The sequence below is a fragment of the Antennarius striatus genome, chromosome 19 (assembly GCF_040054535.1).
Source record: "Antennarius striatus isolate MH-2024 chromosome 19, ASM4005453v1, whole genome shotgun sequence".
In the NCBI taxonomy this organism is placed as follows: Eukaryota; Metazoa; Chordata; class Actinopteri; order Lophiiformes; family Antennariidae; genus Antennarius; species Antennarius striatus.
In genome coordinates, this window is record NC_090794.1 from 18,584,422 (window position 1) to 18,656,510 (window position 72,089).

The window sequence follows — 72,089 nt, forward strand, 5'->3', positions numbered from 1 at the left end:
TTTTGTTCAAATCCCTGTCCAACACCATCCAGTAGATGGCGTCAGGCGATGGACGTCGTCCTCCCTCTGAACCCTGGATATTAGGTTAGAAATGATTGTTTTCAGGATCATATCTGCAGGCTGTGCAGGTGGTCTCAACATTTTGCTGATGTTGTGACCGGCCCTGACCAGGCAGTAAGAAGTCAGTAATGTGAAGAACAAGCAGACGATCACCGAACTGGGGAGGCAGGGAGATACAGAGGATATTCTTTTATTCTTGCAGTAGCAGCTTGAACAGCGACACACACTCCAAACACACATCTAAGCGACACACCAGTGGCATCACAGAGAAGGGAATTTATTTTAACAGTGTTGTATAATGCCTTTCTGAAAGAGACGTTTACCCCCCCCACCACCACCACTTCTCACCCATATTCACTGCAGTCTGATGGTGTAGATTAAAACAACACCAGGGAACCTGACATTGTTGTTAGACTGAGTAGAGAATGGTTGGAAGTGACTGTTTGCTGTTTAATCCTATTTTATATTTCATTTTTTCTTTATTCCAGATTTTGGTTCTTTAAGTTTGCTGCTGCTGCTGCGATGACGGTTGGATCGTTTTTCATTTCAGACGGTCCCTTCACTACGGGTAACTGCCACCCTATTACCCTTCTTCTCTTCATTGTAGCGTAACTAGGAGTGTCTGCAGAGTGTCTACCTCATGGAAACGGTGAATAGCAGATCTCATAGGAATTACTTTACATAAGACATCATTGGAATGTACATATTCTACTCAAACACCACCGATCTCAAACTGCAGGCACACAGCCTTTTCAATATGTTGATCTCAGCTTGTCAGGAATCCCTCGTTTATTCGCTTCAAGACACGCGGCTTAACTAAATCAGACTTTTAGTAGGTGGTCATGTGATACCCTACATGCATGTATATACAGTATTTATATTAAATATACATGCGTGAACAATTTTTATGTCTTATTGCAAGGACCAATGATCATAAAACAATTTCCTACAATATATGGCTACAATATAGCAAGAGAGGATTAACACATTGAATTACATTATATACGGTTTTATTCAGAAAATGGAACAGTTTTCGACACAGTTGTTCCAAACGGTTCGTAGCCCCATGGGGGCCAATCAGACATCACTAGTGATGGGGGCCAATCAGACATCACTAGTGATGGGGGGCCAATCAGACATCACTAGTGATGGGGGTCAATCAGACATCACTAGTGATGGGGGTCAATCAGACATCACTAGTGATGGGGGTCAATCAGACATCACTAGTGATGGGGGCCAATCAGACATCACTAGTGATGGGGGCCAATCAGACATCACTAGTGATGGGGGCCAATCAGACGTCACTAGTGATGGGGGCCAATCAGACTCTTCTTCATCTAGCTGATACTCCCTCACACACCTGAAATGAGAGCGCCACTGCCACCTACTGTAGTGGATGTGCAATTTTTTTAATATACTGATTATAATCCCCGCAGGGAAATTAGTAGCACACTCTAGTTAGCTCAAATCAAGTCATGCATATACTGTAAATACACTCACCGGCCACTTTATTAGGTGAATGTATATATAGTATATACTGTGTATATATATATATATATATATATATATATATATATATATATATATATATACATATATACATACACAGTGGGTACAGAAAGTATTCAGACCCCTTTAAATTTCTCACTTTGTTTCATTGCAGCCATTTGCTAAAATCAAAAAAGTTCATTTTATTTCTCATTGATCTACACTCAGCACCTCATCTTGACAGAAAAAAACAGACATGTAGAAATTTTCGCTAATTTATTAAAAAAGAAAAACTGAAATATCACATGGTCATAAGTATTCAGACCCTTTGCTGTGACACTCATATTTAACTCACATGCTGTCCATTTCTTCTGGTCCTCCTTGAGATGGTTCTACTCCTTCATTGCAGTCCAGCTGTGTTTAATTAAACTGTTTGGACTTGATTAGTAAAGGCACACACCTGTCTTTATAAGACCTTACAGCTCACAATGCATGTCAAAGCAAATGAGAATCATGAGGTCGAAGGAACTGCCCAAAGAGCTCAGAATTGTAGCAAGGCACAGATCCGGTCAAGGTTACAAAAGAATTGCTGCAGCACTCAAGGTTCCTAAGAGCACAGTGGCCTCCATAATCCTCAAATAGAAGAAGTTTGGGACGACCAGAACTCTTCCTAGACCTGGCCGTCCAGCCAAACTGAGCAATCGTGGGAGAAGAGCCCTGGTGAGAGAGGTAAAGAAGAACCCAAAGACCACTGTGGCTGAGCTCCAGAGATGCAGTAGGGAGATGGGAGAAAGTTCCACAAAGTCAACTATCTCTGCAGCCCTCCACCAGTCAGGGCTTTGTGGCAGAGTGGCCCGACGGAAGCCTCTCCTCAGTGCAAGACACATGAAAGCCCCCATAGAGTTTGCCAAAAAACACCTGAAGGACTCCCAAACAAGATTTTCTGGTCTGATGAGACAAAGATTGAACTTTTTGGCATTGATTCTAAGCGGTATGTGTGGAGAAAAGCAGGCACTGCTCATCACCTGCCCAATACAATCCCAACAGTGAAACATGGTGGTGGCAGCATCATGCTATGGGGGTGTTTTTCAGCTGCAGGGACAGGACGACTGGTTGCAATTGAAGGAAAGATGAATGCAGCCAAGTACAGAGATATCCTGGAAGAAAACCTGTTCCGGAGTGTTCAGGACCTCAGACTGGGCCGAAGGTTCACCTTCCAACAAGACAATGACCCGACGCACACAGCTAAAATGACAAAGGAGTGGCTTTGGAACAACTCTGTGACCATTCTTGACTGGCCCAGCCAGAGCCCTGACCTAAACCCAATTGAGCATCTCTGGAGAGACCTGAAAATGGCTGTCCACCAACATTCACCATCCAACCTGATGGAACTGGAGAGGATCTGCAAGGAAGAATGGCAGAGGATCCCCAAATCCAGGTGTGAAAAACTTGTTGCATCATTCCAAAGAAGACTCAAGGCTGTACTGGATCAAAAGGGAGCCTCTACTCAATACTGAGCAAAGGGTCTGAATACTTATGACCATGTGATATTTCAGTTTTTCTTTTTTAATAAATTTGCAAAAACTTCTACATTTCTGTGTTTTTCTGTCAAGATGGGGTGCTGAGTGTACAATCCTGAGAAATAAAATGAACTTTTTTGATTTTAGCAAATGGCTGCAATGAAACAAAGAGTGAGAAATTTAAAGGGGTCTGAATACTTTCCGTACCCACTGTATATACAGTGTATATATATATATAAATGTGTGTGTGTGTGTGTGTGTACAGGCCCTAAACACACACGTGGCCTGTACTCATGCAGAGGAGGTAGAGTGGCGGGCAGCTCCTTTATTGGTGCGCCCCAAATGAGCAACTTGTAAGGGGGACAGCGCCTTGCTCAGGGGCGCCTCGGCAGTGCTCCGGAGATGAGTTGACACCTCCCACTGTCAGCTCACCTCACCCTTATTCTAGTACGGCAAAAAAAGCATGTTCCCCAGGGTCACACACCCCCCCCCCCGGAATTGCCCCACTATTTGAGACACTGCCCTTAGTCTGACCTGTCACCCAGGACCTGTGTGTCAAGGAAGACCCCAGCAGGAGCATGACGCCCCTCCAGGGGGAGAGTATAGTCTTCAAAACATTTAGAGGGGTTTGTGTGCAGCCTGTTAAGTGGCTCCGCTGGTGGAGCTGCTCGTCCAATCAGGGTGGATCAGTGAGGGACCTGCTGGTGTGTGAAGGTGTGTGATTGTTCAGGTGGACTGGCTGCCACGTGTTCATCAGTTGCCCCAGGGCAGCTGTGGGTACACACCAGGTACCATCACCAGGCATGAATGAGCAGTGAATGAATGATGGACCCACTATGAAGCGTCTGAGTGTCCAGAACAGAGCCGTCTAACCCCCCCTAACCTGACCCCCCATGTGTTCAGTGTGGTTCTACGTGGGCATGGCCGGGGCGTTCTGCTTCATCCTCATCCAGCTGGTGCTGCTCATCGACTTCGCCCATTCCTGGAACGAGTCCTGGGTGGAGAGGATGGAGGAAGGCAACTCTCACTGCTGGTATGCAGGTATGGTGAACACACACACACACACACACACACACACACACACACACACACACACACACACACACAGGACTCTATTGGAGGCTCACCCCTCATTCCCACCCCCACCCCCCCACAGCTCCACACAGGCGTAGACCAGTCCCATCGGGTCAGGTCATCTCAATGTAAACTTATATATGGTTGTGTTCATAATAACGGCAGTGAGTCTAAAAATTCTTCAAATAATTATTAGCATTGGGGACACTTCAGGTTCTATTTCAAAGTGAGAAAAGGAGAAAGTCATTGAATGATAATATTTTACAGAAAGTCAACAAACAAAGTTTAATAAAATAATAGCGGTGTTGGCATCTTTCTTTAAAACTCAACATTTACAACAAACTAAGAAATGCTTGTAGATCCAACTTTCCTGAGAATCCTAAACTGAGGCCCCGCCCACACGATGACGGATTTTTAAAAAAATGCAACTTTTTAAAAACGCATCGAAAACGATTCGCGTCCACATGATAGCATTTTCAAAAACATGTCCGTCCACACGTAAACGCAGCAGTGCGTTTTGAAGACGGTTATAAGCATGCAAAACCATGTGGTGGCAGTATTGAGTCAAATTTTATCCAATAGGAATCCTCCGTGTTTTTCAAAAAATCCGTCATCGTGTGGGCGGGGCCTAATGTTTAGTGTCATAACCACAGTTTCTGATCACTGCTTCACATCTGTGGTTCATTTCAGTGTTGGGGGGTCGTCTGACAGACTGTCTGTGGCCCTCAGACCCAAAAACAACAATCTGACCCCCATCAGTCCATTTCTTTAGTCCAGTCAGTGTGTTCTTTGGTAAACTAACCGTTTCAGTACATGTCTGTTTTTAACAATGAGACTTTGTGGGGGGGCTTCTTGCTGGTAGCTTGGCTTCACATAGACGTCTTCTGATGGTTACAGGACTCAGAGACCACCTGAGATCTTCTCTGGTCCTCCTGGAGATGATCACAGGCTGAGCTTTTTGAGCCAGTTTGGTTTTTCTCCGATCTATTCTTGAAGGTTTTTTTCTTACCTTTCTGGATTTGGTCATTTTAAAGCGTTTGACATCATTTTAGTGGAACATCTATCAGTTTTTACACTTCTTTATAGGTTATTTATTACCTCTCTTCTTCTGAACAATACCTTGAACAAACCATTTTACTGTGTTTCAAGGACAAACATGCAGCCAACATCTACAGCACCAGTTACCTTGATCCTTAACTAATACCACCTGATTAACAGCTGTTTTTTTTAAATAATCAATGACGTCACTTATTGAACTCAGCACTGCTATTTTCTGAACATGATATTTGTTGACTTTCTGTAAAATATTATCATATTTAATGACTTGTTCTACTTTTCTTGCTGTGAAATAGAATGAAGTGTCCCCAATGCCTTTGTGTGCATTAATGGACTTATGTCCACTTTGTGTCATCTGTATTTAATCTGTGGGGACAGTATTTGGATCTTTTCTATTAGTGTGTCCACAGATAGGAACACGTCTCCACACACAGTGAACACGACGTCATCTCTGAACCCTGATGTCCCAGTTTTTATACGTGTGAAATGAGGTTGTGTTTTCACAGCTCTGCTGTTGGTCACCACGGTGAACTACGTGTTGTCTCTGGTGTCTGTGGTCCTGTTCTACGTCTACTACACACACTCTGACGGCTGCACGGAGAACAAGGTCTTCATCAGCATCAACATGCTCCTGTGCCTCGCCGCCTCCATCGTGTCCGTCCTGCCTCAGATTCAGGTCTCTAGCTCGTTATTAATACTTACTGTATACCGGATGTGTGTTTAATGGAGATGTGGACTAAACTGGGAAATGTGCCACTTCCTCTCTTCTGCTGCACCACACTATTTGATTTTGTCCAATTCGTGAGGCACTAAAGATAAAGCACACTGGCAGCACCGGTCCAATGTGTGGCCTTAGTTCTGAGGGGCTCTCAGCCTCACATCTGATGGTGTCTGGTTCACCTCTTAGTTGGTGGGGTATGTGAGATTTTTTTTAACCCGGGGGGTCCCACACAGGCTTGTCCATCTTTGTTGGTGATAGTTTGTAAGGAACACTTATAAAGAGATATCAGGAGTTGGGTTGGAATGATTTGATGCGGGTCAGTGTTCTTCAGGCTGGGACACACGTTTTGACAGAACCACCATCGTCAGGCAGCGTTTGGAACCCTGAAATCTCCATTATGTTGTGTTTTAGATTCTGGTCATGAGACTCACCTGTGTGATTCACCTGTGTGATTCACCTGTGGGATTCACCTGTGTGATTCTGTCTGATTAAAATCAGAGGGAGGGATGGATGGAGGGATGGATGGAGGGATGGATGGATGGATGGATGGAGGGATGGATGGAGGGAGGGACGGATGGAGGGAGGGATGGATGGAGGGAGGGATTGATTGATTGATTGATTGATTGATTAGATGATGGCTCACTGTTATTCTCCAGATAACCACACACACACAGAGACACAGGCGGTCTAAGGAGACTTTTCGCCCCACAGGTGTGTCCATCTTGGTGAGGGTTAGGTGATGGATACGTAATCGCAGTGTGTTCAGTGTTGGTGCCCCTCACACTGTTTGATAGGACAGTTGAAGTCGGCCGTTACATGTAGACCATCAAACAAGAAAATGGTCACAGGTGTAATAGGAACCTGGAGTTATATGTGATCGGTCACCTGTAATATATGTAAGTGATTAATGAAGAAATAATGAAACAATAATGAAGCAGTGATAACAGACTGGATTCTTCCATCAGGTTCTTCCTGGTTCTAACGCCTTTCAGGGGGGGTGTACTAATGATGTCCTCTGTGTGCAGGAGTCCCAGCCCAGGTCTGGTCTGCTGCAGTCGTCCCTGGTTACCCTTTACACCATGTACCTGACGTGGTCTGCTATGACCAACGAGCCTGGTAAGAAAACGATCAGAGGACCCCTTTATCCATCATACATTTCCTTTGTCCTCCTTTAACAAGTAGGTAGCAAATCTGTACCCCAAGAAAGACATTAAGTCGGGTTTAGGGGTGTCTGTGTTTACCCAGGAGAAGACATGTTCATTAGAAAGTTTCCTGTGTCCAGTGATCAAATAAAGCCTTGGGAATGATGGATTAGAGACAGTGGTGATGGATTAGAGACAGTGGTGATGGATTAGAGACAGTGGTGATGGATTAGAGACAGTGGTGCTGAACAGAAGACAGAAAGTGGAGCTGGAGCTGGAGGAAGTGAAGATGTTGAGGTTCTCCAGGAGTGACCAGGTTGGATCAGAACTGAGTTCCTCAGAGGAACAGCCAAATTGAGATGTTCTGGAGACTCTGATGGTTAGGACCCGTCCAGAGGAGAGATGGTGAGGATGTTGGTGAAAGGGTGATGAGGATGGAGCTGCCAGGAAAGAGGAAGACCAGGCAGAAGGTGTGTGGATGTAGAGAGGAGACCTGAGGGCTGCTGGTGTCAGAGGAGGATGAAGATAAACCAAAGATGAAACGCTCTGTGGGGACAGGATGAGACGAGAGGACAAGAAGAATCTTCAGTTCAATGTTTGTCATCAAGTGAATCCTGTTTGTTTGTTTGTTTGTTTGTTTGTTTGTTTGTTTGTGTCTCACAGACAGGACATGTAATCCCAGCCTTCTGGGGATTATCGGTCTGAACAGCACCAGTCCAGCGGGTCAGGACCCTGCCGTGCAGTGGTGGGATGCCCAGGGCATTGTGGGATTGATTCTGTTCCTCATGTGTGTCCTCTATTCCAGGTGAGGAGGTCCCTTTAAGAGTAAATGTAGTTTAATTTCTGTTTATTACTAGTTGTTGCTCATGAATATTAATGATCCACCTGTTTCAGAAGCAGGTTTATGGACCACCTCACCTTCCTTTAACCCTTTCTCCCTCAGCATCCGTAACTCGTCCACCGCCCAGGTGAACAAGCTGACTCTGACCAGTGACGAGTCTGCTCTGATCGAGGACGCCCCCCAGACGGACAGCTTTGAGGAGGGCGGGGGTCTGAACAGAGCTTTGGACAATGAGAAGGACGGTGTCACCTACTCCTACTCTTTCTACCACTTCATGCTGTTCCTGGCCTCCCTGTACATCATGATGACCCTGACCAACTGGTACAGGTACGTTCACGGGGGCACATTTCAGCAGTAGAGCATAAAAAATGACGCCAAGTCAGAACCACTGGAGGTTGTTGAAGTGGAAAGGATTAAGGTTAGGGTTAGGGGTTAGGGGTTAGGGTTAGGGGTTAGGGTTAGGGGTTAGGGTTAGGGTTAGTGTTACGGTTAGGGTTAGGGGTTAGTGTTAGGGTTAGGGGTTAGTGTTAGGGTTAGGGGTTAGTGTTAGGGGTTAGGGTTAGGGGTTAGTGTTAGGGGTTAGTGTTAGGGGTTAGGGTTAGGGGTTAGTATTAGGGTTAGGGGTTAGTGTTAGGGTTAGGGGTTAGTGTTAGGGGTTAGTGTTAGGGGTTAGGGTTAGGGGTTAGGGTTAGAAAGGGGAATTGCAGGACAATAGACGTAATGGCAGCGCGCGTTTGTTTGTATCTCTGAATGTTCGTAAGTACGTGTGTGTGTGTGTGTGTGTGTGTGTGTGTGTGTGTGTGTGTGTGTGTGTGTGTGTGTGTGTGTGTGTGTGTGTGTGTGTGTGTGTGTGTGTGTGTGTGTGTGTGTGTGTGTGTGTGTGTGTGTATGTGTGTGTGTGTGTGTGTGTATACTGTATATGTCCACACACAGTAATCCCTGCTGCTGCGTCCCACAGCAGGGTGGTCCAGGCAGGTGATGAACATGAGGAGTTTCCAGGCCGCTGTGGGTTGATCTGGTTCCTCCACACACTCCTGAGGCTCCTGTGTGTTCAATGAATCAACCATTAACTTGTTTCTTCTAATCTGAATCATCCAGTCCACCAAACAAGAGTCAACGGCACAACAAGCTGTTTGACTTCGAAGAAGAAAAGATTTGTCACATTTTCTTTAGGCCCAGCAGATACTGAGCTCTTCTGCTCCTCATGCGTGTTCCTGACACGCGTGTTACCGGAGTCACAACGAGGGGCCGATTCATCAACAAAACAGGGAATTTTTATTTCTTCAAGCCTCTGATAAACGGTTCTGTCTGTCGTCTCCTTCTTGCAGTCCTGATTCCGACTACAAGGCCATGACCAGTAAGTGGCCCTCGGTGTGGGTGAAAATTTGCTCGAGCTGGATCTGCATCTTCCTGTATGTGTGGACACTGGTGGCCCCCCTGGTCCTGGTCAACAGGGACTTCGACTGAAGACACGCTTCAGCTCATTGAGGTTTTCCTGCACCTGTGTTGTTTTATCACGCTCAAGAAACCCGTGGGTTTTCATTGTGTAGTGGTTATCCATGCTTTTGCTATTGTAAATAGATTATATGTGTATTCCTAGAAAAGGGTCACATTGTTTTTCTCTTCTAAAACAGTAGTGCATGCTTTTCCTTTAAACATTGATGGTGATATTAACATTAGCTGGCTTTTCTGAGGAGAATCATGGCTTTTCAGTGAATCTGTGGGCAGCAACAGTCAGACCTGTGTCTCAGAAGGACTCCCATCATTGAGATGTGAGGAGCACAGCGCCTCGTGTTTCACCCGCTTCACTTACCAGGAAGGCAGTTCTTTGTCGTGTTGTCAGTGATATATTTATCTCTTTGTTAATGCCAGAACACACACACAACACACACACAACAAACACACAACAAACACACACAACAAACACACTGCTGTTGCCTCTGATCGTGCTTGACTTGTAACTTGGACATTAAATTGATTTGAAAACAAGGTATTCTGACATTAGCATGTAGTTTATGACAGACGTGACTGTGCATGTGTTCTACCCTGGGCTTTTGTTGTAACGTGTTTTTTCCCTTGACATGTTAAAGTATTGAAAATCCTTTAATAAAATGGGTGAAAAAAAAGCCTGTTTTGGTTCATGTGGTCTTTGGTAATGTTCTGTACCTGAGAACTGAACTTTCACTGCATTGACTCAACAGAAATGTGTTGCAAGACTCACGAAGGGCCTGGAGACATGGAGGGTAGAGCCATGGGAGCTGTTTGGTGTTTGCCTTGTTCAGCGACACCTCAGCAACGCTCTGGATGTACACTGACAGCTCTTCAGCTCCTTCATGCAAAATATGTCTTCCAAGGCCCTTCCATCCTGGACATCAGCTGAATAGATACGGTGGTCCTCCTCAGGGGTAAGGTGTTGCTCACCACCAATAATGTGCTATTAAGGAGAACAGCATGTAAGTATGCATGTGATTATCTCAACCCAGGTACTTGTCCTTGTGGTGGGAAAATTTGTTCGACTAAATGAGGAGGCAATCACTGATACCGGAATGAGAATAAATACTCGGAAGACCAAGATTCTGTTTTGTAATTTTATTTAGAGCTTTGGACAGCTCACAAAAGAAGCAGGCTGGTTGAGAGAAGAGTGTAAAGTCTGTATTCTACGTGCAGCTGTGGCATTGTGATCGCTGACATGCAAATTTTATTGGATTGAACCCGATCGGAACCCAAATCTGGACAAATAATTTGTTTTCTAAGAAAAAAGTTAAACCTTGAGCAAGGCGCCACCCCCTTTACAAATTGCTCATTTGGGGCGCACCAAGAAGGAGCTGCCTGCCACTCTACCTCCCCTGCATGCCTACAGGCCCCCTTGTGTATGTGTGTGTGCTGCAGGGGCCTGTACAAACCAATATACAGGATATGTCTGCATATGTTTGAATCATTAGCTAGAGTGCGTTCTTAATTTCCCTTTGGGGATCAAACCAGTATATAAGATTTTTTAAAAAGATGGCAGTACGAGAGACCAGTACCAAATCCTCTATCATGGCAAAAAAATCAAGGACCGTAACGTCGCCCGGCATGGCGCAACCGGGGCCCCACCCTGGAGCCAGGCCCGGGGTTGGGGCTCGTATGCGAGCACCTGACGACCAGGCCCCTGCCCACGGGGCCCGGTCCTGGCAGACTCTGTCTGTCTGTCTGTCTGTCCGCCCGATGATTATTAAATGAAATAATTGAAGTACAGTACATTGTAAAGTGTATCAACCAGCCATACAGATGAACCCAGGGTACCACAACGGTTTCAAAAGGAACAAAGCATTTTATTCTCACATCCTGGTGGGGCCACATTAAATGAGGCAGCAGTTATTATGTCTGGACATTGATGGTGTGAAAGAATTTTCTGTTGACAGTCTCCTTTTCCAGCAGAAGCAGTAATATGGCTCTCTGTCCCATCTATGAATCCCTGGAAAATCAGAGATCATTAGGCTACTGAACCCAGCCTGAAGTCACAAGAGAGCCTCTAACATCCATCCATCCATCCATCCATCCATCCATCCATCTTCTTCCTCTTATCCGGGGTCGGGTCGCGGGGGCGGCAGCTTAAGCAGGGAAGCCCAGACTTCCCTCTCCCTAGCCACTTCATCCAGCTCCTCCGGGAGAATCCCAAGGCGTTCCCAGGCCAGCCGGGAGACATAGTCTCTCCAGCGTGTCCTGGGTCGTCCCCGGGGCCTCCTCCCGGTAGGACGTGCCCGGAACACCTCACCAGGGAGGCGTCCAGGAGGCATCCTGACCAGATGCCCGAGCCACCTCATCTGGCTCCTCTCGATGCAGAGGAGCAGCGGCTCGACTCTGAGTCCCTCCCAGATGGCCGAACTTCTCACCCTATCTCTAAGGGAGAGCCCGGACACCCTGCGGAGGAAACCCATTTCGGCCGCTTGTATCCGGGATCTCGTTCTTTCAGTCACGACCCACAGCTCGTGACCATAGGTTAGGGCAGGAACGTAGATCAACCGGTAAATCGAGAGCTTTGCCTTTCAGCTCAGCTCCTTCTTCACCACGACGGACCGATACAAAGTCCGCATCACTGCAGACGCAGCACCGATCCGCCTGTCGATCTCCCGTTCCATCGTACCCTCACTCGTGAAAGAGACCCCGAGATACTAGCCGGGATCGGATCGCCAAGGTCCCTGCCTTCGGCCACCGCCCAGCTCACAATGCACCCGACACCTATGGCCCCTCCCTCAGGTGGTGAGCCCATGGGAAGGGGGACCCACGTTGTCCTTTCGGGCTGTGCCCGACCGGGCCCCATGGGTGCAGGCCCGGCCACCAGGCATTCGCCTTCGAGCCCCGCCTCCAGGCCTGGCTCCAGAGGGGGGCCCCAGTGGCCTGCGTCTGGGCAAGGGAAAACATGGTCCATTTATTGCGTTCATCATTAAGGGTCTGTGAGCCGTCCTTTGTCTGGTCCCTCACCTAGGACCTGTTTGTCATGGGTGACCCTACCAGGGGCAGAAAGCCCCAGACAACTTAGCTCCTAGGATCACTGGGACACACAAACCCCTCCACCACGATAAGGTGACAACTCAAGGAGGGGGGCCTCTAACATATTTTTTTTTAAAAAGCCTCTAACATATTTTAAAATATACTGTAAGTTTGAATATAGAATATAAGGTGAACCTATACTGTCGCCTACATCAGTCATCTGTAATCCTAAGAAATTCATGCGCAATGTTTCCCAGAGGTTTGTGCCTAAGAAACATTAATCCATGGATGCACAAGTTACCGTTACATCCACTCTTCCCCAGGGGAGGTCAAACATGACCCCACGGACTGATTTTCTTCCAAGGCCTCGAAATGAAAAGTTGCAATGCATTCATATTCAAGGTATTCGTAATGAAACAAGATTGTGACACAAAACCATTTGAATGATTTATTTTTTCATTTACTGGAAGATTTTGCAGCATAAAAAGACCGATCTCTCATCTGTCTGCATCTGTCACAAACTACTTGCTTCTGGCTGTGACCGTTGCACACTGGGGTCCTGCATTTGATGCAGCAATCAGCAGTTTTGCGATCTTTCTTTCTGGGACACAACCTGCACCTATTCTGTTGGCGATGTGTGTCTGTTCCCTCCGGACGGGTCGCAGCAGTCTTTGTCACTCCAACTTTTTCCATTGTGGCTGTAATGTAGGCTGGTAGGTTCAGAGTACCTTCTTGTCGACTTCTCATGTGAGGTGTCACAAGCTCCACTGAGCGCTACGTGAGGAAGTGTCATCGTCCAACGGTGACACCTGTGTAAACTTCAGGGTGCAGAGCCCTGTAAAGTGTGTAGGCATTAAGAACAGCAAAGTCAGTCATGTCATACCAGAGCACCATGGGCTGTCTGGGTCTGGCGTTTGCAGGTGTAGTTGCCAACCATCTGGTCCATTATATCCACTCCTCCTTTGGTCTGATTGTAGAAGAGGATCACTTCTGGCTTTTTCTTTGGGCTGGTTTCATCCACAATCCTGTTGTGCGGCATTGTGCTAAGCAGCAGAACAGCCTTCCCCTTCTTCTTACATAGCTGATCATGGTCATGCTGCCATTGAACCTAAATTCGGTGCTGAGACCTCTCTTGACCTAGAATCTTTCATGACTGGAGGAATGTCCAGCTTGTTCTGTCGCAAAGTTCCCACAATAGTCAGACGCTCCTCCAGGAGATGTTCTGCAAGAGGCACGCTGGTGAAGAAGCTGTCAGTGGTGATGTTCCTACCTGTGTGTCTGAATCCACTCATAACTGACGGACAATGCTTTCCCCCTGATTCTTCTGGACATTTTCCCCTGGTTGTCTCCCTAGACCTCTTCAAGGAACCATCACTTTATTGTGGTGGAGAGGTTTGTGTGCCCTAAGGATCCAGGGAGCTATGTTGTCGGGAGTCTTGTACTCCTGGTAGGGTCACTCAAGGCAAACAGGTCTCAGGTGAAGGGCCAGACAAAGAATTGTTCAGAAGATCCCATGACAAATCGGAAAGGGAAAAATGTGACCCTGCCCGGAGGAAGCCCGGGGCCCACGTCTGGAGCCAGGCTTGGACAGAGGGCCCGTCAGCGAGCGCCTGGTGGCCGGCTCTGCCACAGGGCCCGGCCGGGCTCAGCCCGAAAAGGCAACATGGATTCTTCCCACCCCTGTGGACCCACCACCCGCAGTGCAGACCGATGGGGTCGGGTGCGCTGCCATATGGGTGGCAGTGACGACAGGGGGTCACGACGGACCAGACCCAGGCGGCAGAAGTTGGCTTTGGGGACGTGGAATGTCACCTAACTGGCGGGGAAGGAGCCGGAACTTGTTTTGGAGGTGGAGAGCTACCAGTTGGATCTGGTGGGGCTTACCTCCACGCATAGCCTTGGTTCTGGATCCAAACTCCTGGATAGGGGTTAGACCTTGTTTTACTCCGGAGTTGCGTCAGGCGTGAGGCGCAGGGCGGGTGTGGGGATACTCACAAGCCCCCGGCTGAGCGCTGCTGTATTGGAGTTTACCCTGGTGGATGAGAGGGTCGCTTCCCTACGCCTTATGGCTGGGGGGGGGGGGGGGGGGGGGCTCTGGATGTTATTTGTGCATATGCACCAAATATCAGTTCAGAGTATTCGGTCTTTTTGGGGTCCCTAATTTGGGTCCTTGAAGGGATCCCTGCAGGGGACTCCGTTGTTCTCCTGGGGAACTTCAGTGCACACGTCGGCAATGATGGAGACACTTGGAGGGGCATGATTGGGAGGAATGGCCTCCCTGATCTGAACCCGAGCGGTGTTATGTTGTTGGACTTCTGTGCTAGTCACGGATTGTTCATAACTAACACCATGTTCGAACACAAGGATGCTCATAAGTGTACCTGGTACCAGAGCACCCTGGGTCGGAGGTTAATGATTGATCTTGTGATCGTATCATCGGACCTTTGACCATGTGTTTTGGACACTCGGGTGAAGAGAGGGGCAGAGCTGTCAACTGATCACCACCTGGTGGTGAGTTGGGTCCGTTGGCGGAGGAAACCTTTGGATAGACCTGGTAAGCCCAAACGAGTAGTGCGGGTGAACTGGGAACGTCTGGAGGAGGACTCTGCCTTCAATTCACACCTCCGAAGGAGCTTCTCCTGCATCTCTGTGGAGGCTGGGGGCATTGAACCTGATTGGTCGATGTTTAAAGCTTCCATTGCTGAAGCTGCAGCTGAGAGCTGTGGTCTCAAGGTCTTGGGTGCCTCAAGGGGCGGTAACCCTCGAACACCGTGGTGGACCACGGTGGTCAGGGAAGCCGTCCGACTGAAGAAGGAGGCCTTCAGGGGCATGTTGTCCCTGGGGACTCCTGAAGCAGTTGCAGGGTACCGACAGGCCAGAAGGACTGCAGCCTCGGCTGTGATGGAGGCAAAACAGAGGGTGTGGGAGGAGTTCAGAGAGGCCACGGAGAAGGACTATCGGACGACACCAAAGTTATTCTGGAGGACTGTCCGACACCTCAGGAGGGGGAAACGGGGGGCCATCAAAGCTGAATACAGCAAAGATGGGACACTATTGACTTCGACTGAGGAGGTTGTCGGTCGGTGGAGGGAACACTTTGAGGAACTCCTGAATCCAACTACCCCAACTGACCCGTCCTCTGTTGCAGAGGCAGAGCTGGAGGATGATGGGGGATCAGAGTCAATCTCTCGGGGCGAAGTCACCGAGGTAGTTAAACAACTTCACGGTGGCAAAGCCCCGGGTGTTGATGAGATTCGCCTGGAAATGCTGAAGGCTCTGGGTGTTGAGAGGCTGTCGTGGATGACATGCCTCTTTAACATTGTGTGGAAGTCTGGGACAGTGCCGAAAGAGTGGCAGACTGGGGTGGTGGTTCCTCTTTTTAAAAAGGGGGACCAGAGGGTGTGTGCCAATTACAGGGGCATCACACTCCTCAGCCTCCCTGGGAAAGTTTACTCCGAGGTGCTGGAAAGGAGGGTCTGGCCGATTGTCGAGCCTCAGATTGAGGAGGAACAATGTGGGTTCCGTCCTGGTCGTGGAACAACGGACCAGCTTTTTACTCTCAGGGATCCTAGAGGGGGCTTGGGAGTATGCCCATCCAGTCTACATGTGTTTTGTAGACTTGCAGAAGGCGTATGATCGAGTCCCTAGGGAGAAGTACTGCGGGCGTATGGGGTGAGGGCGCCTCTCCTCAGGGCCATCCAATCCCTGTACGCCCAAAGTGAGAGCTGCGTTCGGGTTCTTGGCAGTAAGTCGGACTTGTTCCGAGTAGCTGTTGGCCTTCGCCAGGGTTGCGCTTTATCACCAATTCTGTTTGTGATTTTCATGGACAGGATATCGAGGCGTAGTCGTGGTGAGGAGGCTTTACAGTTTGGTGGCCTGAGGATTGCATCGCTGCTTTTTGCAGATGATGTGGTCCTGTTTGCGTCATCAGCCTGTGACCTGCAGCGCTCACTGGTCCGGTTTGCAGCCGAGTGTGAAGCGGCGGGGATGAGGATCAGCACCTCCAAATCTGAGGCCATGGTCCTCAGCAGGAAACCGGTGGACTGCCTTCTCCAAGTGGGGAATGAGGTCCTTCCACAAGTGAAGGAGTTTAAGTATCTTGGGGTCCTGTTCACGAGTGAGGGAACAATGGAGCGTGAGATTGGACGGAGAATTGGGGCAGCAGGAGCAGTATTGCAGTCGCTTTACCGCACTGTTGTCACAAAGAGGGAGCTAAGCCGAGAGGCAAAGCTCTCCATCTACCGTTCAATCTTCGTTCCTACCCTCATCTATGGTCATGAGCGATGGGTCATGAACCAAAGAACGAGATCGCATATACAAGCGGCTGAAATGGTCTTTCTCAGGCGGATAGCTGGTGTCTCCCTTAGAGATAGGGTAGAAACACTGCTGTTCACGAGGGGCTCAGAGTAGAGCCGCTGCTCCTTCACATGGAAAAGAGTCAGTTGAGGTGGTTTGAGGATCTGGTGCGGATGCCTCCGGGACGCCTCCCTAGGGAGGTGTTTCTGGCACGTCCAGCTGGGAGGAGACCTCGGGGCAGACCCAGGACCAGGTGGAGGGATTATATCTCAACACTGGCCTGGGAACGCTTTGGGACCCCCCAGTCAGAGCTGGTGGATGTGGGGGGAAAGGGAAGTTTGGGGCTCCCTGTTGAAGCTGCTGCCCCCGCGACCCGACTACGGAGAAGCGGTGGAAGATGGATGGATGGATGGATGGATGTCTCCCTAGGTACACGATCCCATCGATTGCATATGGGCTACGTGCTTCACAAACCCTGAAGATCTTTATGCCGTACTTGGCGGGCTTGCTCGGCATGTACTGCAGAAGCTGGGTCCTCCCTCTGAAAGGCACGAGTTGTTCATCCACCATCATGCAATCACTGGGGAGGAATTCGAACCAGCAGTTATTCAGGAACACGTCCCATATGTAGTGAAAGGGTGCCAGGCGATTTGTGTGCAGTCGGTCAGCTCTGGTCCACTTGTCATCAAAGCATAAGAACCGGTGAATGTCTTCAAATCCTCGTATTGACACGGTGACCTGTACATCAGGTTGTGAAGATATCTGACAGCTATAAACGTCTGACAGCTGTGCTTGCAAACAAGGGTTTAGGAATAAACAAGTATTAAATCATGGTTAGCTAGGGGATCAAACACTTATTTCCCTCAATGACATGGAAATTAATTTTTATGTTTCATTTCATGTAACTTTCTCAATATTTTTTAAATACTCTTCTTAGAACTTAAAATGAAGCTGCCATAAAAATCTGAGACTTTTAATTTATTTCTTAGTAGGACAACTGCCAAAATCAGGGGGGAATCAAAAACTTATTTCCTCCACTGTATATATATAATATATTTATTTTATATTTATATAAAGTATGTATTTTGATCAAACTGTCAGAACCTCCATGAAGATGGCAACTGACGTTAAACACAACACATAATGATCCAGAGACTCTTTAGTAGCTGTTAAATATTTCAGAGAATGTTCGTTTTGTCTCTTCTGAGATCTGGTGATTCAAAGCAAATCCATCAGACTGACAGAACGTCGTCCGTTCACACCAGCAGATCTCCATCCAGTCCCGTCCTGCTCAATTCCTGCTCCCTTCCAAGGCCATCCACAACCTCGCCCCTCCACATCTGTCCGATCTCCAGTACCAGTACCTCCCTCACAACCCCTCCTTACACCTGTCTGTCCCCTCAGCCCGTCTCACCACCGCGGGGCGCAGAGCATTCAGCCCGTCTCACCACCACATTGATTTTAGCTTTTTTTAAATTATTGTTTATTTTAATGTTTCGGTGTCCTTGAGTTTCAAGAGAGGCGCCTTCAAATAAAACGTATTATTAATGTAAGAGAGCAGATAAAAAGCATTTACATTACGTCACTGGTTCTTGATAGAACCAGCCAATGGGGACCGAGGGACAGTCGGCCACGCCCACTACCTATACCGGAAGTGTCTCCGCTTCGTTGCTGTCGTGCATGTCAACGCTCCATCTTTGTTGTTAGCGGTGGTGTTTCACAGCGGCTCCAGCCGGGAGAGTCTCTGTTCTCACAGGATGAAGCACAACGCGAACGTCCCTGCTTTTCTCTCCAAGCTGTGGACTCTGGTGGAGGATTCAGACACGAATGAGTGCATCTGCTGGAGTCAGGTACCGCTGCTCGGCTGCTAGCTGCTGTTAGCGTTAGCTGGTGTTACTGTTAGCTAGGGTTAGCTAGTGTCAGTGTTAGCTCGTGTCAGTGTTAGCTAGTGTCAGTGTTAGCTCGTGTCAGTGTTAGCTAGTGTGAATGTTAGCTCGTGTCAGTGTTAGCTAGTGTCAGTGTTAGCTAGTGTGAATGTTAGCTAGTGTTAGTGTTAGCTAGTGTCAGTGTTAGCTAGTGTTAGTGTTAGCTAGTGTCAGTGTTAGCTAGTGTGAATGTTAGCTAGTGTTAGTGTTAGCTCGTGTCAGTGTTAGCTAGTGTCAGTGTTAGCTCGTGTCAGTGTTAGCTCGTGTCAGTGTTAGCTCGTGTCAGTGTTAGCTCGTGTCAGTGTTAGCTAGTGTTAGTGTTAGCTAGTGTTAGTGTTAGCTCGTGTCAGTGTTAGCTAGTGTCAGTGTTAGCTAGTGTGAATGTTAGCTAGTGTCAGTGTTAGCTAGTGTCAGTGTTAGCTAGTGTTAGTGTTAGCTCGTGTCAGTGTTAGCTAGTGTGAATGTTAGCTCGTGTCAGTGTTAGCTAGTGTTAATGTTAGCTAGTGTTAGTGTTAGCTAGTGTCAGTGTTAGCTAGTGTTAATGTTAGCTAGAGTTGGTGTTAGCTAGTGTTAACTCGTGTTAATGTTAGCTAGTGTTAGTATTAGCTAGTGTTAGCTAGTGTTAATGTTAGCTTGTGTCAGTGTTAGCTAGTGTCAGAGTTAGCTCGTGTCAGAGTTAGCTCGTGTTAGTGTTAGCTCGTGTCAGTGTTAGCTCGTGTTAGTGTTAGCTCGTGTCAGTGTTAGCTCGTGTCAGTGTTAGCTAGTGTTAGTGTTAGCTCGTGTTAGTGTTAGCTCGTGTTAGTGTTAGCTCGTGTCAGTGTTAGCTCGTGTTAGTGTTAGCTCGTGTCAGTGTTAGCTCGTGTCAGTGTTAGCTAGTGTTAGTGTTAGCTCGTGTTAGTGTTAGCTCGTGTCAGTGTTAGCTCGTGTCAGTGTTAGCTCGTGTCAGTGTTAGCTAGAGTTGGTGTTAGCTAGAGTCGGTGTTAGCTAGTAGTTAGTGTTAACTAGTGTTAATGTTAGCTACAGTTGGTGTTGGCTAGTGTTAGTGTTAGCTCGTGTTAGTGTTAGCTCGTGTCAGTGTTAGCTAGAGTCAGTGTTAGCTAGTAGTTAGTGTTAACTAGTGTTAATGTTAGCTACAGTTGGTGTTGGCTAGTGTTAGTGTTAGCTCGTGTTAGTGTTAGCTAGTGTCAGTGTTAGCTCGTGTCAGTGTTAGCTCGTGTTAGTGTCAGCTCGTGTTAGTGTTAGCTAGTGTTAGTGTTAGCTCGTGTCAGTGTTAGCTCGTGTCAGTGTTAGCTCGTGTTAGTGTTAGCTAGTGTTAGTGTTAGCTAGTGTTAGCTAGTGTTAATGTTAGCTAGTCTTAGTGTTAGCTAGTGTTAGTGTGTGTGTGTGTGTGTGTTAGTGTGGGTGTGTGTGTGTTAGTGTGTGTGTGTGTGTGTTAGTGTGGGTGTGTGTGTGTGTTAGTGTGGGTGTGTGTGTGTGTTAGTATGTGTGTGTGTGTGTGTGTGGTGTGTGTGTGTGTGTGTGTTAGTGTGTGTGGGTGTTAGTGTGGGTGTGTGTGTTTGTGTTAGTGTTATGGTGTGTGTGTTAGTGTGTGTGTGTGAGTATGTGTGTGTGTTAGTGTGTGTGAGTGTGTGTTAATGTGAGTGTATGTTAATGTGTGTGTGTGTGTGAGAGAGAGAGAGAGAGAGAGAGAGAGACAGACAGCGGGCAGTAAGCTGACGTTTGTTGTCTCCAGGAGGGGAACAGCTTCCTGGTGTTGGACGAGCAGCGCTTTGCCAAGGAGATCCTGCCGAAGCTCTTCAAGCACAACAACATGGCCAGTTTCATCAGGCAGCTCAACATGTGTGAGACAGCCTTTGTCTTTACCTCCACCTCATTAGGAGCAGTCAGCATGCAGGTCGTTTAGTGCTTTACAGGTGTGAACGTGACTGCTGGGTTCTGCTGTGGGTCATTGTGTGTTGTGACCAATGACACCGGGCAGACTGAATGTTAAGGTAGTTTAGAGGCAGTTAAAACGGGACAGCTGCTTCACCCCAAACAGGTAAATGTTATATTTTGGCAGCTTTATATTGTGATTTCTGAGCTTGAAAAATGCTCTGAATATTGTTAGATACACAAAAAACTCAGTTTTATTCTGCCACTGGGTAAATGAAGCCTTGCTTGTGTTGAGTACTTTGATAGTGGAGTGGCCCATGAAAAAAACACACCTGGCTTCCACACCTGGTTGAAGGGTCAGCAGGAGCTCAATCCACTAAGTCCGAGGGTTGCCGGCTCAAGACTAGTGTGGGCCAAATATTTGGCATTTTCCCTACAGGGATTGTTATTGGATTTATTTTTTTATATAGAATTTTTGATATATACAGTATTCCTAATCAACTGCTTGTGTTTTTTTGTGTGTGTGTGTGTGTGTATTTGTGTTCAGATGGATTCCGTAAAGTGATACACATTGACACAGGCATTGTGAAACAGGAGAAGAGTGGTCCAATAGAATTTCAGCACCCGTACTTCACACATGGACGGGATGAGCTGCTGGAGAACATCAAGAGAAAGGTGGAGTCAACTGTGTCTATCAGTTAACAGTAGCATTTAAAAGTGGAGCCGAAGATTTAGTCATCGTCTTCAATGTGATTATTATTTATCTATTTTGTACCACGTTTGAATATGTTAATTTTCATATGACATAGGGTGTTCTGCTTGCATCACCACAAGTGGATTTTTACATCCCGCTTCAAAGCGGTGATCTATTGTAATTATCAGCGCGTCCATTAGTCCGTTAGTCCGTCCGTTCGTTAGTCCACCAAATATCTGCACAACTGTTGCAGGTAGAAAGATGAAACAAAAAGCACTTAGGCAGCAACTTTTGTACACTCAGGAATCGGATAATGACAGTAGGTCAGAGCACTAGCTTTGATCCTTGACCTATGCAAGTAGGTCAAGGTCAACTTTTGAATTCAGGTGTGTCGCGGGATGTTGCAGTCTGTGACTGTATTGGTTCTAGTTTGAACTGCTTTGGTCATCTATGCCCTTGGACAAAATTTTGTATTAAGTACAGATAGTTGCTCTCATTGAATTAATTCGCTGTTGAAATGAAGTATGTATATATTTTTGACATGCAGGTTTTACATAACATACATGCCTTGAAATTTTGTCCATTTATTGCATGATACTTATTTGTGTTGCTTTAAAAAATAGATTTTTGGACAGGTTCTCAGTCATCGAGTACATGGATGATCTTTGGTGAGTGGACTTGTGAGAAGAAGCTTTAATTGCTGTAATTAAAATTTTACGAATAGCTTTTGGAGCACAGAGACTTTAATAACAGTTTTTATGCATTTACGTTGCCTGGTATTATCTGTTTGTCACACCATAAAATTGTAAATTTTCAGTCAAATACTATAAATGTAATGTTTTTGTTTCCAGGCAGTACAAAATTTATTAGTAGATTGGCAGATACAAACTATTCATGTCTAGCATGAAGACAGCATGTCTGCTCATGCAGAAACCTGAATTTTGTTAAAAGTTATGAAATTGGCCCTGTCCCCTCATGTATATATATTTTTTGTTTTATAAACTGTTATTTTGGACAGCCTCGACACTGCCTTCTGCTGGTGGACTGAAGCAGTAGGTCAGGATTTTAGAACCAAATCTAAAAGTGAGCCCTAATTCACATTACCCAAAAAAGGACAACTGTAACATACACAATAGTTTAAATTGCTTACTTAAATGAAGATGTCGTAACAGGTGTGTTGTTACAAACAATTCTACAGCAGTTACAGCTGTTATGTCTTACTCATAACAGCTAAAACTCGTAATAGCATTTATATACGTACTGTATACATCACTGACCTGGGCGACGCCCGTGCCAGTATGAGTCTGTCATCATTGTGTTCGCACATGCATGAGGTAGGCTGGTATAGCATTTAGGGTCATGCCGAAGGACCCTCACTGGATAGTGTTCACCCTGAACGGGATTCAAAACCGCCTCCTGCATTGAAACCAGTTGACATAACTGCCGTACTATCTATCTGTCTATATAAGTGCTTCTCAACCCACACAATAGGTTCTCAGAGGCTGTTTATAAGCTGAATTGTTTGTCTTAATTGTTTCAATCTATATTTATGGGCGCCCCGGTGACGCAGTGGGTAGCACTGTTACTATCTGAGTTGGAGTCTTTTCTTTGCGGAGGTTGTATGTTCTCCCCGTGTCTTTGTGGGTTCTGTCCGGCTTTCTCCAACTTCCAAAAACATGCATTTTAGGTGGATCAGTCATACCAAATTGCCCATAGTTGTGAGTGTTAGGGTTAGGGTCCGTGAGACTTTCGGTGCACCGCAATGCAGCAGCCCTTTGCCCTTAGTCTGCTGAGAAATAATCCAGCAAATCTGTGACCCACAAAAAACAGAAGAAAACAGATGGATGGATAAATCTATAATCGGCATTTGAAGTAATTTAAATGCATTACTACTCTAGATATGAAAGAATTTTACTATGACTTACCGGAAACAATTACAGGACATAAAGCAACACATAAATGAAATAAAATACTGCAGTACTGACACACAACTTCCCTTTGGAGCGGAGGAGGACGAGAGGCAGACCTGTCCCGAGAGAAATTGTTGTGTGTATGGATGGTGCTGCTTCCCTCTTCTGGCTGAAAGGGGAACTGCAGTAGTCGGATATGCCAGCACCTTTGCTTCTATCTACAAATGTTCGTAAGTCGGATGTTTGTATCTTGAGGACTACCTGTATCAAACTTTTCTGTTATGACTGACCACTCAATGCACTTTACAACACCAACAAGCATTCACACAACCATTCACCCATTACTGACATTCATCGCAGTCATCTTGTCTACAACCACTGAAGTGCCGTGCAGATCACAAGTCTGCTGGAGCCTAACCCAACTGGGTACAGGCGGGTTACAGCCTGGTTAAGTCTCCAGCTCATCGCAGGGCCACATGAAAGACGAAAAACATCTCACGCTCACACCTGTGGACAATTTGGTGTGACCAGTGACTAAGCTGCATGTTTCTGGAGGTGGGAGGAAGCTGGAGAACCTGGAGAGAACCCATGCAGACACAAGGAGAACAGACCCAGAACCCAGAACTGTCTTGCTTTGAGGCATCAAATCCTCCCACTATGCCACCATGTAATTCAGAGGATAAAATAATTACTAAATGTCACCATTTTCTCAGTAAATATATTTCTAAACAATTATCGACTTAAGATTTCCACCAGATTTTGGTACCAACCAATGCAACCCACGCAAAAAAACAATCCTAACATAAATGATGTGTAATTAAAAGGAATGATGTAGCTAAACATTTAATACTACATACAAAAGCCTTTGTTGGTACTATCAGCTTGGAGATGGCTAGATACATGGTGTAAATGTGAAGACAGTCACTACAGGGGTATTCCAGATGGTAATCTGAATATTTTATGTCTTATGGAGCATTGCATTTAGTCCAGTCAGAATCCTTCCCTCCAACATGATGTGTGTGTTGTTCCTGCTGTGGGTCAGATGACATTTATTAATTGTCATTTGAGATTAAAGTTTGGAATATTTATCTTAATTGTGATTTCTGTTTCCAAACCCAACAACCTGACATGATGGTCTGGATGAGTCACAATCGCATCAACACTTGTTTGATAGTAACCCAAAGGTCTAGGTAGTAGGTCCAAACTTTCTTAGCCAGTAAACAGGGAACATGTTGATGAAAGGGCTAATGCTGTGCCATTGGTGTCAGTCCTTGGTTAACAGCAATGTCAGGTTTTATCTAGATGATAAAGGTAATAAACTTGCTGGACAGTAAAGTTAATTATGTCATGACAGATTTTATCCACTTGTCCTGTTAGTTGCCATATTTGTGTGATGAATGTATATCACCACTTTCTAAATTAATCTTTTAATACCAAATTAGAGCTTGTTCATAAATACAAGGCTTCTAGTATTAAAACACTGGAATGTCTCTTTCAGGTTTCTAACACTCGGCCAGAGGACAATAAGATACGACACGAAGACCTGACCAAGATCCTGGCAAGTGTGCAGAATGTTCACAGCAAACAAGAGAACATTGATGCTCGACTCGCGACTCTCAAGAGGTGAGTGTTCACAAGAACGTTCACGGAGAACAAAACCAAAAACCAGCAGCCGTGTTGAAGCTGAGAGCGTAGTGAAGGACAAAGGACAAGCTAAGAAAGACTACATCACAGGGAAAGGTGTTGCTGTAGCACACTGTTAGTGTGTGTGTGTATTCACACACACACACCTACGCACACACACCTACGCACACACACCTACACACGCACACACACCTACACACACACACCTACACACGCACACACCTACACACACCTACACACGCACACCTACACACGCACACACACACACACCTACACACACACACCTACACACACACACACACACACCTACACACCTACACACCTACACACACACCTACACACACACCTACACACACACCTACACACACACACCTACACCTACACACACACACACACACACACACACACACACACACACACACACACACACACACACACACACACACACACACACACACACACACACACACACACACACACACACAGTCTAGCTGTACAGGGTTGGTTCTGCAGCCTTTTCTCTTAATATAATTGTACATTGTTCTGTTATTTAGGGAAAATGAAGCTCTGTGGAGAGAGATCTCAGATTTGAGACAGAAACATTCCCACCACCAACAGCTTATTAAAAAGGTGAGAACTTCACGCAAACACATTTGTTGACTGACTCCACTAGGAGCAGCAATTTTCACAACCCAATTGCTGTGTGTGTCACACAGGAAATACACACAGATTTGTTTTATTACTTAAATCTCCTCCTTTGGGCTTTTCCCTTCAGGGTCTCCACAGCCAATCAGTGTCCTCCATCTAACCCTGTCTTCTGCATCCTCTTCTCTCACACCAACTACCTTCATGTCCTCTTTCATTACATCCATAAACCTCCTCTTTGGTCTTCCTCTAGGCCTCCTGCCTGGCAGTTCAGAACTCAGCATCCTTCTACCAATATATTCACTATCTCTCCTCTGGACATGTCCAAACCATCTCAGTCTGGCCTCTCTGACTTTATCTCCAGAACCTCTAACATGTGCTGTCCCTCTGATGGACTCATTCCTGATCCTATCCATCCTGGTCACTCCCAGAGAGAACCTCAGCATCTTCATCTCTGCTACCTCCAGCTCTGTCTCCTGTCTTTTCCTCAGGGACACTGTCTCTAGACCAAACAACATCGCTGGTCTCACCACAGTTTTGTACACCTTTCCTTTCATTTTAGCTGAAACTCTTCTATCACACATCACACCTGACACTTTCCTCCACCCGTTCCATCCTGCCTGGACACGCTTCTTCACCTCTTTTCCACACTCTCCATTGCTCTGGACTGTTGAGCCTAGGTACTTCAAATCCTCCACCTTCTTGATCTCTTCTCCCTGTAACCTCACTCTTCCACTTGGGTCCCTCTCATTCACACACATGTACTCTGTCTTACTGCGGCTAACCTTCATTCCTCTCCTTTCCAGGACAAACCTCCACCTCTCTAGCTTCTCCTCCACCTGTTCCCTGCTCTCACTACAGATCACAATGTCATCTGCAAACATCATAGTCCATGGAGATTCCTGTCTGACCTCGTCTGTCAGCCTGTCCATCACCATAGCAACAAGAAGGTGCTCAGAGCTGATCCCTGATGCAGTCCCACCTCCACCTTGAACTCCTCTGTCACACCTACACACACCTCACCACTGTCTTACAGTCCTCATACATGTCCTGCACCGCTCTAACATACTTCTCTGCCACTCCAGACTTCCTCATACAATACCACAGTTCCTCTCTGGACACCCTGTCATCAGCTTTCTCCAGATCTACAAAAACACAATGCAGCTCCCTCTGGCCTTCTCTGTACTTCTCTATCAACATCCTCAAAGCAAATACTGCATCTGTAGTACTCTGTTTTTGGCATGAAACCATACTGCTACTCATAAATGTTCACTTCTGCCCTTAGTCTAGCTTCCACTACTCTCTCCCATAACTTCATTGTATGGCTCATCAGCTTTAGTCCTCTGTAGTTGCCACAACTCTGCACATCTCCCTTGTTCTTAAAAATGGGCACCAGCACACTTCTCCTCCATTCCTCAGGCATCTTCTCACTATCTAAGATCCTGTTGAACAACCCAGTCAGAAACTCTACTGCCACCTCTCCTAGACACTTCCATACCTCTACAGGTATATCATCAGGACCGACTGCCTTTCCACTCTTCATCCTCTTCAGTGCCCTCCTCACTTCATCCTGACTAATCTTTGCTACATCCTGGTCCACAACAGTCACCTCTTCTAGTCTTTGTTCTCTCTCATTTTCCACGTTCATCAACTCTTCAAAGTACTCTTTCCATCTTCCCATCACACTACTGGCACCTGTCAATAGACTTCCATCCCTATCCTTAATCACCCTAACCTGCTGCACGTCCTTCCCATCTCTGTCTCTCTGTCTTGCCAACCTGTATAGATCAGTCTCTCCCTCCTTACTGTCCAACCTAGCATACAAGTCATCATCAGCTCCTTGTTTGGCCTTTGCTACCTCTACCTTCACCTTACGCTGCATCTCCCTGTACTCCTGTCTACTCTCCTCAGTCCTCTCAGTGTCCCACTTCTTCTTAGCTAACCTCTTTCTCTGTATGCACTCCTGTACCTCCTCATTCCACCACCAAGTCTCCTTATCTACTTTCCTTCCAGATGACACACCAAGTACTCTCCTACCTGTCTCCCTGATCACATTAGCTGTAGTTGTCCAGTCATCTGGAAGCACCTCCTGACCACCCAGAGCCTGTCTTAACTCCTTCCTAAGAGTCATGCAACACTCTTCCTTTTTCAGCTTCCACCATTTCGTCTTCTGCTCTGTGTCCTCTTCATCTTCCTCACCACCAGAGTCATCCTACACTCCACCATCCTATGCTGTTTGGCTACACTCTCACCTACCACTACTTTACAGTCACTGATCTCTTTCAGGTTACACCATCTACACCAGATGTAGTCTACCTGTGTGCTCCTACCTCCACTCTTATAGGTCACCCTATGTTCCTGCCTCTCCTGGAAGAAAGTATTCACTACAGCCATTTCCATCCTTTTTGCAAAGTTGGATTGGATTCCAAACTAGTATGTTTGGAATCCAATGCTTTATTATAAACATAACATTTCCCTGACGGAACCTCCTTAAGGGATAAATAAACTTATACTCTACATTGATTCATTAACAAAGCTGTTATTGTGAAACCTTTGCATGACTGGTTTAATGTAATGGATGACCAAACATTCTCTGTCAAACTTGAAATGTCTGTCAGACACAATGGTTGCCACAGACACACATTTACCAGATGAAATGGTAGAGCAAAGCAAGCACACATATCCAGTTAATTACCAGAATGTGTAATTTCTGTCATCTGATCAGACTGTTACTGTTTCTTTCAGTTGATACAGTTCATTGTCACGTTGGTACAGAACAATCACATCCTCAATTTAAAGCGCAAAAGGTGAGTTTAATGTGTTTTCACACCTGATCTGTTGAATTTGGTGTTCAAACTGTCATGCAAAGACACATTTAGGAGCACAGAATTATTACATAGATAATTCTATATGATTATATGAATCGGAGGAAAACAAAATACATGCAACTAAAAAATAAACAAGGCAGTCTGAGACTGCAACATCTGGCAAACTTACCCTTACCTACTTCGAGGGTAGGTCAGGGTACCCTGAAAGTAGTACCTGACAAGTGCATAGCTTTGACCTTTCTGGGTAGGTCAAAGCTAGTGCATAGGTAGATAAAAGCACTAGCTTTGATCTATGGTCTTACTCAAACTGGCCTTCTCCCTTGTTTTTGTATCTTATCCGGTTCCTGGTGTTATCCTGGTTATTTTGTGTGTGTGTGTTGTGTGTGTGTGTGTGTGTGTGTGTGTGTGTGTGTGTGTGTGTACACACACACACAGTGGGTACGGAAAGTATTCAGACACTTTTAAATTTTTCACTGTTTCATTGCAGCCATTTACTAAAATCAAAAAAGTTCATTTTATTTCTCAGGATTGTACACTCAGCACCCCATCCTGACAGAAAAACACAGAAATGTAGAATTTTTTGCAAATTTATTAAAAAAGAAAAACTGAAATATCGCATGGTCATAAGTATTCAGACCCTTTGCTCAGTATTGAGTAGAGGCTCCCTTTTGATCCAGTACAGCCTTGAGTCTTCTTGGGAATGGTCCAACAAGTTTTTCACACCTGGATTTGGGGATCCTCTGCCATTCTTCCTTGCAGATCCTCTCCAGTTCCATCAGGTTGGATGGTGAATGTTGGTGGACAGCCATTTTCAGGTCTCTCCAGAGATGCTCAATTGGGTTTAGGTCAGGGCTCTGGCTGGGCCAGTCAAGAATGGTCACGGAGTTGTTCCAAAGCCACTCCTTTGTTATTTTAGCTGTGTGCGTCGGGTCATTGTCTTGTTGGAAGGTGAACCTTCGGTCCAGTCTGAGGTCCTGAGCACTCCGGAACAGGTTTTCTTCCAGGATATCTCTGTACTTGGCTGCATTCATCTTTCCTTCAATTGCAACCAGTCGTCCTGTCCCTGCAGCTGAAAAACACCCCCATAGCATGATGCTGCCACCACCATGTTTCACTGTTGGGATTGTATTGGGCAGGTGATGAGCAGTGCCTGCTTTTCTCCACACATACCGCTTAGAATCAATGCCAAAAAGTTCAATCTTCGTCTCATCAGACCAGAATCTTATTTCTCATAGCTGGTCTTACACCAGGAGCTAGTGTGACTAAGCCACTGTGGCTCAGTGTAAAGAATGGAGTAAACCACAAAAAGCCACACTCTGTGTCCAAGACAGCAGCTTGTTATGATAGCAAGTAAAACTAACAAGTAAACATTGAGTAATATTTTGTATGACTGTATCTTCACATAGTGAATGGAAGTTTTCAATTGTTTCGGGGGTGTAAAACCACACTTGACATAGGGGTGTGGGGGGGATACCCCCTGCACGGGGGATTGGGGGAAATTTTTATAGAAAACGGGGTTGTTTTCCTGCATTGAGGGCAAAATCTTCTGTTCAGTTTACCTCCAAAAACCCACTAAAGCCAGCAGCTGAAGCTGAACTCTCTTTATTTCTGTCCTACTTGATGCAGGAATGAATGTGAGATTCAACCATTGAAAACTTCATTCACTCTGAAGATACAGTCAGACTAAATATTACTCAGTGTTTACTGGTAGTTTACTGAGACTAGAAGAGTTTTAAACTTTGACTTAGACACCATTGGTATGTCATAGTTTAGTTTATTTTTTAATTCCATAATATTTTAATTTTTTAATTTAATTTAATACACTGTTATAATCCCCGAAGGGAAATTAAGAACGCACACTAGTTTTTGTTAGTCAATCAAATCACATGCATGCATATTAGTGTGTACAGGCCCCTGTATCACACACACACACACACACACACACAAGGGGGCCTGTAGGCATGCAAGGGAGGTAGAGTGGCAGGCAGCTCCTTCTTGGTGCGCCTCAAATGAGCAATTTGTAAAGGGGACGGCACCTTGCTCAAGGGCGCCTCGGCTGTGCTCCAGAGGTGAGCTGACACCTCCCACTGTCAGCTCACCTTGGGGTGTTTTTTTTGGGGGGCGGGAGCGGGAATCGAACCGCTGATCGTGAATCATGGGACGACCCGCTCTACCGCCCGCTTTACCACTGAGCCACTGCCACCCCTGAGCGGGTTCAAATTTAAATGTTTCATTTAAATTTGAAAAGACATGAAAAATATCAAGCGAGGTGAAAACACATTTACATCATCGCTGGTTATTCCTGCTGGTCAGAGGGAACAAAAGTCTAAGACTACAAACAAGTATTGATAATATCTTTCATTGACCTTCTGATCGGTCTGTCTCCACTCCCCCCCCCCCTCAGCATTCACCATTTGTTTATTAATGATGATTTTAACACAAAATCTACTAGAAAACACTCTATTCTCATTTTCTTTTGATCGATGGTCCTCTCCTTGTCTTACACCAATTCGCGGGTTCAGCTTATAAAAAAAGAATCTTTTTGTTTTTCATTGGACGAGAGGAGGTCATGACCCGAGTGCATATTTAATGATCGGGAGCGTTCGGGTCACTTCGGCTATTTCCATCGGCATGCTTCGGCTAAATTCTGTCGGCATGTGGAAATAGCGGCGCCGGCAGAAATAGCGTTGCTAGCGAGCGAAAAAGTAATACGTTTTAGCCTTTTTTCCTTTAAAATAAGAACGCCACTGTGGCTACACAGTCTAAAAACCTTGTAGCCAATCTGGAATTTACTTCGCCTATGGCGAAGTGGCGAATGGCTAGCGCAAGCCCAGCATAGTCTGGCTGTCCTTCAGGTGTTTTTTGGCAAACTCTATGGGGGCTTTCATGTGTCTTGCACTGAGGAGAGGCTTCCGTCGGGCCACTCTGCCACAAAGCCCTGACTGGTGGAGGGCTGCAGAGATAGTTGACTTTGTGGAACTTTCTCCCATCTCCCTACTGCATCTCTGGAGCTCAGCCACAGTGATCTTTGGGTTCTTCTATACCTCTCTCACCAGGGCTCTTCTCCCACGATTGCTCAGTTTGGCTGGACGGCCAGGTCTAGGAAGAGTTCTGGTCGTCCCAAACTTCTTCTATTTGAGGATTATGGAGGCCACTGTGCTCTTAGAAACCTTGAGTGCTGCAGCAATTCTTTTGTAACCTTAGCCAGATCTGTGCCTTGCCACAATTCTGTCTCTGAGCTCTTTGGGCAGTTCCTTTGACTTCATGATTCTCATTTGCTTTGACATGCATTGTGAGCTGTAAGGTCTTATAAAGGCAGGTGTGTGCCTTTACTAATCAAGTCCAAACAGTTTAATTAAACACAGCTGGACTGCAATGAAGGAGTAGAACCATCTCAAGGAGGACCAGAAGAAATGGACAGCATGTGAGTTAAATATGAGTGTCACAGCAAAGGGTCTGAGTACTCTTGACCATGTGATATTTCAGTTTTTCTTTTTTAATAAATTTGCAAAAAATTCTACATTTCTTTTTTTTTCTGTCAAGATGGGGTGCTGAGTGTACATTAATGAGAAATAAACTTTTTTGATTTTAGCAAATGGCTGCAAAGAAACAGAGTGAAAAATTTAAAGGGGTCTGAATACTTTCCGTACCCACTGTTATATAATGGAGGCACGGTGGTGCAGTGGGTAGTGCTGTCGCCTCACAACACGGCGGTTCCAGGTTCGAGTCCCGCTCTGTGTAGAGTTTGAATGTTCTCCTTGTTTCTGCGTGGGTTCTCTCCGGGTTCTCCGGCTTCCTCCCCCCTCCAAAAAGCATGCGCTTCAGGTTAATTGGCCATGCAGTCCCAAATTGCCCGTAGGAGTGTGTGCGTGTGTGTCTGTCTTTGTGTGTGGCTTTGCAGTGCACTGGCGTCGTGCTCAGAGTGTCCCCCGCCTCACACCCTATGCCAGCTGGGATAGGCTCCAGCTACAGCGGAAGAAAATGGATGGATACATAATATATACTTTATATATACTGTATATATATTAGTGCTGTCAGGCGATTAAAACAAATAATTACAGGATTTGTAATTAATCTAATTAATCACATTTTAATCTCATACCTGCTAAAGGCCCCAAATAAAGAATTTGAATTCTAGGACATTACAAAATTATAGTGCATGACTAATCAATAGAATACACCAAGAAGAAAAGATCTGAAATCCACATTTTTGTTGGTTAAGTGTGCTTTATAAATGAAATTCAAAAGAAAAAAGGCCAAACACATCAGCAAATAGGCACATAAGCAGACTCTCAATCAGAATGAATATAAAGCTGACTCAATACAGCAATTCACCATGAATAGTAGAACATGTCTCTGAATAAGGAAACTAAATAGTAAGATGTCAACATGCTTTTCCTTTGAAGGGTAAGATAACGTTCAACTCTGTGTCCTTCACATGTTTTACATTTAAATGATACGTTAGTCTGGAGCTGCTTTGGTGATGTGAAGATTCTCTTTAACCAAAGGTACAAATAATAATAAAAATAATAATAATAATACTGGATTAGATTTCTATAACGCTTTTCTGGACACTCAAAGACTCTTTCCATCGGATCCATTATTCATCCACTCCTCCTTCATACCTGGTGGTGGTAACTTCGTGTGTAGCCAAATCTGCCCCGGGGCAGACTGACTGAGGGTCTACGGGGCAGAATCACTGCGTTTTTGCTGATAGTCCGTCTTTGTTCTCTTTAGAAATAAACTTTCCTCCCAAAGGTCCAGTGGTCTTGCCTCGCTCTCCTGTGTTGCGTCCATCTCTGTTGTCAGTCACCCTGCTTCTGACTAGTGGGGCAGGTAGGAAGTGATGTCACTGCAGCCTACGGGTCCCTCAATGGGACAAATTTAAAATGCTTGGGCATTGACTTGCCAACCATTACTAATTGCGTAAATTTTTATAGCGCGTCAATTTGCACCGTAATTAATCTAATTAATGCGTTATAGTGACAGCCCTAATATATATATAATATACACACACACACAAAGTTGAGTGGAAGATTGGCGGTCAGCTCCTTCATGGTGCGCCCAAATGAGCAGCTTGTAGGGGGGGCAGCGCCTTGCTCAAGGGTGCCTCAGCAGTGCTCTGGAGGTGAGCCGACACCTCCCACTGTCAGCCCACATTATGAAGTGGCTGTGCGGGAGCGGGAATCAAACCGTTAATCCTGCAATTATTGGACGATTCGCTCTACCAGCTGAGCCACTTCTGTCCCACACAGTAACTTTCAGTTTTGATTTAACTGCCCCCCCCCCTTAATAGTCACTGTGGATTAATATTCTGTGATATTACCTGGACAGGAAGCTGAATGTCTGACGCTCATCAGTGACAGAGCCATATAGAAATTAGGCAGGAACTGGAATTGGAATTGTGTCCAACCAGTGGTGCTCTGGTGAATAAACCCCAACAGGTGTCTTTAGCCATCAGCTGCCACGGCTGTCTCAGTCATTTATGAAGCTGCGTTGTGATTTATATTAGCGTAGCTGATATGTAAGATCAACAATGGTAGTTATCTAAACATGTTAGATAACTACAATTCTTCTTAGATAATTTTATAATTCATAATTTCAACTATAAATCAAAATTTGCGACACAAAACCACTGAATCGATAGCATTTAGCCATCAGTATAGTTCTGTCAGGAGTTGTTGACATCATTTTACTTGCAAAATGATTGTGTTTCTTTATGCTAGTGTTTCAGAGAACCATTGAATGTACTGCATGTCTGCAGAAAGGTCAATATACTTCATAAAAAGTTTTTATCTTAAAAGATACTGCTGAAGTGAAATAATTTACTGTGAGGATCAGAATTACTAAAATCCTTTACAGTTACGAACCCAAACAAGAGTCTGACCAGGGTAACATTCAAATAGTCACGACATTTTACTCCAGATTGAATTTACCATCTATCGTTACTCCCACAATGTAATCAGTACACTCTATGAACTTTAAACCTACGTCTTTTTCACAGGCCAGTTCTTATGAACAGCAGTGGCAAGAAGTACATTCATCAGATATATGATGACAAAGTGCAGGTTGAACAGGTCAGTAATATCCTGTGTGCAGTATATAAATGTGGGAAATGTGTAGTGAACATTATGCAACCATTAACTAATCAAATTTCAAGAGATTTTATTGAATATGACACATTATGTGGAGGTAGTTATGATTTTCATTTTTATATCCCCTTTAGTCACCTGGCAACACTTTTAATGGTGTGAAAGGTTCAGAAAGATCAGATGAAGTTATCATCTGTGATCTGACTGACAGCGGTGCTGAAGTGACTGCGGAGGTCATCGAGGGGTTACCCAAACCCTGCGAGCACGGGTAAGACTGTTTCAGACTCGCCACCTGTACATGGTTTTTTTTTTTTGTTTTACAGTTCTGCATTTGGTGTTATCAGTAAATTGCCCAAACAAGCACAGATCTTAGATCTGTTCTTGCAAAGATCTGGGAAAATGATAAGGTCTTGATGATACGTTATTTTCTATTATTATTATTACTGTTATTTTTTGAATGAGTAAATTTATTAAATATTTATTTTTCATAATTAACATAGACCTACTGAATTGACAGATATTTTCGCATATATATATTAGTTGTTTTTCCCTGAAAGAAGTCTTTATTTCTTGCATTTTATCTGCTGTTTTTTTCAGGATAATGCTCGTGTAAAAAGGTAAAATGTAAATGTGTGGAATAAAAACAGTTTGATAAATGTTACTGGTCGTTTCAGCCTGGGGCCATTGAGAAGGAATGATCACCTTAGTACAGGCAAAAGCTGAGGACAAAAATCTGAAACTGCTTTTCCTGGAATAGATGCATTTTGTTGACAGGAGTAATGTGGGTATCTGAGCTGTCATGCTTATTTATGATGGTGGTCATGATGAGTTGGATTCTGTTCAATTCCGTTCAGTTAAATTTGGTTTATACAAATTAAAGTTATAATAATATGGATGCATGTAATAATGCATGACCAGCAAGAGTAGAAGTAGGATGCATGGACGTTTTGCGTTGTTTGAGACAGGTTGTGCTTTTTGCATTGATAAGTACGTGAAAGAAGGCACTTCTTGAAGTTAGCTTCATATGGGAGTTAACTCTTTCCTTCCTAATCCTGCCTATAGGGGTGATGTTACTTGTTAAAACTATGTAACTAATTTTATGAAATAAATGCATTTGCAAAATAATTTTTGCACTGAGCCTCGCATATGTATGCATTGCTGCCTGTTAGAGGTCAAAAGCTTTTCTATAGGGGTTTTACATGTTATGTGATTTGTACAGATAAACACTCCATCCACCAGGGATTCAGATGGCCCACCTGTCAAATTTTAGAACTCCGTGTGCCCCACCAGTCAAAAAGTTTGCCCAAGTAATAGGACTTCAAAAGATACTAAATACTAGTCATATAAAATGGGTTTTGTAGACTATTAAATGTTTAATTTGAACCATGTAATAGAACAAGGCCAAGAGTGGGGTTTTTCAGGGAAATTCTTGTACTATGAAGAATTCTAGACTTGATGTGAATAATCAGACCTTTTTAATACATACCAGTATGGAGAGTCAGCACTTTCAAAGTGTGACCCTGACACACACACATGGCCTGTAGGCCTGCAGATATATAGTGAGAGGTAGAGCGGCGGGCAGCTCCTTCGTGGTGCACCCCCATGAGCAACTTTTCAAGGGCACTTTGGCAGTGCTCAGGAGTCTCCCCACTGCCAGTTCACGCTCCGCAATGTTTGGTTCACATGGGCTTTAAAACGGCCATCCTCTGATCCTGAGCCCAAGACCCAGTGGACTGAGCTACTGCTGCCCTTATTCATTTGGTCTTTCACACCACTTCAAGCCCATCCCAACAACATATTTACATTTTACACCACCCAGATGTTCCACTACCCGGCCTGTTGTAGGGGGTTATCAACCTTTAAAAGGGCCATTTCTCAGGAGGTGGGAGAGTCAGTGACCTACCCCTGACTGTATGAATAATCTTGCAGCTCAGGCTGTTGTAAATACCTTGTTAATTCCCACAAGCAGACCGTCTCCTATAACTCTTCAATGACTGGGTTTATTTAGAGTCTGACATAAACCAACTGAATCAGGTAATGAGGGAAACTGTGCACCATACTGACGTTGTTTTGACATCAGTATGACAGTCAATTATGATTCAACTGTTTTGAGGACAACAGTTGACAAAACTCAGATACAATGCAGACCAGAAGTTGGTACACTACCAGGTTGTCCCCATAAAGTCTGTCAGTTATCTACAAAACCCACAATGTTTGCTGGACACCATCTTGACAGCCTGCAGCTAAACAGATTTGTTGGGTGACCAAAGGAAACTACGGATTCCGACATTGTGTATATGTGCATGCTGACTCAACATTATTTTAGTGATGTTTGATTAGTGCAACTGGGTTACAGGCACAAAGTATTAAATACTAAAACATAGTATTTGACATATGATTCGAAATGTCTTCCATTAGTGATGTAGAAATCGTTGAAGTGGAGCTGGACAGGTGCACGGCGCTCCCCACTGAGACTGAGACGAGCCCCACCTGCAGAACTGACATCACAGACACACAAGCTGATGATGGAAACCAGAGGAGCACGACTTTGGACAGTGGTGGAACAATAAGCAGTGCTCTGCAGCTTAATAAGCCTTCAGGCCTGAGTCTGGAGGACCCTGTCAAGATGATGGACTCCATACTAAATGAACATGGGGCAATATCACAGAATATTAACCTCCTGGGCAAGTAAGTGAAATTGTAATTATTTGTATTGAAAAGAAACATTTTAAGTACCGAATTCATTTTTGATAGTGATTTCTACTATGACATTTTTTAAAGGATTGTTAGTCTAAATTATTAAAGTCATTGTTACAGATTCTGATGTTTGTCTTTTTAAACAATGAGTTACACCCAACGTATTCTTGTGGGTGATTCTTTGTTTCCAAAAAAGTTTTTACAATATATGAAATGTAAATTTAAGACAGTAGGCAATTAATTACGTATCATCGAAACCTCATATATAATTGAAAGTTGAGTAAGGTGTCAGAAACATTTTGCTGGAGAAGTTGGGACAGGGTCATGTTTACCAGTGTATTAATCACCTCTTAATAATACTCTGTTGCTGTATTTGGACCTGAATTACTGTAATTTTGAAAGTGGATTTTCAGATTTAAAATCTTAAGCAAATCCATTTTTCTAATACAGGGCCACATCACAATAGTTATATGAAGGTACTTTTGAAAAAGGGCAAGTCAACATTTGACACACTATGTAGCATCCCAAATTTTTTGGAAATTGTCTTTATATCCAGAATTATTTCATACCATAAAGACATTTTACATTTGAAAATTACCATTAAATTCACCAAGAAGAGAACCAAGTTGAATAAGATGTGGTATATGTAAAAAAAAAAGTCTATTGGCACGGAAAAATACAGACATCAGCATTTACATTTACTTAGCCGATACCAGTAGGAATGTTGTCACACGTCGAAGTCTCTAGACGGTAGCACCAGTATTGCTCTGACATTGTGACTATCTAAATGATATTGCCAATCAGTGTTTTCATAACCAAAGTCACATGTAGGTTTGAACATCTAATTAAATCAACAGGATGAGTTTTTTAATTTTTTTAAACTCAGTCTTCTGTATCTGTATTTTTTTTCAGGGTGGAGCTGATGGATTATCTTGATAGTATTGACTGCAGTCTAGAGGACTTCCAGGCCATGGTTTCTGGAAAGCAGTTTGGCATTGATTTTGACACCCTAGAGGTAAAATGATACTCATGGGAAAAAAAATCTCTGATCAATACCTCCCCAAATGTACAGTATGTTTAATCAGTAACAGTCAGACCCTTTGCCACCAGTAGAAAGTCTTTAATAACTGCTACACACTCCGTAACTTCATCAGTTGTGTCGATCTTTCAAGTGCATTAGATACACTTCATACTGGATGGTGAACGATGCTTTGCTGTCAATAGCTCTTGATTATTTTGATGGTGTTATTCTACCAAGAGAGCCACTGTTTCTTCCTGTATAGATTCAGCTGTATGACTAGTAGCTCTCATTAGCCTGTCTTTGGTTTATCTGCTGGCCTCTGAGATCATAATTTTCTGAACTACCACCAGATAACAAAGATGATCATACTACCCTCACTCCTTAGGTGATGGTTCAGATCCAGACCTATCTGAGTCTCCATGTGTTCCTTTCAAAAACTGCTGTTAGTGTGTGAGCCACACATAAGACCCACTATATACCTCAGTCAAATGGCAGTTGTAGTAGGATTATACTGTATACTGTACGAATTATAGATTTTCATGTTTAATTTTTTTGGGAAATTTACATTAATTCCTCATTCAATCAACATCAATATTTGTTTGCTGCCCCCTTTTGAAGCCAACTGACACCTAAATGTGGTTCTAGTCATCACATTTTACCCCTTGTAAGTCAGAGAGATCCTTCAGTCTTTCCAGTTTTTCAATAAAATATTTGTTTTTGCCTGATTTAATCTGTCACTGATGTTAATGTCATGGTACAATGATCTATATTGACAAAAGAAAAAAATTACTCTAAAAAAACCTTTGTCCATCTTCTTGATCGAAAGAGTAGTGTTTAAACTGCAGGGATGTTATCACTGAGTCTGATTATTCTCTCAATAAACTAGAAAGGTTGTTCTTCTATGCACTGCCCAGTCAAGAAATTCCATGGAAAACCAAATGGGGTGGGTACACAAACTCACAATTTGACGGGGACTGTGGAGTCTGGAGGATTCTGGGCCACAGTTGGCCTCCTTCCAGACTTTTAATGCACCACACTCCACACGGGGGAGCGCTTAAACACGGGGTAGAGGGAATGAGTCCTCGTCGGGGAAGCATAGTAACAGGGAGGGTAGTGGTGGCTCAACGTGGGATGGCACTTCTGGTGGGGCTCGGCCCTTTAGGGCCCGAGGACTACCTCTGGGGACTAGTTGATTGGTCTGGGCTCACGGCCCGGTTAAAGCGGGCTTATTGGGGTCCTGGGCTTGGTTGCTGGTGTTTGGTTGTTGACGGTTATTGGCGGCTGCTGGTTAGGGGTCGCTGACTGTCGGTTTTGGCCGTTGACTTACCGTATGGTGGTGGTGACCCGGGGGTGGCGCTGCGCAGCTGCTGTGGGATGGAGGCGGGGTATAGGTCCTGTGGCTTGGCTGGGGGGTTGGCCTGCAGGGGGCTGGCTCGGGGGGCGGTGTTGCGTGATGCCTTCGGGTGATGCCTTCTCGATGCTCCTGGCTGCTCAGGGTTGGGGGTGCTCTGCTGGTCTGGCCCTGCTGGTCCTGGTAGCCACTCTGGGCGTTGGTTTCCATCACACATGCATGTTTGTTCTGGGATAAGCAGCTCCTGTCGAGTCCAGTTGTGGAGAACCGTTGGGTCCCGTCAGAACGTGATGAGTCTCTCTTCAGAAACCACATATACTGATGCCCGCCGTCTTCTGTTTTTCTCTGGTGGTCTGTTCTATTCTGTCAGGACCTCCATTAATCTGGTGTTTTATACCATTGGGTATTAAGGTGTTGGTTGTGACAGATAATGAAACGGCTCAAATTTCTTCCATCCTAACAGCACTGCCTGTCTGTCTGTCAATCAATCAGCTTTTATTTGTAAGGCGCTTAATCATGTCAACAGTCGTTTCAAAGTGGTTTAACAGACAGAAAAACCCAACTGAACCCTCCAGAGCATAAGCGACAGTGGCGGAGAAAAACTCCGTCATTGAGGAAGAAACTCTGGGCAGGACCCAGACTCTTTTGGGCGCAGGGCTCGAAATTCCAACCATTTTGGTTGCATATGCGCCCGAATTTTTATTAGTGCGACTATTAAATATATTTGGGAGCACTGGTGCGACTAGGGGACAAAAATCTGGTGCGCCTTTTTTTTCCTCTTCTCTCTCGCTCTTTCTCTCTCTCTCCATAGAGCAGGGGTCACCAAATGATGGACCTCTACCCCTGGTGTAGAGGGTCCTCCTGAGGAGAACTTTGTTGCTGGGCCTTCAGTGAAAAACATCTTTATAACAGTGTTGTTGTTTTCATCGTCTTTCACATTCCCACAGTCGAGTGTGTGATTAAATCCTCGTCTGTAACTCTATTGTGGTTCAGACTGTTGACTGTACACACAACACACAGGAGCAAATACACACCATGGGAACACTGAGACCTGTAAAATATGTTAGAAACAACATACTAACAATAAGCATATGTAATTCTATGTTGTCTGTATTTTCAATCGTGTTGTTAGTTCAATCAGATGTACCTGTTGGTTCATCTGTGAATAATAAAACAATCATCTCTTTCAATTTTGGGCTTTTCCCTTCAGGGGTCTCCACAGCCAATCAGTGTCCTCCATCTAACCCTGTCTTCTGCATCCTCTTCTCTCACACCAACTACCTTCATGTCCTCTTTCACTACATCCATAAACCTCCTCTTTGGTCTTCCTCTAGGCCTCCTGCCTGGCAGTTCAAAACTCAGCATCCTTCTACCAATATATTCACTATCTCTCCTCTGGACATGTCCAATCCATCTCAGTCTGGCCTCTCTCACATGTTTGATTTGGCAAAAGTTTTACGTCGGATGCCCTTCCCGACACAACCTTTTGTATTTACCCGGGCTTGGAACCGACACAACTGGCTTGTGCCCTCTTGCGGCTGCATTAAAATCTACAGTATATGATAATGATCTGATGTAATGTTTTGGTGGAGAGAGGTTTTCTTAAGACAGGATGAAGTACATACGTACAAAATATTTGTCAATTCCAATCGTGCATAGATTGAGAAGTCCAACAGTATCATTCATGATGCAAACAGACAAAATGATTTAACCAACACTTATCTAAAAATAAAGAGATTTCTGGTACAATCAGCGTGGAGCCCCCTAACTGCTCCTCTCATGCCGCCTTATATACATGGGGGATGGGGGGGTAGTTCTCGTTTGTGTTGAAAGTTCTCTGGCAAAGGCAATTGTCACAGTAACTAAAAGGTGATCTTACACAATGCATTATGTAAGAGGAATCATATTACATTACATGTTATTTAAACAATATTATTTGAAGGTCCCATATTCATTCAGCTGCCAGATGTCCAACTACACTGTATTTGAAATGTCTTGTCCCAAACTGATCTATGGTCCTCAATATCTTTGATTGAATACTGATAAAATCGCTTCGGCCCCGAAATGCTCTGTGTTAATGGGCGTGGCCCTGAGCTATCTCTCTCTCAACACCCCCCTCATTCCAAGCGGGATGTATGCCGTCTCTCCATATGAGACCCCAAAAAGTTTGGGTTTCCCCAAAAAGTCCGCCAGTTGTCTACGAACTGCATGTTGTTAGCAGGACACCACCAGGACAGCCAGCGGTTGAGTGGAGACATGCGTCTAAACATGTCATCACTGTTCAGATTGGGAAGGGGACCAGAGACCACTACAGCGTCCGACATTGATTTAGCGTAGTTACACACTGACTCAATGTTGGTTTTGGTGACCTCTGATTTGCGTAACCGGGTGTCATAACCGCCGACATAAATTACTATCTTATATATTTACAATCTTATGTAAAATCTTGGTATTTATGCTTATTTCTAGCCATCACTTTTAAGTATGATTCGATGTCACCCGATCTGGCTCCCAAAATGCACTTGACTATGGTCGTTAGTTTTATTAGCTTAACATTCCGCACCACAGAGCTACCAATCACCAGAGTTTTTTCCTCAGGGGGGGTGTCGCTGAGCGGAGAAAAGCTGTTCGATACACAAAGTGGTTGCGGTGGTTGGTGGTGAACCCGAGGCTTTCGCTTCCTGCTATGCTTCCTTCAAACAGTCACCCACTGCTCCTGCTCGGGGGCTGCTGGAGGACGGCTAACCTGAGCTGGGGAGTGGCTAACGTGAGCTGGTGGGTCTGCTCCAGCTAAAGCTACATGGCTAGGTGGCACAGCCAGAGCCTACAATTGACTAAGCCTTGCTTCCATCAGAGAAAAAGCACTACACTTGGTGCAGATGTCCTTGGAAGCGGGAGAAAAACTATACATCAGACTGACTGAGCAGCAGAGAGAGGGAGGGGGAGGGGGGAGTGGAAGGGAGGAAACACAGTCATGATTAGCTGCTAACCTAGCTCAAAACTATGGCAGATTACCCCAATAATTGCTCATAAGAGGTTAGCCAGAATACGTGATACCTTTCGCTATCAAGTTGTAACTGGAAATAACTATTAGCTTCATCTACAGTCTAAAAAGTAAAAAGACACGAGATATTTACAGTGATTAAACGACAACACAGAACCAAGACACCGCAGCCAAACAAACACAACAGGAAATGACAAAAATGCTTCCTGTCCTCTGTGTTTTCTCTCCCTGTCTCCTTTTGGTTTCCTCCTTAACTCACAGAAGTCCAGCAATTCCATGTCTGGTTCATAACAGGAAACTTTAAAGATTTACAAATTAGTCCCAAGAGAGGGCCGGTGATGTTTATTTGGCTTCGGACAGATCAAGCAGAGGCCGGATTTAAGAGCTCTAGAAATAAATGCAGTGATGAGAGCTAAGAAAGAATATTGTAGGAAGCTACAAGCAGAAAATGAGAACTACATCAAATAACTGGGGTTACAGGGAACAATGTTATGAAAAATAGGCCAAACCGTCCAAACAGAGGCACTATATATAATAACATCCTGGTGCAAAGCGGTGATGTAAATGTCAGTGTTCGTCTGTCCGTCTGTCTGTCCGTTAGTCCACCAAATATCTTCACAACCGTTCAGATAGAAAGATGAAACAAAAAGCACATTACTCAGGCAGCAAAGGGGATGTACATGAGATGATGACCTTGACTGGTCAAGGTCAAATTCTAACTTTTGTACACTCAGGAACCGGATAAGATAGAAAGACCAGGGAGAAGGGCAGTGTGAGTAAGACCACAGAGGTAGGTCAAAGATAGGTCAGAAAGTCAGCCATTAGCATTAGCTTTAGGTTTGATCTTCGACCTGTGCAAGTAAGTCAGGGTAAAATTTGGAATTCAGGGGTGTCGGGGGATGGTGCAGTCTGTGACTGCATTGGTTCTTGTTTATTTTGCATTCGTCCTGCCCTACCTGAACTACTGCGCTGAGGTGTGTGGAAACACATATAAAAGTGGTTTACAGCCTCGATTCTTATTCCAGAAGAAGATGTGAGATGTGATTCTTCACAATGCACATTGTAGAGCACACACATCCGTCTTCATCATCAACCGCTTATCCGGGGCCGGGTCACGGGGGCAACAGTCTCAGCAGGGATGCCCATACTTCCCTCTACCCAGATACCTCCTCCAGCTCCTCCAGGGGCAGCCCGAGGCGTTCCCAGGCCAGCCAAGAAACATAGTCCCCCCAGCGTGTCCTAGGTCTTCCTTGAGGTCTCCTTCCGGTAGGACATGTCCTGAACACCTCCCCAGGGAGGCGTCCGGAACAGATGCCCGAGCCACCTCAGCTGGCTCCGCTCGAGGTCGAGGAATAGCGGCTCTACTCCGAGCTCCTCCCTATTGACTGAGCTCCTCACCCTATCTCTAAGGGTGTGCCCCCCCACTCTAAGGAGGAAACTCATTTCAGCCGCTTGTATCCGGGATCTTGTCCTTTCGGTCATGACCCAAAGCTCATGACCAGAAATCATCCAAATTACTTTAGTTACATGGCCTAATAAGCTTTATTACTGTTCAACTCATGCACAAGGCAGACAACAAATGTTTACCACAAAATTTACTACAGTATTTCCAGAATACTGAGTGCAACTATCATTTGAGAGGAAACAGCATTTTTGCAGAAGAAAGCAAGAACTACATTAAGAACGGTCTCTGTCTTTTACTGGTGTCACACTATGGAACAATTTGGACAAGGGAGTTAGGAGATGAGGAACCCTCTCTGCCTTTAAAAAAAGAGTAAAAAGAATTGACATTGCAAGGTTACAGAAGGGATGGAAATGTTGATTAACTCTTAATATGGTTATTGGTTAATATGATTATAACATTGTGGTACAAAAACTGAGAACACTGGTTCGGTCAGCTTCTTATTTTGACCATCTACAACATTAAAAAACTTCCTGGCCTTTGAAGGATATCAATGTGACCATGCTCTGGGTCACATCGGAGCTACAAAAGGTCACTAAACAGTTAAGTTCACTTGAGGAACTGATGAAAACATGTACAGACACAAGTCTGTTGGGACTGAATGGACTTTTTAAACAACCTCTGGTATGGCCAGTTCACCTAAAATGCATGTTTTTGGAAATGGGAAAAAGCTGGAGAGAACCCAAGCAGACAGGAAGAGAACATAAAGCTCCATACAGCAAGGGATCAAACCCAGACCTTCTTGTGCTGAGGCGACTGTGCTACATAGCCTTGGTTCAGACCACTCACACTGCTGCAACTTGAATAATACAGTATGTCTCTGGATCTTTATTGTTAACTGTGCCTTAAATGTGTTTTGGCAGACACAGATTTAAAGTATTTCCAATCTGTTTTTCAACCTACATCTGTTTTTAGTTTTATATCTGGTTCATACCAGCAGTTATTTTTATTTTGTTTGAAGCTAGTTTTCTGTAGTCATCATGTTTTTCTCCATACGCTATTTTAGGGGACTGTATCCTCGAAGGAAAACGTGACATACATAAATAGTGGGAGTTCAGAAGAAGACAATTCAGGTGAGTAGATGACACACCCACACCAGGCTACCCACAGTTTACAACTTGTAGCGAGGGACACTATGTTGTTAAAGCCATTTTAGAAATGTAGACAGTTTTTAAATGTTAGCTGTGTTTATTCAAGTCCAAAACACTTTTTTTTTGGTGTTGAAATTATGAGTATACTCAGTAAGTTGTTTATCCACATACAGTAAATGTACACGCACCGGCCACTTTATTGGGTACACCTTGCTAGTACCTGGATGGAAAATCTTTGCCTTCAGAACTGCTCTAATCTTTCATGGTGTAGATTCAACAAAGTACTGGAAACATTCCTTAGTTTGGTCCATATTGATATCATGCAGTTGTTTGGAGATTTTGGATTGAGATCTGGTGACTGGAGGCCATTTGCATACAGTGAACTTGTCAAGTTCTAGAAACCAGTGTGAGATGATACAGTGCCTTGCGAAAGTATTGCCCCCCCCCCCCAAGAAGTTATTGACATTTTACCACATTTCAGGCTTCAAACTTAAAGATAACAAACTGAAAATATGTTTCAAGAATCAACAACATGTGAGACACAATCGTGAAGTGGAACCAGATTTATTCAACATTTATATTGTGTTTACAGATAAAAAACTGAAAAGTAGGATGTGTTAAAGTGTTGGCCCCCCGTTCTCAGCTCAGCTAACCGACTCCAGAAGTTCCCTGATGACTTCTGATGATCCAGTGTTGACCTACATGACTAACAATGACAGAGTGACCTGTGTGTCATCTGGTCTCACATTCACACGTCCTACTTTTAGGTTTATTTCTAAACACAATATACATTTTTTTGTTGAATAAATTTGGTTCCACTTCAGGATTGTGTCTCACATTTTGTTGATTCTTGAAAAATATTTTCAAGTTTGTTATTTTTAAGTTTGAAGCCTGAAATGTGGCAAAATGTCAAAAAGTTCTGGGGGGGGGGGGGTACTTTCACAAGGCACTGCAGGAGCTTTATGACACGGTGTTATCCTGCTGGAAGTGGCCATCAGTAGATGCTACACTGTGGTCATAAACAGAAGGCTGAGGCGTTGCATGGATGCTCAGTAGATACTAAGAGGCCTAAAGTGGGCCAAGAAAATATCCCCCACACCATCACACCACCAGCCTGAACCGTTGATACCAGGCAGGATGGATCCATGCTTTCATGTTGTTGACGCCAAATTCTGACCCCACCATCTGAATGTCACAGTAGAAATCGAGACTCATCAGACCAGGCATTGTGTTTCCAGTCTGCTATTGTCCAATCAGCTTTCTGATCTTAGCTGACAGGAGTGTCACCCGGTGGTCTTCTGCTGCTGTAGCCCAACTGCCTTAAGGTTCCACGTGTTGTGTGTTCAGAAATGTTCTTCTACATGCCTCAGTTGTGACGAGGGGTCATTTGTTACTGTTGTCTTTCTCAGCTCGGACCAGTCTGGCCAGTCTCCTCTGACCTCTGGCATCAACAAGGCATTTCTGCCCACAGAACTGCCCCTCACTGGATATTTTCTCTTTTTCAGACCTTCTCTGTAAACCCTAGAGATGGTTGTGTGTGAAAATCCCAGCAGATTAGCAGTTTCTGTAATACTCAGACCAGCCCTTCTGGCACAAATCACCATGCCACATTCAAAGTCACTAAACTGGTCTTACACCAGGAGCTGGTGGGACTAACCCACTGTGGCTCAGTGTGAAAGGATTGAGTAAACCACAAAAATCCACATTCTGTGTCCAAGACAGTGGTGCAGCGCGCAGACAACTGACGCTCGTTGCGGGGGGCGTCGGGGGGGACACCTCCCCTGGGGGAGTCTGGGGGGGCCCCCAGGAAATGTTTTAGAAAACGGGGTTGTTTTCCTGCTCTCTGAGGACAAAATCTTGTGTTCAGTTTCCCTCCAAAAACCCCCTAAAGCCAGCAGCTGGAGCTGAACTCTCTTTATTTCTGTCCTACTTGATGCAGGAATGAATGTGAGATTCAACCATTGAAAACTTCATTCACTCTGAAGATACAGTCAGACTAAATATTACTCAGTGTTTACTGGTAGTTTACTGAGACTAGAAGACATTTAACTCTGACCACCACCAACACCATTGGTATGACAGAGTTTAGTTTAGTTTGTTTTTTTTAATTCAATAACATGATTTTTCATTTCAATTTAAAAAGACATATAAAACATCAAGCGAGGTGAAAACACATTTACATCATCGCTGGTTATTCCTGCTGGTCAGAGGGAACAAAAGTCTAAGACTACTAACAAGTATTGATAATATCTTTCATTGACCTTCTGATCGGTCTGTCTCCACCCCCCCCCCCTCAGCATTCACCATTTGTTTATTAATGAGGACTTTAACACAAACTCTACTAGAAAACACTCTATTCTCATTTTCTTTTGATCGATGGTCCTCTCCTTGTCTTACACCAATTTACGCGTTCAGCTTGTAAAAAAACAATCTTTTTGTTTTTCATTGGACGAGAGGTCATGACCCGAGTGCATATTTAATGATCGGGAGCGTTCAGGTCACTTCGGCTAAATAGCGGCGCTAGCGCCGCTCGCTAGTGGAAATAGTGAAAGCCGATAGCGAGCGACAAAGTTTTAGCCTTTTTTCCGTAAAAATAAGAACGCCACTGTGGCTACACAGTCTAAAAACCTTGAAGCCAATCTGGAATTGACTTCGCCTATGGCGCCGTGGCGAATGGCTAGCCTAAATCACCTGTCCTCCCCATTCTGATGTTTGACCTGCAGCAGATCGTCTCAACCATGTCTACAGCCTAAATGCACTGAGTTGCTGCCATGTGATTGGTGGATTACAAATTTGAGTTAATGTGCAGTTGGACAGGTGTGCCTAGTAAAGTGGCCAGTGACTACATGTTTTATTGCTTAAAGGTCCCATATTATGCTTTTTTAATTCGTGCATTCAGCTGCCAGATGTCCACCTACACTGTGAAATGTCTTGTCCCTCGCTGATCCGTGGTCCTCAATGTCTTGATTGAATATTGATTAAATCACTTCTGTTCTGAAACACTTGGTGTTGCCTCTGGAACTTTTTTATTTTTCAGTAACTTCATTACTACATGTTTCGCTCTTATCTCATGTTTTTCTGTTTTGTTTTTTTCATGATATAACTGTTAACTTTTCTGCGCTAAGCGTGGAGCTGCTTTCTCAGTCAAGTAACTCGTGGGTCATTGTGTGAACATCGATGGCTGATCAAACTGAGACCGGCTGGTAAACATCACGGAGGGTTTGTGCAGAAGAACACAGCGTTTGCAAATGAAAATGACACCAGTGGAGACACGATGATTACAGACAGGATGTCATTAAAACTGTGTTTGCAACAATCATGACAGACAATGAGAGATCACTGGCTAACAACACCGGGGAGCTAAGCTAATGCAGTCTGAGACATGGGATGTTACCAGAGAGGTGAGACCACATGTGGAGGTTTATCCTGGTATTTGTGACGTACATTGAACTGTTGGCTGTGGAGTCCCTGCTGTATCTCCGTCCACTAAGACTACGTCACTGTGTGGACGAGGAGACCAACGTATCGATATAGCCCTTTATTCATACTGATGAGATAAACACACACAGCATGTTTTTATCTCATGAAAGTTAAAAAAAGTTTCTTCCAATCAATCACTGAGGAGAGAGCAGCCGTTGGTGCCCACCGCATCTAAACCAGCTCCGTGTTGGGGTTATCTCAGTCTATCCTTAGCACGTCTTTCTTTCATCTTCTTCCGCTTAGTCCGCTGTAGCGGGTCGCAGGGAGCTGGAGTCTATCCAAGATGGCGTGAGGCAGGGGACACTCTGGGCGTGACGCCAGGGCGTCGCGGAGCCACACAAAGATACAAACACGGACACACACACTCACACCTATGGTAAATTTGAGAAGAAGTGCATGTTTCTGGAGGTGGGAGGAAGCAGGAGAACCCGGAGAGAACCCCCCCAGACACGGGGAGAACATGCAAACTCCACAAAGAGCGGGACTCGAACCCGGAACCACCTTGCTGTGCGGCGACAGCGCCACCCACTGGACCGCTGCTGCCCGGTTGTGACTTTCTTTCACAACAAATAGGGTGAAACTTTTTCACAATCACTTTCAAAATGATGGCTTCACATCCCTGAAATGTAATTGACATGTTGTTATTCTGTGAAGCTGTAATCTAAGTTATCCTAAATTTCTTTGAGCAGTCTATTTTAAATTTTGAAAATGACAAAGTCCTGTTTCACAAAATTGAAAAAAGCTGCACAGTTATCCATTGAGATAGTACTTATTGTACTGTTCATGCAACAAAGGGAATTCTTCAAAAACAACCAGTATTCACAAATTTTGGATACTGATCCTATTATGAAAAAAACATTTTTTAAGGTCTCTGCATATACATAGTGGTCCTCCCTAACCCTACCAACTCCTCTTCTTTGGGCTTCTCCCTTCAGGGGTCTCCACAGCCAATCAGTGTCCTCCATCTGACCCTGTCTTCTGCATCCTCTTCCCTCACACCAACTACCTTCATGTCCTCTCTCACTACCTAACCCTACCAACTCCTAAAATCTGGAGAACAAACGCTTCCTGTATCAATATAAAATGAAAAATTCTGTCAACTGAGAATTGTCAAATTGCTCCCAGCCTGACATGACAACGGGACTGGCTGACATCCTGAGCCCGTCTGCCAGAACACCCCCCTTTTCCTCTGATAACTGTGTGCTCAGCCCAAGGTGAAGTTTGTGTTCAGGCTAAGGTAGCAGTGTGTGGTAACGACCTGGATCAGAGCTACACACTGAAAGTTCCTCACAAGCTGTTGAACTCAGCTAGCATCTGGCTAACTAGTTAGCTCTGCTTTGGTCGGTGTATGTGTAGCCTGCCTTAACTATGTGTGTGTGTGTGTGTCCGCGCATGGTGTGTCATAAAAAAACACACAGCACGTTTTTATCTTATTTACGGATTCTTGTATGAATTAAGTGCTATATTGATGAATAAAGTGCTGCTTTGAAGAATGGCAGATTATGGAGAATTTATTAGTTTTTTTTAATGAATTGTGAATAAAACACGTTTCGTTTTACCTCTCCGGTACCATCCCTGTCAGCACTGTTAGCCTGTTAGCAATCAAACACGGGTAACCGGGATCGTATCCATGTTTCACCGAAGTGCATCGGACTGCGTTAGCTTAGCTCCCCGGTCTTGTTAGTCACCAATCTCTCATTCTACGTGACAATTGTCGGGAAACCATTTTAATTATCTCCTGTCCACAAGAGGGAAGCCCATTCAAAGGAGGCATCTCTAGTAAAAGTATATCTGAACCATCAAATATATTTAGGACCATGGATCAGTTTGGGGCAAGACATTTCAAATACAGTGTAGTTGGACATCTGGCAGCTAAAAGAAATGAATTTAAAAAGAACCAAAGTCCTACATTTATACATAGAAGACAAAATACAGCTTAAGTCACATCTAGACTTTGGTTGTGCAGATACAGTGTGGAAAAAAAGTATTCAGTCAGCCACCAAATGTGCAAGTTCTCCCACTTAAAAAGAGGAGAGAGGCCTGTAATTGTCATCATAGGTTTACCTCAACTATGAGAATGAGAAAAAGACCATAATATCACAATGTTTTATTTTTAAAGAATTTGCAAATCATGGTGGAAAATAAGTATTTGGTAAATAAAAAGTTCATCTCAATACTTTATTTACCCTTTGTTGGTAATGACAGGTCAAAGGTTTTCTGTAAGTCTTCACCAGGTCTTCACACACTGCTGCTGGTGTTTTGGTCCATTCCTCCATCAGACCTCCTCTAGAGCAGTGATGTTTGGGGGCTGTCGTTGGGCAACACGGACTTTCAACTCCCTCCAAAGGTTTTATGTGGAGTTGAGATCTGGAGACGGGCTAGGCCTCTCCAGGACCTTGAAATGCTTCTTATGAAGCCAATCCTTTGTTGGCTTCCAGTGTGTTTGGATCATGGTCATGCTGAAGAAGAAGATCAACCTTTATTAATCCCCTTAACGGGGAAATTACTTTTTTCACTCTGTGTCTTTGTGTTACATACAGGATATATTTGTGCAGGCCCCTAAAACACACAACACACAAGGGGCTTGTGAGCATGCAGTTAGTGAACACAGCACAACAGTACATGGGGGGGCAGAGTGAAGGGCAGCCAATTCTGGTAGCGCCCCAATTGAGCAACTTGTAAGGGGCCTTGCTCAAGGGCGCCTCGGCAGTGGCCGGGAGGTGAGCCGACACCTCCCACTGTCAGCTCACACTCCGATGTCGGGTGTCTGGTTGGAAGACTTTCGCTCTACCGCTGGGCCACTGCCGCCCCAAAGACGGGCTGAAAGACCCATCCACGTTTCACCTTCAACGCCCTCAATGATGGAAGGTTTTCACTCAAGATCTCACCATACACGGCCCCATTCATTCTTTCCTTCACACGGATCAGTCGTCCTGGTCCCTTTGCAGAAAAACAGCCCCAGAGCATGTTGTTCCACCCCCATGCTGCACACTATGGTGTTCTTTGGATGCAGTTCTGTATTCTTTCAAACATGAGAAGTTGTTTCTACCAAAGAGTTCTCTTCTGGTTTCATCTGACCATAGGACCTTCTCCCAGTCCTCTTCTGGATCATCCCAGTGCTCTCTAGCAAGCAGACGGGCCTGGACGTGTTCTGCCTTAAGCAGGGGGACACGTCTGGCCCTGCAGGATGAGTCCCTGGGGCTTAGTGTGGTCCTGATAGGAGCCTTGGTACTTTGGTCCCAGCTCTCTGCAGGTCATCCCACCAGCCCCCCCCCCCCCCCCCCCGCGTGGTTCTGGGATGTTTGCTCACCGTTCTTGGGATCATTTTGACCCCACAGGGTGAGATCTGGCGTGGAGCCCACGATGGAGGGAGATTATCAGTGGTCTTGTATGTCTTCCATTTTCTAATAATTGCCCCCACAGTTGGTTTCTTCACACCAAGCTGCTTGCCTAGTGCAGATTCAGTCTTCCCAGCCTGGTGCAGGTCTACAACTTTGATTCTGGTGTCCTTTGACAGCTCTCTGGTCTTGGCCGTAGTGGAGATGGAGTGTGACTGTTTGAGGTTGTGGACAGGTGTATTTTATTGTGCTAATGAGTTCAAACAGGTGCCATTAAAACAGGTAATGAGTGGAGGACAGAGGAGCCTCTGAAAGAAGAAGTTACAGCTCTGTGAAGCCACAAATCTTGTTTGTAGGTGACCAAATACTTATTTTCCACAATAATTTGCAAATAAATTCTTTAAAAATCAAGCATTGTGATTTTCTGGATTTTTTTTCTCATTCTGTCTCATAGTTGAAGTGTACCTGTGATGAGAAATACAGGCCTCTCTCCTCTTTTTAACTGGGAGAACTTCCACAATTGGTGGCTGACTAAATACTTTTTCCCCACTATATTATGCCTTCATAAAGTGTTTCTTGACATGATTTCATCAAATGTCATTATCGTTTCTGCTTTTGACCGTTTTTGTTTATTCACCATAATGTCTACATGAGATAAAAGTGACCAAGTGTTGATTGTCTAGAATCCACTTTTATTCTCAGGTGAGATGAAGATTACTAACGTCCCTTTGGAATTTTAGGTTTTTTTTTTTTAAAAATGGCTCAAGGACTGTTAAACAGATCCTTGAATTTTTGAATTTTTTTGCAGCTTTTTCAGACATCCAACTTTCATTTTGGATGTTTACATCATCTTTGCACACAGAAACAAAATAATTTCACAAAAGCCAAAAACTACCAGGGTGAATGTTATTAACTCCCTTCAAGAATTGTCCCATCCATTGAGCCAAAGTATGAACTATTGTTGTGCTTTGACTCTGTAAGGCTCTCAGCTTCTTAACAACCAACCAATCAATCAATCAATCAAAGGCTTTGAGCTGTTGCTCTAGAAAATATCATGCTGGAAACTTAGGAATTCAGTTTAGGCTTGAGAAAAAGAATTGTTAGTGCTCACTAAGTAGGAGAAGGCTACCTGGGGGTCACCAGCCACCCCTTACACATCACATTCTCACAGCAGAGGAGCCGCCACAGGGGCAGACTGCTGTCACTGAGGTCCTCCTTTGTGCCCTGTGCCATCAGAGGGTAAAACCAAACTCCGAAGGAGGGGGTGGGGCAGTGACCAGTGGATGAACGGGGGTTGAGAAGGGCAATGGCTCTCTGTGGCGGTCGTAGGTATACGTGTCCAGTGATGTTCAGAACGTGCCTTCAGTGTCTGAACATTCTTTGTTTCTGCTGTTCTCTCTGGTTCTCCTCCTCCTGAGATGACAATGTCCGCTTAATTTTTTCTAAGTACATTTTTGTTGTTGTTGTTTTTTTGTTATTGAGGAAACTTTTTGTATTTATGTATTTATTAAAGTGTAATATTCAAATGTAAGTGAGATGATATACGGAATTTCTATCTAATCTGTTTAATAACTTAGTCAAGTCAGGAATTGTAATGTGAAACAAGAGTCACTGGAGCCCTGAACAGAAGTGGACTGTAACGATGAAGGCCAGTAGAAACTCAGTTCTACAGAAGAGAAACCTGGAGGACTGGTCTCTGGTCAGATGAGACCAAACTAGAGCTCTTTGGTTTTAGAGACGTTGCTTATGTTTAGAGAAAGAAAGGAGAGGCGTCCCAACAGTTAAACACCGTGGGGGGGGGGGGGTCATGCTGTGGGGATGATTTTTTGCATCTGGAACTGGGAAGGTGGAAGGAATCATGGAGAAAGAAGGACACGTGAACATTTGTGAAGAAGTCTTCAAGCATTTAGCAGCAAAACTGAGATTGGTCGTCACTTTTTCCTCAAACATAACAATTGGTCAAAACATACTTTGCGCCTGGTGAAGAGCTACCTCTAGAAAACCAAAGTGAGGTACACTGAAAATCAGGGTCCATCCTACCAGACCATAAATCTGGAGCTTTAAAGATTTGCCAAAGAAGATGCTTCAGATGCACCAGAGCCGTGTTACAAACTACAACAAATGACTGCTGTGTTATTCAGCAACAGGGATACACATGTGACTATTAGCATCACAGGAGCTAAATGTGTTTTCTGGTTTTTTGTCAAATATTTTTCTGTGTGCAAACAAAAATAATGCAAAGATACAAAATAAAACTGGGATGTTTGGAAAATCTGTAAAAAATGGATCCGTTTAACAGCAATTCAGAATTTTTTGACGACTCAACAAAACAAAATTTCATAGGGAGCTAATTACTTTGACCTCAACTGTTACTCTCTATACCCTCTAATACAGTACTAGAAAGTGATAGTTGGAATAGTATTTTCTTTGCAGTGGTCATTGGTCAGTGTCCACAGACGTGTGGGTGGCAGTCATGTTGGACGCTGCTTTTACCAGTTAATATTTCTCATTGGCAAAAGAATTTAGTAAGGGGTATTTGTTAACTGGAAGAAAGTCCTGGTTTTTTTAATGCTAACCCTGCGTCATGTGTGCAGCTAAGCAGCTGGTCCAGTACACATCGTGTCCCCTGCTGTCCTTCCTCGATGGCTGCACCCCCACTCCAGAGGTGGATCTGGGCACCGGCTTCATTACAGGCTCCTCAAACATTTACCTCCAGCCTTCCTGCAGCTCTGGGAATTCTGAAGAGTTTGAGTCACCCTCTGACCTACTGGAGACCAGTCTGGAGTCCAGTATACCCACTCGCACCTCCCTGATCCACCTGGAACCTTTGACAGAATCGGAGGCGAGCGAAGGGACACTGTTCTACTTGTGTGAACTCAGTCCGACTGGACCGGAGGCTGACTGCACTCAGCTGGACAGTGTGGGCGGGAAATGAAGTAACAGATAACACACACACACACACACACACACACACTGATTGATCCCCACACCCTCCACACTATGGGCCCATGAACTGACACCAACTAAGAACCCCATTTAACAAGTTTGTCCCACACACTCACATCTGATAAGAGCTTTGATGTTTTATTGCTAAGTGGATGAACCCCAAAACAAAAATACTCAAATATTCTCATTTCATTCGACCCCAAGTGCTTTTAAAGGTCATGACCCTTAATGCATCAAAACCTTGACACTTGTGACTGAGACCAAAAGCTCTTAAGACTTGTGTAATGATTCAAATGACATAAAAACACTCTTTTGAATCTCATGTAGTCGCCCCCTGCTGGCATGTAGAGAGAAAGCAGGCGGTCGTCTGGACGCATTCGCTTTACTATGCTGTTAGTACCGGTAATTAAAAATTAATGTAGCCACATTTTACTTATTAACAAAGTTAAAGTTTACAAAAGAAACGCTTAACCAAATAGAAACTAGAGGAGCAAGGTAGCGCACCCCCCTCTGACAAGGACGGTTAACACTCTCAACCACTGTGTGCATGTATTTCCAAAAATGTTAAAATCTCATCAATATGTTTGTGGTGGGATGTAGTTGACACACATTGTTTCTGAGACCATGCCTGTATTGTTATTTTGGTACCATTATCATTATTATTTGGTTCTACTGAGAAATGATATAGTTGCAGCTGTTGATGTTTGACATCTGAATTACTATAAAACCCATCACCGTGGCTCCAGAACACCATACTGTACCGTACCAGAAGTACAGCTGCTCCCTCTTTACCCACTGTCTACATTCAAGGGAAGAGGAGCCAATCCTTCTCTGAACTGTAGTTGAAATGACGTCCCTCCATCCTTTCATTTTGATTTGCTCCAGAATGTTCTGGTATCTATTTTGGTACAGGCTACTCTGTTTTACTGTTTTTCTGAAAATCACCTGTTGATGAACAAATAAGACTGAAAACATTGTTGGAGGAGTAACAAGAGAAAGACGTATGTCAAAGGTGACAGCATTTGGCTTTGCTTATTGATCTACCTAATCAGTAGTTTTATTTTTTATCAAGGCTTAAAGCATCTCTCCAACATGGTTTATGGCTACAGTATTTTCTGTACTATAAGGCGCACTGGATTATAAGGCGCACCTTTAATGAATTGTTTATTTTATAATTTATTTCACATATAAGGCACACCGGATTATAAGGCGCATATAATATATCATATATTATAATATTAAAATAGATTTTAAAAAACTAGTGGCTGTAGTTGCGCCATCCGTCCACTAGGTAGAGCATTCATGACCGTGAGTACCTTCAGTCAGCTGTGAACGTCCCTATTGTTATGTCAATGAGCCATTCTGAGCCTCATCAAGGAAACCTGATCACTTGATCACTTTGCCATCTTAGAAAGAAGTCAACACGTATATTAAAAACCTGACATTAAAACTGGTTAAATTCATTACGAGTGCAGTCAGTGCCAACAGAGCAGATTATTTCCTGATCTGAAGTTCGAAGCAGATATTTAAGCTCCGACGTTCGTCTTCGTTTATTAATTAAATATTGTTTCGATCGATCGGTAGTCCAGTCGGAGGTGAGGTGCAGCTATTTGCTGCTGTGTGTCCTAAACAATTTTTAACTAGTTTTTAATGTCAGGCTGATAATTTACTGTCAAACGTGACGCTGTTTGACTCCTAGAACTGACTTTAACGTCGGTGTCTCACCGCCGTGAATCTCACCGCACGTCGCTGCAGACAGAATACACAAGCCTGAATGCCCCCCCCGCCCCCCCAGAGCTATCAACTACATTTGTAAATCAATGCAGCACACCAGACACCTTTGTCTAGCAGTGACTGCTCTTGGAATTTCAGAAAAGGCTGTAAGTTCATCTCTGAGGGTCTTTATTCTCCTTTAGTCCAGTTTCTCCGTGTGTTTCCACAGACTAACAGAATGGACCGTCACTAGATTCCAGATGACAGCACAATGGGGTTTTTAGACCAGTTCAGTTTAAAGTGGGTTATTTCTGACGCCAAATAGTTAGAAATACTGAGATCAGTCAGTCAGTCAGACTTTATTCATAGAATTGTTGAAAGTTCCTTATGTTTCTCTACGTTTATCGTAGCCGGTCACCGGTGTTCTTCTCTGATGTCAAACAGCAGGAGTGAGAGTCGGCACTTTAGTGACGCCACTTGACTACTGTTGTTAGGGGGCGCAGTACGGCCTGAATACTGGCTGAGGGCGCCCCCTGGTGACATAGTGCAGCATGACTGTCGGCTTTTTTTCAGTGATCTTGTTTTGAACCACTACTAGTATTAATATTAATCCATATACAAGGCGCATCGGGTTATAAGGCGCACTACGGGATTATGACAAAATTCTAGGCTTTTAGGTGCGCCTTACAGTGCGGAAAATAGTGTAGATGGAGAACTGTCACCCCTACTCACTCATTTACACATACTGTAATTGCTCTGCATTATTGAAACTCTGTAGAAAAGGTTTGGCTTTAAAAGATTTGACTGTATTTCATGAACTTCATGCTTGATCAGGTTTTGTACTTCTGACAAATAACATTCCTGGGTAAATGTGTTTCCCCTGGGTTTATTGGTTCGGATAAATATCTTCAAAAATCAACTGAGTGTGACCTTACCTCGAAAGACTCTTTGATGGTTAATATGTCTCCTGTGCTCTTTGGTGGGTACCAGTCATCAGTGCTCAGTGAGCCATCAAGGCTGGCTACTCTCTCCTCAGTAGCCAAGGAACAATTAGCAGAGAATGTTAGTTGAACTATGTTACTCTTGAAACCTCATGTGGGGGTTTCTGAGGTTGTCAGAAATGAACAGGGCTCTATGCAGCAGATGCCCTACAATTAAGTGTTTATGGCAGAAGTAAAAAACAAATTCTGTCAATGTCACGTTTTTGATAAAATGAGTTGATACAATAAAAACTGATATTTTCTGCTGCTTCAATTGTGAATTTCCCTTTTTTAGATTGTAGCTACAGTGGTATTGATAGTTGGTAGAACAGTGTTTCCCAATGCTTTTGAGCACCGTTTTTCATTGAAAATATTACAAGGCACACTACTAACCAAACATGTCACCAAATGACATTTTTGTAGCCTAATACAGGTATAGTTTTTATGTTAATGACAATATAGTCTCTCAATTTAAACTGTCGGTGTGAAACTTGGGACTGTGTAGAATCTATAATATAGCAATCAGGCTTCAAAAGCTCACATCATGGAAAATGGGAGCAATGTTAAAGTAGCTTTGTCTGCCAGAATGGGGAACCCCTTGGAAGCAGTTAACCAAAAACGACCCAAAGGCAGATCGGCCAAGCTTAGCTTTAAACCAGTTTTGTTTCTTTTCTGTTAGTTCCCCCTGCAGGTCAAGTCCTTTACAACAACTGATGTGTAACTCCAGAGATCCCTAACCCCGTCACAACCTTCAGTGGGACTGAACAGAAATACAACGTCATCTCAAGCATTTTCACAGGTTGACCTATTATTTCACACAATGCAGCAGGGGCTTGGGAGTATGCCCATCCAGTCTTCATGTGTTTTGTGGACTTTGAGAAGGCATATGATCGTGTCCCCAGGGATATACTGTGGGAGGTACTGTGGGAGTATGGGGTGGGGGGGGCCTCTCCTCAGGACCATCCAATCCCTGTACGCCCAAAGTGAGAGCTGCGTTCGGGTTCTCGGCAGTAAGTCGAACTTGTTCCGAGTAGCTGTTGGCCTTCCCCAAGGCTGCGCTTTATCACCAATTCTGTTTGTGATTTTCGTGGACAGGATATGGAGGCGTAGTCGTGGTGAGGAGGGGTTACAGTTTGGTGGCCTGAGGATTGCATCGCTGCTTTTTGCAGATGATTTGTCTTCGTGTGGAAAGGAGTCAGTTGAGGTGGTTTGGGCATCTGGTGCGGATGCCTCCAGGACGCCTCCCTAGGGAGGTGTTCCTGGCACGTCCAGCTGGGAGGAGACCTCGGGGCAGACCCAGGACCAGGGGGAGGGATTATATCTCAACACTGGCCAGGGAACGCCTTGGGACCCCCCAGTCAGAGCTGGTGGATGTGGGGGGAAAGGGAAGTTTGGGGCTCCCTGTTGAAGCTGCTGCCCCCGCGACCCGACTACGGATAAGCGGTGGAAGATGGATGGATGGATGGATGGAATGGAGCAGTGTTGATATCCTGCCATTTCTTGGTGAGTGGGAATTTATCAAATTGGTCCGTTTCACATGTTGGTCCAAACGGCTGAAGCTCCATGATCACCTTCAAGCCGTCTGTGACTGGAAGGTGTTGGTGGATTTTGGCAGTTTGTCTTCCCTCCAAAGAGTGCAGACACCACCCTCAGACCTGACCTTCAATGGATGAAGTGAATAAGCGACAAAGCTATGCCCAGCTAGCTGCTAAAGCACAACAGCATGCCTGCATCACTGACGTCCAACCACTGGAGGTGGGGTGAAGAGGGTTTGTGGCGGCATGGCCCCCAGGGGTCAGAGCCTGTGTAAACCATCAGAGCAATGTCAGGTGGATATGGATGAAGCTGTAATCACCCTCCAAAGAAGATGTCCACCTCCTTCTGCTGTGTCAGATATATTGTTGTCATTTTTTAGGTAAGAGCTCGCGTTGAATGCATTCTTTACATCCTGTGTTTTTGAAATCTGGTACATTATTACAAACTAAATCGCTGCTGCGACACGATCATCAATCTTTATAACACCCAAATGACTAGTGAGTGAAATATTATGAGCCAGTTTAGACATTTTAGTTCAGAATGGAACAGGAACCACACTATGTGTGACAACATTTCAGTCATCTAATGAAGTCAGTGGCATCCATTTGTGAATTTCCCTGTTTGGAATCAATCAAGTGTATCTCCATGCTTTTAGCAAACCAAAAAATAACCAATTGCCATAATAATTGTTATCCCCATCTATCACAGGTGTGCTCATATTTGTTTGGCATTGTTTGCATGAATTAATTCATTCGTGTTGTAGATTCATTAACTGAGAGTTGTGATGAATCTTAAACTCAGGTTTCTGAAACCACAAACATGAGCAAAACTTGAGGACCGACTAGGAAGCATAGCCCAGAAAACGGCACAGCCACCAGATCAATGATAATATAGCTGTTCAGCTCATACCTAAAATAAATAATACTGAAATTAGTTTGGATTGCTGTTACAAAAATACCTACAGCACCAAAATAATAACTTGATTAAAAAATAGAGAAACCAGTCACACACTTTCTCACACTATCAAGTTAGAACCTGCTCTGTACATTGTTTAGCGTCAGAACTTTGTATTAGGCTTAGAAACTTGACCAGACATAGCAATGTACAGTATTTTCCTCACTATAAGGCACACCTCTGATGTATTGTTTATTTTATAATTTATTCCATATATAAGGGGCAACAGATTATAAGGCGCATACAATTTTAAAAAACTAGTGGTTGTAGTTGTGCTATCCGTCCACTAGATGGAGCATTCATGACTGAGTACCTTTAATCAACTGTGAATGGCCCCTATTTATTTTTATTTTATTTTCTATTCTTGTGTCAATGAGGCCATTCTGAGCCTCATCACTGATCACTGATCACTTTGCCATCTGAGAAAGAAGTCAACACGCATGGGATTTTCCTTAGCTGCTGAGATTTACTGATAAAAGTACTACAAAATACTGTAGTACAAAATTATCTAAAAACGTAGTCAAATTAGATATTATTTCTATACAGCCAAATCCTGACAGAAGTCATCTCATGGATCTTTCCAAATACAGCTGGTCTGAAGAAGTTTCTCAAGGCTATTTACAGAAAGCCAACAGAATTCTCCAGGAGCAGAAGAGCAGAGCCGATTCTCAGCTCGAATACACAAGCCTACCCCCCCCCCCACACACACACACACAAACACACACAGTTACGTGTTGTTTCAGGTATCAACTACATTTATAAATCAATGCAGCACACCAGACACCTTTGTCTAGCAGTGACTCTGCTCTTGAGGTTTGAGGGTCTTTATTCACCTTTAGTCCAGTTTCTCCGTGTGTTTCCACAGACTAACAGAATGGACCGTCACTAGATTCCAGATGACAGCACAATGGAATTTTTAAGACCAATTCAGTTTAAAGTGGGTTATTTCTGATGCCAAATAGTTAGAAATACTGAGATCAGTCAGTCAGTCAAACTTTATTAATAGAATTGTTGAAAATTCCCTGTTTTTCTACGTTATCGTGATGTGTATTTTAGCCGGTCACCGGTGGTCTTTGGTCAGAGAGCAGGTCAGTGAGAGCTGGCCCTTCGGCGATGCCCCCTGACTACCGTAGTCCCGGGTTGTTGTCCGGCCGGACTACAGACCAGAGTGCCTTCTGAGGGCGCCCCCTGGTGGCGTAGTGTGGCCTGACTGCCGGCTTTTATTCAGCGATCTTGTTTTTAACCAATATTAATGTTAATATTAATCCATATATAAGACACATCACATTATAAAGCACACTGCAGGTTTATGAGAAAATTATAGGCTTCTAGATGCACCTTATAGTGTGGAAAATACATGGAAGCAGTAGTCTAAACTAAAGCTTTGCCCTGTGTTCCGCCACACCTCTGTCACACTCTGCTAGGAATGTCTTCAGCAGTCATTGGTTTTTGACGTTCCTGTAGTCGTATGTGTTCAGTATGGTCAGGGCTTTTAGCTGTGACCACCGCAGCTGTGTTCATCTGTTGTTTAGGTGTGTGTTGTGCCTCATCTGGTGCAATCACATTTGTGATGGGCTTCATAGGGTGTGTTTCCATCACTGGCAGAACGTGACGTCGGGTGCGTTTAATCCTGTCCCTCAGCCTCCACCACGTAGGAAAGTGGCTCATCACTTTTTGGGGTTTTTTCACCACAACACCCATCTTGTCCTGTCCTTTCTGTGTTTGGAGTCTTACAACTTGGTTTGGTGTGAGAGGAGCCAGTGCCTTGCCTGTTCTATTATAGCAGAATTTCTGTCCTCTGTGTTTTTGTGAGCTGGGCTTTATGCTGGTTGTGTGTTTTGCTGCTGGTTTCAACAGCTGTTTACAGACCAGCAGGTTTCTTCCTGTCCATCTGGACAATAGTCTTTTTGCAGGTGAACCCTGAACCCTGTCTCTGGGAATGTTCTGTATGTTTAATAAGTTCAGGTAGAAGTCTGTTCCATCACTTTTTGTTATCTTCAACAGTTTTTTCACACTTCCCACTGCTCTCTTGTTGGGACTGCGGGTATTCAGAGCTGCTGGTCACATGCTGAATGTTCCAAGACCTGACAAAGTAGCAGAACGTCTGACGTGTACTTAGTGCCATTGTCTGAATGCAGCTTCTGTGGAATCCCATGAACAGAGAAGTGGTGTTTTTTGCTTTTTTTGTTAAATTGCTGTGCTGGTCAATTTCACACAATCCAGAGTACGAGTCCACAAACACAAGATAGTGTTGGTGGTCCCATTCAAATACGTCTGTAGCAATGACTGACCAGGGCAGATCGGGAACAGCGTGTGGTTTTAGTGGTTCTTGTTGGTGGGGCTTAAGGCTGTTACAGATCCTGCAGGCCTGAATGACGCTCAGTGTTGTTTATTGTTGGCCAGAGTGCACGTTCCCTTGCACTTCTCTTTGTGGATTCCATACCTGGGTGTCCTTTGTGAAATGCTTTAACATAGTCAGAGTGCAGGGGGGGGGGGGGGGGTGGCAGCTCTGTTTACCCTCATAAAGATGTTGTCACCCACTGTGAGTTTATCACGGAAACCAAAAAAGGGTCTTACGTCTGCAGGTACGGTACATAATCGGCTGGGACAGCCCTCTTGGATAAAGTGTTGGAGGGTCTTGAAGGTGATCTCTGCTGTGCTCACGGAGTTCCCCTAGCTGGACAGGTAACTCAGGTTTTGGATGAATTTACCTAAAACAGTTAGTTATCCCAAAGAAATGCTGGAGGGCCGACTTGTCCTGTGGTGGTGGCCTTTTGCTAATAGATGTGATTTTCTGTGGATCTGCTTTGAGCCCTTTGTCTGTGAAGACATGTCCAACATAGCTCACCCCCTTGAGCCTGAACTTACATTTTTTGTGGTCAAGCCTGCGCTTCACCTGCCTGGTTCGGTCTAGGAGTTTTGCAAGTTTTTGTCATGCTCCTTGACCCCTTGCCACCAACGTCATCCAGAATTATGCCACAAGGTTGTCCAGCAGAGTTGTTTCATTGGACCTTTGAAAAACCTGAGAGGCTATGTTAAGGCCAAATGGCTTCCTCAAAAACTTCAATAAGCCAAAAGGAGTTGCAAGTGTTCTGGAGAAAAATGAGGTTTTATCCAGACTGATCTGCCCGGAACAGCTTTTTGTGTCAAGAGCAACTATCACCTAGGCAAGACACTTTAAAGACATTGTTAAGTGATGTTAAGTAAACTGATTAAGACGTGTGTAAACACACACATCTAGTGAGACTGATCTGATGGTTAGGAACAATAATGTGCAACAATGACTGTCAAAATTTATTGTATGAATTTGTTGTGATAAGACGTATTCTGTTGATTCTGGGGACGGGAACTTCACAAGCTGCATGGCTTCTTCTTTTGGATGTTATTGATGGTGCAAATGAGACGAAGGTGGTAAAGTCTGTTGTAATGTCTGAAAAAAACCAAAACAAAATAAAAAGTACATATGGCATAGGGAACACATTGGTAGGATACTTGTCGACAAATGAAACAAAAAGATTTGTTAGGATATAATGCTTTACACATAGGGAGCATGCGACATAGTGGGACAGTCATGCTAGAGTTGGGTGGAGCAGTGGAGTGGACGGCACGTAGAAGACACATCAACAATGTCAGCTGTGTTTAAAACTACTCAGTAACATCTGCTTTAGCTCGTAAACATCAACGCAGCTCGTCTCTTTTAGACATTTCTCTATCATCAAGGACTAAAACTGCTGTTTAGAAACAAAAGTTGAATGGGCTAAGTCATTTGAAGAAACTTCACAATAAAAAGAAAACATTTTAAAACAAAGTCAGTAAAAGCAGTTTCTGTGTCACAAGTCCAGGTCACAGAATCCGTCATGCTGTGACGTGTGTGATGTCGTATGGGCGAGGAGAGATCTCTGCAAAACCACGGATCCACGGATGAAAGCCGACAAAACTGAAGCACTTCATTTGTTTCTTCTTTGTAATCCCAAAATATTTTGGATGCCAGCCCAATTGACACACCTCTGGAGTGTTAATATTGCCTAATAACCTACTTATTGTTTCATGGGCGGAACACAGCAAAGACAATTATCAGTCTGCCAATCTAATTTTGTGGTAGAACCCGCTTACAAGACATTCATATACTGAACCAGTGTGCTATCACACTATGGTTGCCAGTGCAACAACAACAACAGTCCAACACACCACAGCAAACGACAGGACGCTGGCGACCACAGACTGGTAGAACATCCACAGTTGTGAATGAGAACAGATACTTTATTATACAATTTCCTCCGGGATTAATAAAGTATCTGTTCTCATTCACAACTGTGGATGTTCTACCAGTCTGTGGTCGCCAGCGTCCTGTCGTTTGCTGTGGTGTGTTGGGGAGGGAGCGTGACCAAGGCAGATCTCTCCAGGATGGAGAAGCTGATCAGGAGGACCAGCTCAGTGGTCGGGATGAAGCTGGACCCTCTGGCAATGGTGGAAGAGAAGAGAACTTTGGACAAACTGCTGGACATCATGGACAATGTCAGCCACCCTCTGCACACCGTTACCAACAACCAGAGGAGCCTGAGAAGCCTGAGCAGCCAGAGGCTGAACCCCCCCAACATGAAGGACCAACAGACTGAAGAACTCCTTCATCCCCCGAGCCATTAAACTGCTCAACTCCTCTCTGGGGGAGATGAAGAAGAAGAAAGTCCACACGAGAGCTGAGGGACGACACAGACAATACACCAAAAACAATACAAACACCAGAGACATTCACTATACCCATGCCTATATTTTTATTCATGCCTTTTTATTTCTATGCCTATTTATGCCTTTCTATTCTAACATTCTTGATGGGTTATTTATTACTCTTTCTATGTGGTGTTGTACTACTTTCTATGTGCTGGTGCTTTCTGTGTACTTTTTCTTTGTTTTTGTGTACTCACTGTGTTGTGTGTAGTGTGACGGATGTTAATGTCCCTGATGGAACCTCCTTAAGGGATCAATAAAGTTCTACTTTACTCTCTACTCTACAAACAACAAACAGAATAGGACTTAAGGCAAACCCATGTGGTATTTGTCCACATGGGTTTGCCTTAAGTCTTATGTATACAGTGATCCCTCGTTCCTCGTGGTTAATGCGTTCCAGGAACCAAACGCAATTAATGAATTCCGCGATAGCGCAACAAACTATCTTATTATCAACTGCAATTTAAATGTTTCTGAACCCCCCATACTGATATTAAACCACCTTCTATCTGATACCTTTTCCCACCCTGATAGACTGTTTAAGGCACTTTTGTGTCTCACGGATGTCCATAGCGTACTTTCGGATGCCGTCAGCCAATAGAATGTGCGTGTGGTATCATGTGACTGCCTACCAAAACTCCGCAATGAGGTGGAGTCATGAGTGTTGATGCGCGAATGCACAAGGGTGCAATGTACTTTGTATGTTTAAGTGTGCACAAAGAATGTCTTTTGGTTTATGTATGGAGTCCCACATTAGTTATTAACAGTTTGAAACACCCTGAATATCTGGTGTTTTAATATTGCAGGATTTGGCAACCTCATGTGTGTTTTATTGGCAAAGTTAGCATGTAGCTTTACGCTGACAGCTTCCACATCAGCCAAAATACCTCGATCCGCTGTGCATCAGGATTAACCCTTTAAAATGAGAAAATATGAAACCAATCAATATTATAAATGTTTTTGGAAGTGTAATTCTGTACCTGCTGCGCTGTAACTGTTGTTGGTAAAAGCCAAGGGCACCAAGGGGAACAGTTTTTCATTTTATTAAAAAATTTCTGAAAACATTTTACTGCTTTATTTACATCACATATAGTGCAAACTAATACAGTAATACCTCGTTCCTCACTGTTAATGCTTTCCAGGAACCACACATGATTAACAAATTCCGTGATAGAACGACGAACTAAGAACTAAAAATGAACTAAAAATAAACTAAAACATGCTTCCATACAGGATCAGTTGAGGCCCGGGTTAACAACGACCGCCATCGGTGCTGTTGACCTACAGGGTGCCGGTGGAAGTTGGACTACTGTTGGTCAAAGGAGAGGAGGAAAGTGTGTTTGTAGGAAGAGAGAGAAGAGGACTGAGAGTAGGGACGTTGAATGTTGGAACTATGACGGGAAAAGGTAGAGAGTTGGTTGACATGATGCAGAGGAGGAAGGTAGACATACTGTGTGTCCAGAAGACCAGGTGGAAAGGTAGCAAGGCTAGAAGTTTAGGAGCAGGGTTCAAGTTGTTCTATCATGGTATAGATGGGAAGAGAAATGGAGGAGGAGTTATCTTGAAGTAGGAGTTTGTTGTGGGTGGTCAGGAGGTGCTTCTAGATGACTGGACAACTACAGCTAATGTGATCAGGGAGACAGGTAAGAGAGTACTTGGTGTGTCATCTGGAAGGAAAGTAGATAAGGAGACTTGGTGGTGGAATGAGGAGGTACAGGAGTACAGGGAGATGCAGCGTAAGGTGAAGGTAGAGGTAGCAAAGGCCAAACAAGGGGCTTATGATGACTTGTATGCTAGGTTGGACAGTAAGGAGGGAGAGACTGATCTATACCGGTTGGCAAGACAGAGAGACAGAGATGGGAAGGACGTGCAGCAGATTAGGGTGATTAAGGATAGGGATGGAAGTCTATTGACAGGTGCCAGTAGTGTGATGGGAAGATGGAAAGAGTACTTTGAAGAGTTGATGAACGTGGAAAATGAGAGAGAACAAAGACTAGAAGAGGTGACTGTTGTGGACCAGGAAGTAGCAAAGATTAATCAGGATGAAGTGAGGAGGGTACTGAAGAGGATGAAGAGTGGAAAGGCAGTCGGTCCTGATGATATACCTGTAGAGGTATGGAAGTGTCTAGGAGAGGTGGCAGTAGAGTTTCTGACTGGGTTGTTCAACAGGATCTTAGATACTGAGAAGATGCCTGAGGAATGGAGGAGAAGTGTGCTGGTGCCCATTTTTAAGAACAAGGGAGATGTGCAGAGTTGTGGCAACTACAGAGGAATAAAGCTGATGAGCCATACAATGAAGTTATGGGAGAGAGTAGTGGAAGCTAGACTAAGGGCAGAAGTGAACATTTGTGAGCAGCAGTATGGTTTCATGCCAAAAAAGAGTACTACAGATGCAGTATTTGCTTTGAGGATGTTGATATGTGTACATGTGTGTGAATGAGAGGGACCCAAGTGGAAGAGTGAGGTTACAGGGAGAAGAGATCAAGAAGGTGGAGGATTTGAAGTACTTAGGGTCAACAGTCCAGAGCAATGGAGAGTGTGGAAAAGAGGTGAAGAAGCGTGTCCAGGCAGGATGGAACGGGTAGAGGAAAGTGTCAGGTGTGATGTGTGATAGAAGAGTTTCAGCTAAAATGAAAGGAAAGGTGTACAAAACTGTGGTGAGACCAGCGATGTTGTTTGGTCTAGAGACAATGTCCCTGAGGAAAAGACAGGAGACAGAGCTGGAGGTAGCAGAGATGAAGATGCTGAGGTTCTCTCTGGGAGTGACCAGGATGGATAGGATCAGGAATGAGTACATCAGAGGGACAGCACATGTTAGAGGTTCTGGAGATAAAGTCAGAGAGGCCAGACTGAGATGGTTTGGACATGTCCAGAGGAGAGATAGTGAATATATTGGTAGAAGGATGCTGAGTTCTGAACTGCCAGGCAGGAGGCCTAGAGGAAGACCAAAGAGGAGGTTTATGGATGTAGTGAAAGAGGACATGAAGGTAGTTGGTGCGAGAGAAGAGGATGCAGAAGACAGGGTTAGATGGAGGACACTGATTGGCTGTGGAGACCCCTGAAGGGAAAAGCCCAAAGGAAAAGAAGAAGAAGACTTCATCTCAATTTTAAGGTTATTTCGTTAATTATTCATTAAACACAAACAAAGATGCTGCCACTCATCTAGTTCACTAGATAGTGTGAGCTGTAAAAGTTATGGATTAGAATGTTTCAAGGAGTAAATCGTTGTGAAATTGTTTGGGGAGAGAAGATAAGAGAGTCATTTCAGCAGAACTATAGAATCAATATAATCAATACAAGAATCAATACAATAACAATGCACACCTAACACGTTATTCTGCACACGCACAAGCGGGCCGCAGGTTTTTCATCTTCTCTGTAGTGTGTTCTGTGTTTCTGTGGGGGTTTTTGTTGCTTTGTTTTTCCTCTTCTAGATTGTTTACGTCTTCTACCCTTTTTTATCACAAAGGACAGTACTGAGCTGAGGTACTCTAAAGAGGAAATGCTGTACTTGAAGGTCAGAGGAGGACCTGGGGTTTGCAATCTGACCCCCCTGAGCTCCAGTGGAGGTACAGGGGGATCCTGAGGGATAAACAGCAACAGGCTTGGCTAACGGCTAGAGCCACGGCTAACGGCTAAAGCTGCTGGCGGGCCAGACCCTCGGTTCCACCGGTCATTAAGGAAGCTCGCTGTCCAAAAAGGTGGACAAACTGATGGCGCTGTGCAGGACTGAACTGTGCTACAGGAAGAGCAGCTTGTTTTTGTTCTCTGAGACGTGGCTGACAGACTTCGTACCGATGCTGGCATCAAACTGACCAGCTTCTCCTCGGTACGAGCAGACCGGGACATGAACACTACTGGGACGAAGACAAAAGTTGGACTCATCAGTTGTACGAACAACAGATGGGGTCACCCAGGGCACGTGACTGTGAAACAAATGCTGTCTAATCAAGATCTGGAGCTAACAGCTGTTAGCATCAGGCCCTTCTGATGCTAACACACATGATCCCTGACACGTGAATTCTCACACATCGTCATCTGGCCATCTACGTAACGCTGTGCAACCACAGATGGTCTCCTCCACCGTGCGCTCTCCTACCTGGACGACGGGGGCTGTGCCGTCAGGATGCTCTTCTTCAACTTCTCGATCCCCCTCATCACCATCCAGCCCCAGCTCCTGCAGGAAGAACTTTCATCCATGACTGTGGACCCCTACCTCATGAGCTGATTCAGGGACTACCCAATGGACAGACCCCACTATGTCCGTATGGGGGACTGTTAGTCATCAGTGGTGACCAGCACCACGGGGGCCCCACAGGGAACAGTACTCTCCTCCCTTCTCTTCACCCTCTCCACCAAACTTCCAGCATAACTCAGATACATTCCACATGCAGAAGTTTTCAGATGAGACTGTTATTGTGGTATTAATCAGGGAGGGTGAGGAGGGGGAGCACAGCAGCATGGTGACAGACTTTGTGGGGTGGTGTCAGCAGAATGAGCTCCAGCTGTGTGTGTGTGTGTGTGTGTGTGTGTGTGTGTGTGTGTGTGTGTGTGTGTGTGTGTGTGTGTGTGTGTGTGTGTGTGTCTGTGTGTGTGTCACGGGCCTGACACATATATACTATGTATGTGATTAAAAAAATAGACTACACTAGAGTAGAGTCGAGAAATAATTTCCATTTGTGGATTGATAAACTTGATTTCATCTTAATTAATTAATGAATTAATAATAAATTGATTTTTTAAAATGTAGCTGCAAGAGGGCACAAGCCAGTGTCTTATTGTGCCAGTCCCAAGCCGGCACAATAAGACACTGGCTTGTCCTATTGTATCAGGAATGGCATTCAACATAAAACTTTTGCCAAATCAAACATGCTAATCAAATCTTTGATTTCCATACCGGATTAGTCGAGGGTCGGGATAACAACGACCGCCATCAGTGCTGTTGACCTAGAGGGCGCCGGTGGAAATTGGACTACTGTTGGTCGAAGAAGGAGAGGAGGAAAGTGTGTTCGTAGGAAGAGAGAGAAGAGGAACACCAAGAGTATAGGACTGAGAGTAGGGACGTTGAATGTTGGAACTATGACAGGAAAAGGTAGAGAGTTGGTTGACATGATGCAGAGGAGGAAGGTAGACATACTAGAGGCCAGGTGGAAAGGTAGCAAGGCTAGAAGTTTAGGAGCAGGGTTCAAGTTGTTCTATCATGGTATAGATGGGGAGAAATGGAGTAGGAGTTATCTTGAAGGAGGTGTTTGTTAGGAATGTCCTGGAGGTAAAAAGAGTGTCAGGTAGAGTGATGAGTCTGAAGCTAGAAATAGAAGGTGTGATGTTCAATGTTGTTAGTGGGTATGCTCCACAGGTAGGATGTGAGCTGAAGGAGAAGGAGAAAGGAGGGCACTGAAGAGGATGAAGAGTGGAAAGGCAGTCGGTCCTGATGATATACCTGTAGAGGTTTGGAAGTGTCTAGGAGAGGTGGCGGTAGAGTTTCTGACTGGGTTGTTCAACAGGATCTTAGATAGTGAGAAGATGCCTGAGGAATGGAGGAGAAGTGTGCTGGTGCCCATTTTTAAGAACAAGGGAGATGTGCAGAGTTGTGGCAACTACAGAGGAATAAAGCTGATGAGCCATACAATGAAGTTATGGGAGAGAGTAGTGGAAGCTAGACTAAGGGCAGAAGTGAACATTTGTGAGCAGCAGTATGGTTTCATGCCAAAAAAGAGTACTACAGATACAGTATTTGCTTTGAGGATGTTGATAGAGAAGTACAGAGAAGGCCAGAGGGAGCTGCATTGTGTTTTTGTAGATCTGGAGAAAGCTGATGACAGGGTGTCCAGAGACGAACTGTGGTATTGTATGAGGAAGTCTGGAGTGGCAGAGAAGTATGTTAGAGCGGTGCAGGACATGTATGAGGACTGTAAGACAGTGGTGAGGTGTGTGTAGGTGTGACAGAGGAGTTCAAGGTGGAGGTGGGACTGCATCAGGGATCAGCTCTGAGCCCCTTCTTGTTGCTATGGTGATGGACAGGCTGACAGACCAGGTTAGACAGGAATCTCCATGGACTATGATGTTTGCAGATGACATTGTGATCTGCAGTGAGAGCAGGGAACAGGTGGAGGAGAAGCTAGAGAGGTGGAGGTTTGTCCTGGAAAGGAGAGGAATGAAGGTTAGCCGCAGTAAGACAGAGTACATGTGTGTGAATGAGAGGGACCCAAGTGGAAGAGTGAGGTTACAGGGAGAAGAGATCAACAAGGTGGAGGATTTGAAGTACTTAGGCTCAACAGTCCAGAGCAATGGAGAGTGTGGAAAAGAGGTGAAGAAGCGTGTCCAGGCAGGATGGAACGGGTGGAAGAAAGTGTCAGGTGTGATGTGTGATAGAAGAGTTTCAGCTAAAATGAAAGGAAAGGTGTACAAAACTGTGGTGAGACCAGCGATGTTGTTTGGTCTAGAGACAGTGTCCCTGAGGAAAAGACAGGAGACAGAGCTGGAGGTAGCAGAGATGAAGATGCTGAGGTTCTCTCTGGGAGTGACCAGGATGGATAGGATCAGGAATGAGTACATCAGAGGGACAGCACATGTTAGAGGTTCTGGAGATAAAGTCAGAGAGGCCAGACTGAGATGGTTTGGACATGTCCAGAGGAGAGATAGTGAATATATTGGTAGAAGGATGCTGAGTTCTGAACTGCCAGGCAGGAGGCCTAGAGGAAGACCAAAGAGGAGGTTTATGGATGTAGTGAAAGAGGACATGAAGGTAGTTGGTGTGAGAGAAGAGGATGAGAAGACAGGGTTAGATGGAGGACACTGATTGGCTGTGGAGACCCCTGAAGGGAGAAGCCCAAAGGAGAAGAAGAAGAAGAAGAAAATGTGTGAACCAGTACCGATCACAAAGATAACTGGGTATGACGGGACATCTGAACACGATACCATAATATTTAATTCTCTGTGAGTTAATGCTGCACCTCCATCAATGGGATCCTCATCAAATGCACAAGCCATGTTGTCCTTTCAACGACCTCTAAGATACAGGTTTTTTAAAACCGAATGATGGTAGAACCCTTCATCCAACAGAAGCAGGAAATGAAACGGTGTGAGCGTCTTTGAAAGAGACAGGAGTCAGAGGAAACACTGGGTTTGTGGAGTAAATCCTGCTTCCAGTTATCTCCATAGAGTCTTAATAAACAAACACAGAGTTTCAGTTCCCTCGCTTCATGAAACAGGTTAGGGTTACTCCTCTGACTCAGGGTTAAGTTACCTCCCTTTGTGAATCCAGAAACCCTGGTTTTCCCTGATTTCAGGGCTAAGTAGTCGTAGTATCATTACTATGTTTATTGTTACTATAATTATTATTTAGCACAAGAAGTTCCTCGACTCAAAGCTAAATGTGATTGGCTGCTCTTAAAACACAATTCTAGCAAAAGCTGCAAACAGGATAGTCATGTACACCTTTGTAAACAGAGTACTGTTCACAACCAGTTTAATACTGTGTATTTAGTAGAGAAAAGTTTTCACTGTTATA

General features: G+C 44.5%; 2 protein-coding genes across 3 annotated transcripts in view; both read left to right on the forward strand.

Moving 5' to 3' along the window:
* Positions 1-10,031, forward strand: part of serinc1 (serine incorporator 1) — a 19,957-nt gene extending 9,926 nt beyond the window's left edge. Inside the window, exons 4-10 of the mRNA XM_068342659.1 lie at positions 549-628; positions 3,972-4,109; positions 5,705-5,874; positions 6,945-7,035; positions 7,725-7,866; positions 8,005-8,229; positions 9,231-10,031. Of these exons, the coding sequence (XP_068198760.1) occupies positions 549-628; positions 3,972-4,109; positions 5,705-5,874; positions 6,945-7,035; positions 7,725-7,866; positions 8,005-8,229; positions 9,231-9,369 (985 nt within the window). The 3' untranslated portion in view covers positions 9,370-10,031. The remainder of the gene's footprint in view (positions 1-548; positions 629-3,971; positions 4,110-5,704; positions 5,875-6,944; positions 7,036-7,724; positions 7,867-8,004; positions 8,230-9,230) is intronic.
* An 8,167-nt stretch (positions 10,032-18,198) lies between these two features.
* On the forward strand, positions 18,199-57,626 carry hsf2 (heat shock transcription factor 2). Of its 2 annotated transcripts, none has more exons than XM_068343320.1 (12): positions 18,199-18,521; positions 20,329-20,437; positions 21,016-21,143; positions 24,571-24,695; positions 25,271-25,346; positions 28,107-28,168; positions 34,194-34,266; positions 34,416-34,549; positions 36,700-36,969; positions 37,891-37,993; positions 44,823-44,889; positions 54,320-57,626. In XM_068343320.1, the coding sequence occupies exons 1-12, from the start codon at positions 18,429-18,431 to the stop codon at positions 54,658-54,660; spliced, it is 1,581 nt and encodes a 526-aa protein (XP_068199421.1). In that variant the 5' UTR covers positions 18,199-18,428; the 3' UTR covers positions 54,661-57,626. The 2 variants fall into 2 exon arrangements, with proteins under 2 accessions (XP_068199421.1, XP_068199422.1); XM_068343321.1 differs by lacking the exon at positions 54,320-57,626 and adding an exon at positions 46,317-47,012 and having other exon boundaries at positions 18,202-18,521.
* The last annotated feature ends 14,463 nt before the right edge of the window (positions 57,627-72,089 follow it).

What these genes read in the sequence shown, in the direction of transcription:
- hsf2 (XM_068343320.1), top strand. Translation starts at nt 18,429, where the DNA reads ATGAAGCACAACGCGAACGTCCCTGCTTTTCTCTCCAAGCTGTGGACT. An exon ending in ACCAACAGCTTATTAAAAAG is followed by an intron (nt 25,347 to 28,106) that starts GTGAGAACTTCA and finishes TGTTTCTTTCAG; the next exon opens with TTGATACAGTTCATTGTCAC. An exon ending in CCCAAACCCTGCGAGCACGG is followed by an intron (nt 34,550 to 36,699) that starts GTAAGACTGTTT and finishes GTCTTCCATTAG; the next exon opens with TGATGTAGAAATCGTTGAAG.